A 72,089-nucleotide genomic window follows, 5' to 3' on the forward strand; every position below is an offset into this window, starting at 1 on the left:
GGATGATGAGTTAGATTGGACAATTGAATATTTTCCTATGTTAATCATATTATTATATGTTTTAAACTCTAAAGAATTGAGAATAGGAGATTCGATCTAATAATGCCTTCTCCTTACCAACTCTAAGTATGACTTATCCTTATAGGTGTCTCGAATATGCACGATAAGAAATATTAATTCCGTACTTCATATAAGAAAAAGTGAATTGTTTTATAGCCATTTATTTGCCTTCCTCGTGCCTCATATAGTTATATCTAAAGACTTTATATAATGTAAAAACTACAATGTACCCGTACAGTCAATCCAATTTTGTTAAAAGAAAGAAACTTTTTGTTCAGGGAGAGATTAGAGTTTGTCTAGTTGCATGGATTTCGTTGCTGATTGTGTTTGTTGGTGGGGGTTGAATATTAAAAGAGACTAAAAAGGGAATTGAAATTACAATCACCACTAAAAAAATTTAATAACATCTAACTTTCAAAATTCTTGATGCAGAGCGATCTTGCAGGGTTGGTGTAATTTTCACACCTATATAGTTTGTTGTGTCGGATAAAAGACAACCTTTTGTAATCAATGGAACAATAGCAATCTACTATAATTTGTTGCATTAATCGCAAATAATAATGACGTCTTGACCTAGTGGTTAAGACTGAAGACCGGTGTATAGTAGGTCTCAAGTTCAAATCTCTCCGCCTGCATTTATAGTTTGTATTGCCTATAGAACTAATTCGCACTAATTGGCTACATATATAGTGCTAACATAAATAGCAACAATAATTGACAAAACAAACAAAAAAAAAAATCACCCATAATCAAATAATTGATTATGTGGTTTGTCCTCCATTAACATAGAACATTAGAAGCGAAGTATTATTTAGTGTTGTTTAGGGATCACTACGAATTAGACTATCCAAGAAACTCGTTCACCGTCTTTATCTTGCAACGATTTCATTATTGCTTTCATATTAATTAATTGTAGGGTTTTTGTTTTGGTTTTATGATCTATCTCTAAATCAAAGTTTGGTAAAAGTGTTTATATACTAAATGTACATGTTTATCATATTAGATCCGACCTTGCTAAGCACACCTTCACGTACAAAAATTATTGAAAAGAGTGTATATTTAATTTTCATATATGTGAAGTCATGGGTATTGAAAAGGAAACATATACTACGTATAAAACAAAGTTGTAATAAAACATCAACTTAATTATTAAACCAAATAAGATCATAATTGACTTGAATCTGCGTAATTAGTTCAATAGTTCATCGTTTGACCTCCATTGATCTCAATTCCTTGCTCGTCTTATAACATGTAGTATCGAGGTTGTTCTTTCAATATTTTCGGGCCCTATAATTCTTGTGTATCATCCTGTTCTTCTTTGTAACCGAGCTTGTTTTTCCTCGTCTTAATTGGCAATAATCTTCGCATCCATATCGAATATCATCATCATCATCATTATTATCGTCCGTAATATAAATCCAGCTGATCGCTTTCATCGGCAAGATCATCATCATGATCATTAACCCTAATTAATGCATTATGAAGATATACTGGCTCGAAACAATCCATCATCATCCCTGCTCGGTTTTCGTAATGGTATAAAAGTGGTATACGTAGTTAACATTGGATAAAAGTTAACAACGTACCATTCCAAGTTAGGAAAACAAACAATATTCACAATCATCATCCAAACAGGTATTATATCATATAAGAGACACTACAAAAAAAGGGTACATATTTAGACAGAGTATTTGCGACGGTGTAACAAAGAGTCGCAAGATATTTTGAGGCGCGAATATAACTTTGCAAATTGCGACGCTGTACAGAGTCGCAATATATTACGACGTACTAAAGCGTCGCTATTTACAAATAAATTTTTTTTTGGAACCCACGTGTTTGTAACCGCAAAAGGAAATTTCGCCCAAATATTTGGCCAAATATTTCGCCCTAAATATCCCGCCTAATTCTCTTATCCCTGCTCCCACGATTGTCAGATTCCTTACACAACCGACTCAACCTAACACTCCCAAAAATCAACTGCTCGGTGTTCACTGAAACTTCAAAACATAAACCCCTAAATCCCCAAATGCGTTTTCCAGGAGCCAGTGTTCTTCGTTTTCCCTAAAATCCCAAATTCGTTTTCCCTAAAAAATAAATCAATAGATGCTTAGATATTTCGTTGCTCTTGATTCTCTCCCAAATTTCTTCATAGATTATCCTAATTTAGTCGAAAATGATTGAATTTCTCAACTTGTTTATGCTTAGTTCGTAGCCTTGGGGGATTTGTTCGAAAAAAACCCGACTTTTGCTGAGATTTGTTTGAGAGAAGAACGATTTCTGATGAGATTTGTTCGAGAGGAGACCGATTTCTGCTTACTGGTATCATACTATCATCTACTTTCTCCGATTTCAATTTCAATTTTCTGCAATTTTGAGATGTTAATGGCGGTTTTCTGCAATTTCAATTTCAATTTTCTGCAACTTTTTATTGGTTTACACGCATTAATTGATATTTGTTCTTTCATCTTTGGTCTCCTCTTCTTCGGCTGCTAATGATGAAAAACATAGTAAATTCAATTATTTATCGCATCTTATTTGTGTGCTCCAATTGCTCTTTGTTGATCCTTGAATGGAAAGGGACTATGTGTGGTATTTGTATGGTTTGTTAGGTAATAGGTAGTCTCTTTGCTAGTATAATGTTTTGTTTTTTATTTTTTTCCTAGTTTATCGTTTTTTTGTTGTTTTTGATGATATAAGTTTGACCTTAATGCTTGTTTTTCATTTGATTTTATTGAGATTAGCTGAATTTTGTTGATGGATATTTGATTATGATTTTTCCATAGTATTAGTCTACACTGAAAACCAACATTAGTGCTCAATCAATACAGCCAGAAAATTCCACATCCTCTGAAAAGTCTAAAACGCTCAAGAATGTAATATGAAAAGTCTAAAGGGGAAAACACCTTCAGGCTTCAGTGAAGTTTTCTATGATGATGATCTCGTACTTGTTCTATGATCTTAGCTTTAGTATTATGATCGTGAGTCATGACACTGTGTCGACTTGCCTAAACATGCCCTTAGAGCTTTGTTTCTTGAGGCAAGAGAGTGTTAGTAGCTAATAATTTGGTGACATCAAATCTGTTCTTATCCTAATAGATGATTTGTTTTAAGGTAACATGATTTTCCCTTCCCCCATGTGGTTGAGCAAGTATGAAATCAACAGACCCACTTATTTGAATAAATTAATATTCTATAACACTTTTATAGTAGTCTATTCTGAATCCTAGTATATCTAAGTCTATTGTCTAGTAGTTTATATAAAAATTCAATAAGTTCTGATCATTTTGAATTAGGTCTAACCCATTCTGCTTATTAGGGTGATCTTCAGTTTTGGTTGAAAGGTCGAACCCATTCTGCTAGCTAACTGTTGTTTCTGCTAACTGCTAACTGCTGCTAATAAGTTACATGTTCATGTGATGTGCAGTGGCCTTTTATATGATTATCTTTTGGGGTTTAAGAACTTTTCTCATCCTCGTCTTGCACATATCTGTCTAAGTGTAAGCTCTAAATTCTGCTTGACCTAAAACAAATTACTCCGAGAGTCTTTAGTTGTAATTGTTTTTGTTTCCCCTTAAATTGTTGTTGCCTCGTGTCTAAATTGCTTACTGCTACTACATTAACTGCTGGTGCTGCTAAGTGCTAACTGCTAACTTCTGTTGATGCTAATGCTACTGCATTAATTGCCGCTAACTGCTAACTTCTGGTGCTGCTAAGTGCTAACTGCTAACTCCTGATGCTGATGGTGCATGGTTCTATTGGATGCAGGTCTTGATGATCGTTGGAGCTGGACGGGGGCCTCTTGTCAGAGCATCTTTAGAGGTTGGTCCAGATATGTATCTGTGCGAATTCGCTGCCCGCTCGTACTGCTTGTCTTTTCTTGTGTTGCTGGAAGAATGAGCTCTTGGTTAGGTAATATCCTCTTATCCAAAGGCCCGAAAACAAGATAAACCTCTTTGAAAGGGATTCTTTATTTCACTAAAAAATTATGAAAGAAGGGGATTTGCCACTGCAGGGACATTATAGGTGTTTTCTAGTCTTATGATGGATACATTCACTCGCTTTTCATATCATAAAAGTTTTAGCTTGATCCTTATTTGTAAGTCCAGAGCAATGTTAAACTATGCCTCATTAAAGCCTCGTTTAGTTAATGCTATCTTGTTGAGATAAAATGATCTTCGAACTCCCTCCAATTGTGTCCACTAGTGGAAAAACAGTCATTTGCGTCGGTCATTTAAGCCCATTGGTGCGACGCAACTGGCTGCGACGCAAATGAAAAAAGTCATTTGCGTCGCACTTTTGGGCGATGTAAATAAGAGTCATTTACGTCGCAGATTAGCTAACCTGCGACGCAAATGACCTTTTTTTAACATGCTGAAAAGTCATTTGCGTCGCAAATTAGCTAAAACTGCGACGCAAATGACTTTTTTTAAAATATGCTGAAAAGTCATTTGCGTCGCAGATTAGCTAAAGTGCGACACAAATGACTTTTCAGTATGTTAAAAAAAAGTCATTTGCGTCGCAGTTTTAGCTAATCTGCGACGCAAATGATATTTCAACATGTTTAAAAAAAAGTCATTTCCGTCGCAGTTTTAGCTAATCTGCGACGCAAATGACTTTGGATATTCTAAAAAAAATGAGCTGCTGGTTTTATTTAATCCACAAATTAAATAAAATCAGCAGCTTTCAATACTACCAAAACACCAAATGCACACATAGTGATATTCAATTTAAACAAAATTCCAGAATGAAAAAAGTTATACTTCAAATACACAAACTACTAAGTACTAACCAGTATTCCAGTCACAATAAAATAGAATTTCAACTTGTAAACAATCTGAATTTTCTAAAAATATGCATATTTACACACAAATACCAACCATAACACCAAAATCAAAGAAGCTGCTATTAGGTTGCAAATAGTCTGAATTTTCCTCTCAGACACAAGTCACTATACAGAAGTATGAGCCAGCCGGTGACATTACTGATTTGCTGATTTCTTTCTCTGTAAGCTTCAAAAAAGTTGACACAAAATACACATCAAATGACATACAATTCCAGAAGAAAAAATTGATAATAATCAGATGTTTCTGGTCATAATATCTAGAGATTCAAAATGACAGAAATAAAACCAGGAAGACAAAGATTAAAAAAAAAATGTTAGTTCAAGAGCTTATATAAATCCAGCAGTTCAGTATCGTGTTCCTGGCCTTATGTTTCTAACTTGATGCTATATTTTTCGCTGTAAACTTGCTAGTCATTATCTGCTTGCACACTCTTTACTTCTTTAGATTATTAGAATCTCGCCTGAGAATGACTGATTACATTCCCATTAATTGAATGTAATGAATGAACTTGCAGTTTTGAATTAAGCCACATTTTCTCAACTTGCAGCAGTCATTTATCAAAAAATAACTTGCCGGTTCTGTTGAGCTAGTAACCCCAGGTAATGCTACTAATAACTAGTCATATTTCCATTCTCGTGGATAATTTTTCCTTGAGTTCACCTAGTTAATGATCCAGCTTCTCTTCCCCCCAGTTCCAAAGGTTCATCATTTAGTGTCAAGATGACAACATCTACCCATTTCTATTTAACATCTTCATCTAGTTAATGAAACCAGGGATTCACTAACCAGCAGGCAGGATATACTTCTGTTGTTGACAATCTTTATAGCTGTGGGCCTGTGTGAAGGGTGCTAATCTGCTTATAACCCATTCTAATTCCATTCTAGAAAATCTGTAATTAGGTGGGATATAGTTGTCTGTGTTACTGGTGTAGGCTTCTATGAAGTAACTTAACAAAATTGAATAGAAATAGTAGTATAAGCTTTGCACTGACTTTTAGAAAGTAAGAAACCAAAGCAACTAATCCCCCTGTGAAAGTGAATTGTCGTATAAATTATTTTAACACAACTAATGATAATTTCATTTTAGAATAAGATCAATAAGATCTACAAAAAAATATTGCATAATTCCAATCCATTAGTTCTAACATTGTAGTAAAACCAAACAATTTGGAACCTGACATAGAAAAACCCCTAAAACCCCTACGTAACCAAATCTAAACCATCATTCACACCTTCCATAGTGCAAAACATTGTCTTTTCTTACAAGAAAGTTCAGATCAGATCAATTCTTATTATTTCTGATCAGATCAGTTCTGCCTAGGTTTGGATTTTGTCTGGGTTTTTTTTTTTCCAGTTCATCTTGAATACCCATCTAAAAGGATACTTTAATTTGTTGACTTAAATTTTATTTTAAAGTTACCGCATTGAAAGGTTATAGGTAAAGGGGGACTATTTTGGGAAGGGGCAATTAATAATTGGTATTATATATTTTGAATAATTATCAGTTATGATTATTTTGAGAATACCACTAGTAGTTTGTATTATTGTTGTTAATTTTCCCTTGATTTTAAAATATGTTCATAAAGCTTTTTATATATATTTGACATATTAAATTTTCTTTGCAGATTATTGACGATTAAGTGGTAATAGTAAATGTAGATCAAGAGATGAACAAGTTATCTTGAAGCTAAGCTAGCATAAAGATAGGTTTACTATAATTAGTTTGTTCGTAGTCAGGAAGTTGTTTTTATTTAGTTTTGGACTATCTTGTAGAAAAAATGATGCTAGTTAGAAAGTTATTTTTGTTTTAAAACTCTGCGAATTAATTTAATGTATAAATTGTTATCATTTTTTCTAAATTAACTATGTTATCGCTAAGTATATATGAATCAAAGTATAGTATGACGTGGTTATATATATATGTTGTTTTATGATAATGTACGTAGTAAGTTAATACTTGTATTTGATTATGATTATCTATGGTCAATATGAATTTTTATAGATAATTCCTGATTTTAGATTAATTGATATATATATACATGAAAAAAATAATATGATGGAAATTGTGACGCTCCAAAGGGTCTAACTTATTTTGGAGGGAATGGGGAGAACTCGTACGAAAGTAAAGATAGGGACTCTAATAAGAGTCTATATATTTCGGGTGCGAAAAGCATCGCTATATGGTGGATAGTGGCGGAGAAATGCGTCTATAAGCGTGCAAATAGTTACGCTTTTTTTAGTCTAAATATTGCGACTACCTATAGAGTTCCTATATCCTAAATAGTGGCTGCAAAATACATCGATATTTTTGCAAATTGTGACGCTCTAAAGCGTCGGTAAATAGCGACTACCTATAGAGTCCTTATATCCAAAATAGTGGCTGCGAAATACATCGATATTTTTGCAAATTGTGACGCTCTAAAGCGTCGGTAAATAGCGGCAATGAAAATTGCGACCCTTTACCAGAGCGTCGCTATGTGAAATAGCGACACTATTTTCCGTCGCAATTTGACCCAAAAAGCGTCACAATGTGCCGCGTTTTTTTGTAGTGAGAATACCAAATAGCAACTGCATCAATACTAATCCTCATACTAATCATAATCACAGATCAATTGATTAACAAACAATTAAACAAAGCAGCCAAATTCAATGAAATTATAGTACTCCGTACATGCTAAAAACAGCGAAATATTAGCGTAATATAAAAAATTCGAAGACTACCTATCACACCGGAATTATTTTATTTTGTTTCGTGAAGTTTATATGTATATATATATACAAAAGGGTAGAAGTTTGTGGAATCTATATTTATCATATTAAGTAGTCAATTACGTGAAGACTCTAATATATTTATCTAATATTATTTATTTAATAAATTAATATTTTAATTATATGCGATGACGTGGAAATCCTACGTGGACGCTCCGAAATCTCTTGAAAAAACTCCCCTTTATATATATATATATATATTAGATTTTATATATGTACCTTTATTTGTTTAAATTGTTTTAATAAGTAAGACACCGAATGAGTAATAAACTAATAACAAATTTATCAATCATTAATTATTTTTTATTTGAGAATATCTATAAACTCTATTTTAATGATAATTATCTATTAAATTTTATATAAATTTGTATTTAAATAAAAAATCGAGCATTGCACGAGTATTATACTAGTTTACACCTACTTTAACAATTAGCTCAACCTTTTTATGTGTCTGACTGGGCCGGCTATAATACTTGCGACAAATCTACAATCTGGTCGTACTTCGGTTGTAACAGAAAACAGATATACATTGACCAAAAGATGGTGGCAGACAGTTGAAAAACTAATCAACAATCAATACATTTCTTGTTATATTTTACCAAAATTGAAGTTGCTTTCAATTATATCCACATTTCTATTTTACGTGATTTGCATATTTGCACAACCAACCTACCGTTTATGGGCAGATGGAAAAACTAGATTTTCTCCCTCCTTTCTACGCGAGTCCCAAAACTCGATAATGTGTAGTTTCAGTTCTGTGCATAAGTAATGTTAATACTTTTACTTGTGTTTTAATTGAAAGCACAATGCTCTACTTATTATTATGGCCCAAGGATGTGTTAAGTTGAACCTTCTTTGAGAAGGTTACGTTTCCTCTGGCTGACTAAAGAAGAAGCAAAGAAGTGTGTAAAAAGAAACAAAAGCCACACATAAGGAAAGGGGAGAGAGAGGGGAAAGGATTTTTCAGGACATCTTTCACAAAACTGTCATTTGCCAGAGTTTCAACCGTCGGATTGTGTTGATTTTTAGTCAGCTTATTGGGACATAGAGGTCCTCGTTTTGATCGGTTGGATCATTGTTTTGAGCTTTGGTTAGTCTGTGGTGCAGCTAGTCAGAACTTACGTAATTGGGTGATACTCTTTTATCTTTTATCTCTCAATTGTAGATCTCTTATGTATGGAAGTGTTGGTGGTTGCTAACCTTTCTATGAACGATTTGAGTTTTTGCCTTCAATTTTATCATAATAAGAGAACGTGACAAGGGTGGACTCCTCACAAGTCTAGTAGTTTTACTCTTGAAGGGGTTTTCCACGTATAATTCTTGTGTGTTGATTGTATTTTATTCTACCGCATTTGATTATTTGTTGTAGTCCATTATTGGTTGTTTGCCTAATTACCATTTGGTGAATTAGTTTGTGGTATATTGGAGTAGTATTGTTTTGTTGATTGTCTTGGAGGTGATACTTGTGGATAGTTGATATACTACTTGGGTTCTATCAATTAGTTTACCCCCCTTATTTTTTGCATATCTTCAAATTCTCTAATGAAAAGTAAACAAATACAATAAGGACATGCTTGGATTGAGTGGAATGGATTAAGATCGAGGGAAATAAAAGTCAAGCCACCTTAATAAAATGAAAATAAAGTTGAATTGAGGTGGTTGTAGGAGGGTTGTGTGGTATGATAAGAAGTGGACAAGTGGTGGTGTTATGAGGAGAGGGATGAAGGGGGAAGCTATTACCCCACAAATGAGAGTAATAATCACCCTGGTAGGATGGTGGGTAACTATTACCCCTATAATGAGGGTAATTATTCCCCCTTTTTTTTATCTTTTTTTTTTCTTACCAACACTAATTTATGCTATTTTCCACAACTTCATCCCTTCATCATCAATTTCAATTACCTTCTATTTTTTTAAGTTTGACTTTTATTACCGTTTTAATGCATTTCTTTCAATTCAGACATGCTCTATATAGAACAACCCATCCTAAGATTCCTAACTTCAAAAGGTGTCACAAGTCATTTGAAGAGTATGAGTTGTAACTTGGGAACAACTTGCAAACAAAGCTAAAAGGCCAACAAGGGTGGTGAGCTTACTATTGTTATTGCACTTAAAATTTCCACCTATAACATAATTTTGATAGATAGTATGCCTTTGACTCATTAAATAAGGGGAGTAACTCTGTTTACCCAAGCTCTCCAGTAATTCAGAGCCTACTAGATTATAATTAATCCGCATTTTAATAGGGAAAAAAATTCCTAACAATTGTTGATAAGTTCCCAAGTCAGTATTTATTAGGTGGTTTTTCTTCTAATAGGGTATGACCCTGTTAGATTTTGAATTACTTGGAATCTACTCTCTTCGTCCCTTTTTATTTACCCCGTTTTCCTTTTTGGGATGTTCACTTTGTTAACCCATGTGCAATATTTACACTCCTTTCTTAATAAAGTGAAGTTTTTTTTATGGAGCACTGAAAAAGGGACGGAGGGAGTATTAAGCTACGTAAGTGGGGGTAATCAAATGTAAAAGGTACAAGTATCAAAAGGCAGATTAATCAATTGGGTTAATTTTGATGATTCGATATCTAAGACTTGTTTCTTTTGGAAAAGTGGTGATTGAAATTAAGAAAGGACAAAAAGCTTCTGAGCTTAATGATTGAATATGTAGTTATTGACTGCTTTCAGTGTTTGTAATCTTTGACTTCAAGGCAAAGAGAATTCAAATTTAATTAATTAATCTGAAACTTGTAATTATGCTAAACTTAATATTAGTCCTAATAACTACTTAAAGCGTAATCCATTTCGAGGCTCTTTTGCTTTTAGTCTTCTTTTAAACATTCATCTTTATGTTGGTAAAATGGCCCTACTCAAACTCATAAAACGAAACCTCTTTCTTAAAATGACCCCATTTCAATTAGTCGGCACGAAATACTTGATACAATCCATTGAATTGACCTATAAGTATATGATACAATTTGGTTGTTAATTGATAAGCATTCGTTGAATCGGTTTGAGGGAAAATATTTCTCGTTATGTATATTGTGTAGTCAATTATGTTGCAGATTATATTGCTTATATAGATTACCAAATTCAGACACATTAAGATACTGATCCTTATATAGACATAAAATTTTCTTATTTTTATTGGTTTAAATAAGTTAGGTTATAGTTTTAAAAGAACACTATCCTATCTTTCATGTACTTTTCCGGTACAAAAAATTAAATAAAAACAAGAGTATAATACAAACCAAGTTTGATTGTGGGATCAATTTTACTAAGGGCACTATGGAGACCTGTTAGAGTTATGGTATATCTAGGGTTCTAGTATATTTAGGAAACTAGAGTTGTGCTAGTTTAGGAATCCAATAGAGTCCTAAATCTAATAGAGTTATGTTATAGTTCCCTATATAAACCACTGATATAACCAAGTTATAATTAAGCAGTTCAGTTATACTATCATCCATCAATATTATTCCCTTTAGTTTATCAAATTAGATTCCTAAATTAACACAACTCTAGTTTCCTAAATATACTAGAACCCTAGATGTACCATAACTCTAACAAGACCCTTACCCTTTAATTCTACTTCCACTTTCCCCTCACTTTCAATAGGCTTGTCCTGCTAACTTTAGTTGAGTTAAATTTTGCATGGTTATCTAAACATGAGTATGTACCATTTAGTCGAATTTCAGAAAATAATATTCTAAATTTCTAATATCAAACAAACAAGAACTCACACGTATATATATATATATATATATATAATATATATATATATATATATATATATATATATATATATATATATATATATATATATATATAGAGAGAGAGAGAGAGGGGGGGAGAGAGAGATAGAGAGAGAGAATCGAGATCTGGTGAGAACCGCCCCTTAAGATGAGAACTAATCTCAGCCATCGATCACATCAATCCAACGGTCTTTATCTTAACCGACCAAGTCAAAATATTAAGGGTAATATAGAATTTCGTGTCTTTGAATGACATCCTCTCTCAACCTGATTTTCATATTTTCTTTCTCGCTCTTCCTTCCTTTTTCACTCTCCTCCTGCAAATCCTCTCTCGCAAATTTTCTCTCCCATCAGTCCTCACGCATCTCCAATCAAGGCTTCAGCTTAAAATTCAATCCATTAATGACGTTTGCAGATATTTGGTAAGTTTCATCTCCCTCCTACATTTTCTCTTCAACAATCTCAAATTAGGGTTTCAAAATTATTAATTTTTACCCCAAATCGTCGATAAGTTTTAGGTTGAATAACAAAACAACGATTTACGATATAAATTTATTTGTATGCTTTCTTTTTCTTTTTTGACTTTTGACTTTTGAATTATTTAATTATGTGTTCTTGTTTGTTGTTTTTGCGGTGATTTTGTGTTTAAATCGAATTGTTATTTCCCTTTCTTTTCTAGATTTATGAACTAAGATTTTAGCTTTTTAACTACAAGAATATCTGATATACTTAATAAGTAATTTACATTCTAATTGGTAGTTCTTTTATTTTAATTGCTCTGTTATGCTTATTGTTCTTGTTGTTGTTTCTGTGTTTTTCTATTTTGCAAGTGTTGACTATGCTTCTACCACTTGTGTAGTGTCCTTTGCCGCAGATGAATGAATACATGTAGTATAAGATAATAATGTTTCTCTCTGTTGTATTGGTTGGGATATAACTTAAGGTTTTCAGATATAGCTCCTCAGACTGCCTGTTGCATCCCGTTGGGACTCTTAGAAGATTTTTACCTAGAGTTCGGCATTATGACTGCGTATTTGTTGGAATACAACTTAAGGTTTTCAGATATTAGCTCTCAAGAGTTCAGACTGCTTGTTGCATTGTTTAGACTCTTAGAAGATTTTTATCTAGTGTGACGTTTGATTGTGTTTTCGAGCGTTATGCATTGGCCAGTTTAGTTGAAATATAACCTGAGGTTTTCAGTTATTTAGCACTTGAGATTGTCTATTCCTTCAATTGGACTCTTAGAATATTTACCTTGAGTGTGGTGTTCTGGTCGTGTTTTCGACCGTTATCCGTAGGTCAATTTGGTTGGGAAAAGCTGCTTCCGTCTATTTAGGTTAATCTGTTTTTACAATATGAAATATTTTTTGTTGTTAGATGGCTATTATTTGTCACAACACAAAACATTTTGATTTACCTTTTAGTTATTTTGATTTAGTTTTTAGTTATTATGATTTAGTTTTGAGGTATTTTGATTTACTTTTTAGTTTGTTCTATTTTCTTTTAAGTTTTTTTTTAAAAAAAAAAGTTTACTCTTAGAGACAACCTATGTAGAAATCGGATCTACATCAAGTTCTTGTAGGCTTTTGAGAGAAGCACGCCACGACCAATGAATTTGCTGTGAAGATTTCAAGGATTTTGCCCTCCCCTACGCCAATGAATTGAACGACCAAACCAATAATTGTGCCACTACCATGTTCAGTTACATCAATCTCTACAACCACTATCCCCGTGGCCTCTTTGCCAATGAGTTTCGTGACAGCAGGCAAGGTCTTGAATACACCGAATATCAGTCCTCCCATGATCATGACGCCCCCACTCCCTCTGCTGCTACTTCTCACCATAGCCTTCACTGTTTCTTAATTTCCCTCTTCCTTCTGTTTCTTTGTGGCTTATTCTCTTTTTGATTCTCAAATTTCCAAACTTCATTTTTGCATTAAGATTATGTAAAACTACGCAACTCTTTGCAATCATCTACGTGTGTTCATGTACACATGTAAGTGACTTTATACATTCTAACAAATTCATTTATGTTCTATAATTTACTTCGCCTTTTTCTCAGGTGGCTGCAAGATGCAAGCTGTGTTGCAGGCTGTTTGTTTTTCAGGGAGGGACAATTGCTGACTTGCAGGTCAGTCAGGGGTGGTATGTTGCCATGATTTAGATCTTGGGCTGCTGTTCTGTTTTATTTGGCTGTTGTTACATATTTTGTGTGTATAATTGTATCAATAACGTTACTGAGCTGATTTCCACAAGTAATCGGGGCCTTTACTATTGAATTATTTTGATTTACTTTTTTGGGGTTTTGCTTTACTTTTATTTATTCTATTTAAAAATACTAGCCTACTAGCTCAATTGGTAGAGCATTGTGCAAATGCACGAAAGACCCGGGTTTGAATCCCACGTAGGTTCGTTTACTTTTGAGTTACCTTTATTTACTTTTGAGTCTATTTTGTTTACTTTTGAGTTTATATTGTGACTATTGTCTACTTTTTAGTTTATATTATTTACTTCTTAGATTTTTCGAATTACTTCAGAATATTATTGGTTCTTTTTGGAGTTGTTTATAGGCAAATTTGCCAAATACAACCTAATAAAGTTCTCTATTTGCCAATTACAACCTCAAATTTCTAATTTTGCCAATTACAACCTTAAACTTGTACATGTATTTTAAATTACAACCCGAAACCTTTTTTCCGGCAAAAATCACCGGAAAATGATGTCATAACGTTATTAAAAAAAATTATGAAGTACATAATATCTGTAAAAAAATTATTTTTTCGATTATTTTATTTTAGTTTTGTTTTAATTCTTATTTATCGATTTAATTTTTTTATAGAAAATATGTAACTATTTTTTTAATAACATTATGAAATCATCTTCCGATGATTTTTGCCGGAAAATAATTTCGGGTTATAATTTAAAATGGATGTTTAAGTTTAAGGTTGTAATTGACAAATATAGAAATTTAAGGTTGTAATTGGAAAATAGAGAACTTTATTAGGTTGTATTTGGCAAATTTTTCTTGTTTATATTATGTTTACCTTTAGAAGGATTTAGTTACTTTTAGAGTGATTTAGTTTACTTTCGAGCATACAACCTAGAGCACATGGGTTGTTTTATTTACTTTTGAATCAGTTCTATTTACTTTTACGAGTTCTTTATTTACTTTTGAATTGAACAAAAGGGAAATTGTGTCAACCTATTTTAGAGCTAATCTTTATCTTTGAATCAAATCGATGAGAATGAAAGGGAAAACAGTTTCAGTTTATTTGGAACAATTCCATTTACTTATATCTTTATTTTCTTTACTTTTATATTTTATGCTTTCCATTTGAAAAAAGCTTTATAATTATTTTCTTTTTTAGTTTAATATACACTAATTGTACACGTACTTTAGAAATATTTTGATTTACTTTTAATTTATTATGATTTACTTTTATTTACATTGGAGTTCCTTGTATTTACTTTTGAGTTTCTTTTTTTTTTTTTTTTTTTTTTTTTTTTTTTTTTTTTAACTTTAGAGACAACCTATGTAGGAATCGAATGCATAGTGCTCTACCATTTGAGCTAATAGGTTTAAGTACATCTAGTAATAAAATACTCAACTCAATTGATATTAATCCATACAAAATACTCAACACAATCTCGTGTTCTTCGCGCTACATACACCACACCTAACACCATAAGAACACGCCAACACCCACCCTAGCACACAACCACCCGAAGACCTAAAACCACCAATAGCCCCTGCCCGGTCAACAGGACCACCGCGGAACAAGAACTAGCACCTCATCAAACCTTATTTCACAGCAGTAACCCAACCATGTTAACCTGGCCAACAGTCCTTTAGGCAATTGAGTACAACAGATCAGCACGGCCAACGTAAACTTATGTAATGGACTGCAACTATAAGTAACAACAGAATAGCATAACAAAATAACTGACTACATGTAAACTAACTGCAACTATAAGTAACAATAGAATAACTGACTGCAACTACACAAATAACAACAGAATAACATAAAGCATAATTGCAACAGAATAGAACGACCAAAAACTGACCAACAGAATAACATAAAGTTGCTGCTACAACAACAATTGCAACAGCAGCAACAACGACAGCTGCTACTGCAACCACATCAGGAAAGCTTGCAGCAGCATCAACAACAACTGCAGAAATCTGTTGCTGCACCGTGCAGGAGGCAAGAGGTTTAGCCATCCACATACATGGTCTGCAATCACTGCTAACCAACAAAAGATTGTGCACCATCCCTAGTCAACAAAGGTCAACAACTAGCCAGCAACCTGACTGAAATAGAAACTAATAGCACAAAGTCAACTTAATCAACTTGCTTCACATGACCTACATTACCTACCAACCAGAACTTGGCTATATTTTGTTTACTTTTGGATCATTTCTATTTACTTTTTTCAGTTTTTGCTTTACTTTGGGATTAGATAACATGTGATATCACTAAGTGCAACAACATCTCCTAATTATTTACTTTAAGTCTTTAACTAGCTAATTGATTCACAAGTTCTCAAAACCAGAAACCAATTAACAAATCAAAATGTCAACTCTGGCATAGTTGACCAGAAATAACAAAAAAAGCACCAGAGGCAGCAGCTCAAAATAATTAGGCTAACTTATTTCCTCTTGCAAACTCTGATAGCATTAAGCAAACCAGTATCAAGCCAAGTATAGGAGAAAAAGAGATGTTGCATAGACTCTTATATCATTTAGAATATTTACTTTAAGCTAGTTTAATCATTCTACTTTTACTAATTATTTATTTACTTTTGAGGCTAACTAATTTACTTTTAAAATAAAATTTGATAAGTCCTAATATTATTAAGTTTTAGTTTACTTTTGCAAATTTTTTTTGAGACTTATGCATATTTAACTTGTACAGTGGTACATACCTATGAATTTTAAGTTTGTACAATGGTACATACTTATGAGTTTTTAACCTCGACCATGGTATAGACTTAGGTAGTTTAAGCTCGTACCATGGACGGAGCTTAAAATTCATAAGTCTACGCCATGGTAAGAGCTTAAATTGCATAAGTCTATACCATGGTCGAAGCTAAAAATTCATAAGTCTATAATTTTTTTTCCAAGTAAAATAAATCAAATTCAACAGCAAATCAAAACCTTAAATAATATAGACTTATGCATATTAAGCTCACACCATGGCGTAGACTTATGAATTTTAAGCTCCGTCCATTGTACGATGATACAAGCTAAAAATGCATAAGTTTTTGAAATTTTTTCCCGAAAAAAAAAATCGATGATCCACCGGTAGACTCGGCCATGTAAACATTACTACGCATTTTTTCGCCGGCAATGTGGTGGTGGCGGTGGTGCTGGCCGTCAGTGGTGGACGGAGGTGGGAAAGGAAGAAGGTAAATGAGGATGATAAATATTAAACGAGGGGTTAAATAAAGGAGGTTATATGGGTAAAATAGTTGGGCAGTTTTGAGTAATATGAGGTGGTAAATAGTAAGCCCCTTTCATAATTAACATCATACGAGTAATACCACTTAATTTCATAGATATGTTGTACTACCTCCGTTCCAAAATGATCTTTACACTTTTCATTTTAGTAAGTTTCATAATATTCTTTACACTTTGCTTTATTCTCTTTTTGGACATGAATATGTACTACCTTATGTGAGGGGGTCGAAAAAGCACGAGGCTAATGCGTGACCTCGTCCCTCGTGGGTGTGACGATTATTTTTATTCAATCAAGTGTAATTGGATTTCCTGTGAGTTTACACCCAATTGACTAGTAATATAGGAGTCGCCATTCAGTTTTTAACGACAATGAGAAAAACTGACAAAACCCGGTTATCGTGACATAAAGGGAGTGCAATTATGTTTGACCACGACGGCTGTAGGTTCCCTTGTGATCCCTGGTGTGGGGATCTCTCAACATACACCCGCAAGGTAGAGATTGAGGGTTCGGGGGACTGTAACTACCGAGAGGAGTACTTCGCTCGTCGATAACTCCAGAGGCAGGATATCCTTACTAGCTCGGCATAAATAATTGAAGGGACATGCGTTAACTATTAAACTAATCTGAATTGATTTTAGCAATATGCAACATATAATACTAGATCGATCGCGATTATCTGATTTAAATAGCATTAAGGGACCTAGCATGATAATCCAATTTCCCAAAAATATTATATTTGTTAGGCGTGATAGAACAATCAGATTTAGGTTAGTTTAACAGTTCATAAAAAGGGCGAGGAAAGCAGTTAAATCATCGAAAAGGGACACATTACGACGCACCCTTGAGAGGTGCGTCACGGTTCTCAGAAAACTAACCACTTTGACTTTGCTATTTCTCCTTTTTTTTTAACGAATCTCAATTATGGGACATGATACGTTCTGTTCGATTTATGGATCGATTGCGACAGAACGCGTGAACAATTTCGCAGCGAGAGGCTTAGGCTAAGGGTTGGAGTCAATACTCAGAATATAATTATGTGTTGTGTGTGTTCTTTTCACGTCGAATTTAGGGGTCTATTTATAGGGAAGAGTTCGTGGAAAGATAGAATTGCAGAGTTCTAATCCACAAAGAATTAGGAAAAAACACGTACCCAGGTATTTTCAGCGCCCAGGCCTGGGCGCCGAAGATTTCGGCGCCCAAAGCCAGGCGTTGAAAATAGGGTCTGGGCTGTTTTCTTTAGTCAAATTCGGATTCCTGAAATCCGTAGAGTTTGAGATTAATTCGAGTCTTTTAGCGCGTATCAATTTTATGACGGAATGCGTCTGGGCCCGTTACGAACTCTAGGCTCGTTAGGATTTTAATTAATACGTAACTCTTATTTCCGAATCATATTAGGAATAGGATTCTCGCAGTTTTCTATCTCATTTAGGATTTATGTTGGAATGCAACACCTAATTCTGACAGGTTTCTATCCTTTATGATTTGCCACTTTTAGAAGCTACCTTTTACGGCAGTTACTATTTTTAGCAGGTTTCCATAAATAGCAGGTTTCGGGTGAAATGAAATGGGAAATCGAGATTCGTTTATTTTATAGGAGATGCGTTGTCAAGTGGAGATTTATGCTTTCATCATCGAACCTTTCCCTTTCGGGATCGGGGACAAAAGTAGGTGTCTACAGTTAGCCCCCACTTTGACTGAGTCTTGGAGTAAGACGATGGTCAAAGTATTAGACGGAGTGCGTCACACAAGCCATGGTATATGTGACCTGTTTTGCGAGGGTCTCACGAGCCCCCGAGTGATAACATTTGACTTAAGGGTCATCACTTGAAGTGTTGACATATCTCTCACGTGGTCAACTGATAGTATAGAAACTTCCTCACTTTGTCATTGGAAGGATCTAAAGGTGCGTAGAAACTCCCTCACTTTGTCATTGGGAGTAGCTACAGATGTTTTCGAAATCAAAGCTATAAAGTGTAATTGGGCCTGGCCGAGCCCAATCACGAGGTAAAAAATGTTTTTAAAGATTCTCATTTTCAGGGCTAGCTAAACGAGAAAACCCCCTTGTTTTTATAGGACGTAAAACGAAGGAAAAATCCAGCACCCTTGTTTTTATAGGACGTAAAACGAAGGAAAATCCAGCACCCTTGTTTTTATAGGACGTAAAACGAAGGAAAATCCAGCAAAAGTTATCGCTGCAGCGACTAAGGACCTACGCGGTTTAATGGCGCAGACCCCGCCGGCTAAAGATGGCGAGCCTGTCCGCTAAGGGTGGACACCCCGTCCGATAGAAGTGGACGAATCTGTTTTTGAAATTTAAAAATAAGGACCTACGCGGTTTGTGACGTAGACCCCGCCGGCTAAAGATGGTGAACCTTGTCCGCTAAGGGTGGACACCCCGTCCGATAGAAGTGGAGGAATCTATTTTGAAATTTGTTTTGCTTTTTTGAAAATAAGGACCTACGTGGTTTGTGACGTAAACCCCGCCGGCTGAAGATGGCGAGCCTGTTTTAATTTTGAAGACTTTATTTTTTCGAAAACTGAGGACATGCGCGGCTAGTGACGCAGACCCCGCCCGCTGAAGGTGGGCGAGCCCTGTCCGCTAAGGGTGGACGCCCCGCTCGCTGGAGGTGAGCGAACCTGAATTCGTCTTTTCGATTTGGGATTCGTGTGCCGCGATCTTGCCCGATTGAGGTGGGCAAGTCCCTATTTCATTTTTTTCTTGTGATTTCTTTTGAGAATTTCTTTTTATTCATTCTTGTAAGAGCGAATTCTCTCGAGGGATGCTCGGATTTAGTTGCAACCTGAATGTGGGTTGACAACGTGCTTAGGCGGACCATTGTCTTGTGGTCATCTTTCTTCATGGTTTTGAGCTAGTCCTTACGGCTCAATCTTTCCACTACCTGGGTCCTTGATTAGGGGACTATGTATAAGTATCAACGGCGACCTATGTCTTGAGGTCGTAAACCGGTTCTTTTTCTTTTGAGATTATCCAAACACGGGACTTTGTACAACGTAGTCTGGGAATATTGTTTTAACTTTGCATACCCCTTTTTTTTTTGAGATATATTTTTTCTTTCGAGCCACCAAGTACTTGTGCTTGGTGGTCAGTTCTTGTCAAAGAGGTTCTTTGGGGATAAGCATTTGTAATGTCCTTGATCGTGTTTGGGATCGTGCTCGTAAGTGCGGGTGATCTTTATAGTGGTGTGCTACTCTTAACAAAGCCGTGAGGTGCGACTTTCAGTAAAGAAATCGGCAATTTTCAAGCCGAATGAATATGGCAGGGCCCAATAGAAGTTAGGGCCTTTTTGAGCCTGGGTTCATTTTCGGCGCCCAGGCCTGGGCGTTGAAATAATTCACGCCCAGGTGGGGCGTTGAAAGTGTTGTTTGGGCTGGTCTTTTGATGACACAGTTGGCCTCTTGTTCATTCGTTTATTTCACTTGGAAGTTCTATATATTCTCTTTTCTTTTGTTTTTTCTTTGTTTTTAGAACGTGATGATTTTCTTGAGAAGCCGTAGCCGATTGGTGGACTACGGTGCTTGTCTCTTTGGGGCGATTATTTTAAGGAACTGTTGCTCTTAAGGTGTACAGTTATTGCAATAGTCGGGCGAGTCTATATGGCCCGAGGAACATACCTTGAGGTGTAAGACTTTGATCGCTCTTATATTTTTTGAACGTGTTCGTGAATGATGATATGTATGTGTGAACGAGCGTTCATAGAATGGCCGTTGTGTGCGGTCCATTAATCAGTTTGCTTGAATAATTTTTTTTTTAGCAATGACTGATTTTAAATAGTTTGCTTAGAAGCTTGATAGGGGTCAGGTCCATTCATGAAGTGGGCTCAAACATCGTGCCCTTTCGATTGTTCAAACATTTGCTTCGAGATTTTTTATTTTGTTATGGTTGTTTCGTAGCTTGGAGCCCCCAAGTATGCATGTTGGGATGCTTCCTTTTGGCGTACGATTTTGTAGGTTCTTTCGAGAAAGATGCCTTGGGGTTTCGCTCGTGTAGGTGCGAGCTATCCCTTCCGTGGTAGGTAATGTTTTGCTACCTTTAATCCTTAATGTAGAAGTCGTGTGGCTTGCATTTGGGCGATAAGTAGTCTTTGCCTCTTACTCTTGGTCGTGCTTGCATTAGTGCAATGTGCCTTACCTTTTTTTAGACTTGTACTGTGGGATTATGGTGCAACGCAGGCTTGTGTGGCCTAACGGCGTGTCTTAGAACATTCCTCCAAGTGTTGGGATATCATTATTTGGAGTACTTCATCGTACTGAATCGTTCAGGTGCTCGAACAAGTGTAGCACCTTCTACGTGGGTTTGCACGGCTTATTACTTCGTTCGATGCGATGATTCATAGGTGTTTCTTTCTTATTTTTGTATCTGGGCAAAACTTGGCTAGCAGAAAGATTCAACGCCCAGGCTGGGGCGTTAAAGATATCGGCGCCCAGCTCTGGGCGTTGAAAATGATTCCTGGGCAGAATTTTGACAGTTTTTTTTATTCTTTTTTTTTTCTTTCGCTTTTGCTTTGGAACGATGTAGACTGTGTAACGGGCGCTTTATAGGGCGAGCGTTATGTGCAGTGGTTTGATCGGAGTTTTGGTGACTCGCGATTTTCAGTTACCCTTGTTAGTGGGGTGACTTCATATATTCTAAGTAGTGCTTAGAATTTGGGAGGGGTTGTAGCCATTCTAAGGTTCGTTTTACACGATCAAACCTTAGGATTGTGTCCCTGTATAGCATTAGCGTCGAGAATTTGCGATAAAATCGTCATTTCGAGCATTTTTAGAGTGTTTTTCTCAAGCTCCCAATTGTAGCTACGGGATTGGCTTGGTTCTATAATGCTTTGCATACATTTTTACGTATTCATGGTGACACGGATCATGAATAGTTTGAACCAGACTCGTTTAGTGCGAGGTACGTTCGAGTAGTAATTTGCTACTTCTCTTGTAAATGTCGTATTGTGCGACATTGCCATGGTCAAGGTAGTCACATGTTGAAGTGTGCCTTGACCAAAATCTAGGTGCCTTTCTTTACCCATAATCATATTTAGAAATCTTTTTGACTCACTTGCAACCTCAAGATAAACACATACTTAGCTTAAACCAACGACACTTTATTATGTTCGAAAAAAGTCTTTGAAAATTATTTGAAAATTATTTAAAATCTGAGTCCTACTGTGTACAATCCGACGTGTCCTAAGTAGGTTGACTTATAGAAGGGTTCGTACAGGATTATATGAGTGAATCAAAATACTGTTACGATTTTTGGAATGCTGTCTAAGGATTTGCTGGAAGCCAGGGTGCAGGCGTCAAGATATACTTGTGCCCGTTTGGCATGTGCTTTAGGTTTTTAAGGCCATCTTTTCCAGAATTGCGGGAATATAAACCGTTTTCAAATCGACTTAGATTTACTTGGTGTATGTCTGCACAAAAGGTCAAGGTATACTTAGTTCTTTCCCTAGCTCTTTCATTTCAATTTTTTTAGCCCCCAGTTGCTATTATGCCTTCCCATTAATGATGCTTTTAGATTTCGATTTTAAATGCCCGTGTCATATATCTGAGTAGGGTGAGCCTTGGTTAAGTTCCAAGTCCTATTGACAATGTCTGGTTTTTTTTCAAAGGGGATTCGCAAGCATTTGAATTACCATGAACGGGTGCCCTGAGTTCGAAGGAACGATGGGGCAATGCCGTAGAAAAATTCTCTTTATTGCAAGCTTACTGCCCTTACTACTTGTTGGCGATTATGACTGTGTCTAGTGGTGAAATAAGGTCTTTAAGCGAACGACTATGTCTAGTGGTGAAAGAAAGTCTTTAAGTGAGTTAGTTCGCTTTAGGGAGGGTCAAGTCGAATACTTTAGAGGTCATGGACGCTTGCGCTAGCCCCCATTCAATTGAGGCAAAGCGATCTTTTGAGTCTTGGCTAAGTGCCTAGGAGTGTGAGTGCTCTTTCTGGCAAGGGTACGTGCCCTTATTATTTTTCGATGTGTGCTCATTAATTTTGGCATCTTGATGACTTGGATTCTTCTTTTGACTTAAGTTTTTCTTTCGACTTGGATTGCAAGTAATTAAATTTCAATAAGGGACTTTTTATTTCTGTTATTCTATAGGCTTTAACATCTTTGCAAATTGGTTGGACCGAATCATGGATTGCCTACGTATCCGCCTTAAATAGATTTAATTTGGAATCAGGTCTTGCGTAGTTCTTAGCCTAGAAAATGGTTTCTTAGAATGCCGAATTCGATAAGTATGTTCTGAGGTGGAAACATATTATTTGAAACGGTAGAATAAGTGAAGTTTATTATTATTTTAATCTGCTGCCTTGCCGTAAGCCAAAAATTTGTTTTATATTTTTTTCGAGTACATGTATTTTTTGGTGGTAATTTTTTGGTGGTACGTATATCTGAATACGTGCTGTACCCCTCCAAGTGTTCGTTATTTTTCCGTGTATGTGCGGATAAAATGACGAGCACTTCTGGACAAAATTTGGCAAGCAGAGAGAATCAGCGCCCAGACTGGGGCGCTAAAGATTCTGGCGCCCAGCTCTGGGCGCTGAAAATGATATCTGGGCAGATTATTTTGGTGCGCTGAATGCTTCTTTTTTCTTTTTAGACTAACTTTAGAAGCGCTTTGCGAAGTTCCTTTTTTATTATTTATTACTTTTTTGTACTTTTCATTTGTCTTCTTTTTTTACTCGTGACTCAAGACGGTTTGAAAGATGGGTTGAATGAGATAGGATAATTTGTATGGGTATTGGTCAAGCATGAGGATTATATCAACCAAGGCCGATGAATAGCATGGGGACAGCTCAAGGGTGTAGGATGTATCCACACAAGTTATATGGTCATTATGCTAATGGTGGCGTAAGAACAGGTTTTGGAAATAATGGGCATGACGCACGTGTCAATGACCGTACGTGGTTCGACAACAAGAACAAGAGTCGAGGTAATGGTTTCTTGGGTTATGGCAATGAGAACATGGGTGGGTTAAATGAGCTGAACAGGGGCCCCAGAGCGAAGGCGTCTAAGAACATAAGGATTGGAAGAGGTAGACATCGTAGAACTTTATGTAGTTTTTGTGGCATGATTTGGATTGGTTGACTCAATTCTTTTCCTTTGCTTTACTTGTGTAAATTTCGCACATTGGGAGGTACGGGCTAAGTATTTCACGGCTTGCTCTTTTCGCTCTCCCTTTTCTCTCTCTTTTTAAGCATTTCATGGCTCGCTCTTTTCGCTCTCCCTTTTCTCTTTCTATTTTGATTTTTGCTCGCGATTTCCCCCCTCAACATAAATTTTTTATTTGGGCTAAAAGGTAGATGGTTGTGGTCTTTGAGTCACGAGGCGAGACTGAATGAGCCTCGTTTGGTAGGCCTATAGTGGACCTTTAATTTTTGTTAGCCTAGGGTGGACCTTTAAATAATCTTACTTTGCAAGCGTATTTAGTCGTTTCTTAAAATGTGCAAATAGCGTAGATTCAAAATGTTGTTTTTACCTTATTGAAATTTAACGAAAGAATTACATCGAAAATAATTTTTTACAGTTTCCGGGATTTAATTGGAAGTTGTGATTTAGACTCAAACTTTCATTAATTTTCTGATTATAACCCGTGTAGGAATACAAGGAGGTGGCCTAGACTCAACATAATGACGTGGCGTAAGCCTATAATACTTGACCAAGCAACTCTCAGACTTAGGCTAATTAGACCATAACTTTCGTTGGTTGACACTTTTAGATTTTAACCCTTGGGTGTCCATTTATCATGCGCCATTTTGCTTAATGTTGGCGAGGTAGTTAGTTGGGGAGATCAAATTTTTATTTTTGCAAGACTAGAATCATTAGTGCGGCTTCTCTCTTAGTGTGTATTGCTTTACCCCAATAGTAGCCTTATGGTATGCCAATTTGGGTATTTTCATGGTTGGTCATGTTGCATTCATGGAAAATCTTTTAGTCCGTACTTAGTAGTATTTTAAGGAGCGAGTGACTCAAGAGGACTATGATAGTCGTGACCCAATGTGATTATAAGCCTTGAGGCCATTAATTTTTTTCTTTGCCAATGGTGTTGACACCTTAGGTTCACTTTGGGGGTTGTGCGACTATGTGGGAATCATTTTCAAAATGTGACTGTTTCCATTTTGCAAATACTATAATATATTCTTTTTATTGGTGAGAGAGAGTATTGAGGCCGTAGACTCTTAGCAAGGGATGACAATTACATATGGGTGCTTTATTGATTTAAATGTTAGAAAGGGAGACTCAATATGGTTTAACCTTTTAATTTGCAGAACGACACCAAGCATTAGGACCGATTTTATGGATAAGACAACCAAGACTTAGGATTTAGATTGTACTTTGGCATAGCCTAGTCTAGACTCGGATTTACTTTTTATTTGAACATTATTTTTTGAAGACTTTATTCGAACACCATTTTTTTTGAATTCTTTGCCCATGTGACATTCAAGGTCTTTTAATTAGCATGCTCGGTTTTGGTGCCGAGCATTGTCGTCGTAGGAGGCCTAACAACGACACAAAGAGTTATTTTATTTTTCACAAGTCGCTTTTAGAATCGAGTGCCTTTTCATACGCCCTCGCAACAATTTTTTTCGAAAAGTTTTTTTTTTTTGCTACGTATATTTTTTATGCGCGGGCACCGAGGCTGCTGTGCCTGACCAAAAGGCCAGGCAGCAACTACAGCGGCCAACAGTGGGCGTGAGAAATTTCGGCGCCCAGCCAGGGGCGTTGAAAATGCGTCCCTGGCTGGTTCTCGTTTTCTGTTTGCGTCTACTTTTGTTTATGCGACTTCGATTTTGCGTGCTTGCCTAATAACGTCCTTACGCGTTGTGCAGCGTTTGTGGGATTCGTTACAGGCCATCCCGAGCGTCGCTTTATTTTTGTGGCGATCGTTCGGGTTTGCGGAATACGTGTTTCGGTATAACTCTTTGGCAAATTAGTCTATGAATGTTTGGGCAATTTTTAAGGTCGTTGGTTTTCTAGGATAGTTTGTCGCACACAATCACATATTTCGCTACACATAACTACATTACAAACATGGATTTGAAAATTAAATATGCCACATAGTTTATGATAGGCTTCTATGGGTAGTTTATTTGCGCCTGGCTTGGTACCGCTTCTATCGTAGATCCAACACATGCCCCGGTCGAGGTAGTGTCTTCAACAGACGAATTTCGCTCAAGAGGCCAACCCGCAAGTGCAAGCCAAGGGGGCATGCAGGCGAGAGGGACCTAATGAGCGAGCGATTGGGTTCGGGATAGGTGTACTACCTGCACAAGTACCGAGTGGGAAACATGCGCGGCGTATGCACCCCCCTATTGGCGGGAAAAGGTATCCCTAGTCCCAGCTCCCGAGGGAGCCGAGATTCGTTATGAGGTTCTGCCCGTTCACATTAATATGCTGATTTTCAGGTCGTCCCAACTTGATGGGGAAATAAACGCGGGGTAGGATCGTTTCACCCTTCGGCTATTTTGATTACCTACAAGCACGAGTATTTCCTTCACTATCCCCAGTGGAGTCGCCACTGTGAGGGGGTCGAAAAAGCACGAGGCTAATGCGTGACCTCGTCCCTCGTGGGTGTGACGATTCTTTTTATTCAATCAAGTGTAATTGGAGTTCCTGTGAGTTTACACCCAATTGACTAGTAATATAGGAGTCGCCATTCAGTTTTTAACGACAATGAGAAAAATTGACAAAACCCGGTTATCGTGACATAAAGGGAGTGCAATTATGTTTGACCACGACGGCCGTAGGTTCCCTTGTGATCCCTGGTGTGGGGATCTCTCAACATACACCCGCAAGGTAGAGATTGAGGGTTCGGGGGACTGTAACTACCGAGAGGAGTACTTCGCTCGTCGATAACTCCAGAGGCAGGATATCCTTACTAGCTCAGCATAAATAATTGAAGGGACATGCGTTAACTATTAAACTAATCTGAATTGATTTTAGCAATATGCAACATATAATACTAGATCGATCGCGATTATCTGATTTAAATAGCATTAAGGGACCTAGCATGATAATCCAATTTCCCAAAAATATTATATTTGTTAGGCGTGATAGAACAATCAGATTTAGGTTAGTTTAACAGTTCATAAAAAGGGCGAGGAAAGCAGTTAAATCATCGAAAAGGGACACATTACGACGCACCCTTGAGAGGTGCGTCACGGTTCTCAGAAAACTAACCACTTTGACTTTGCTATTTCTCCTTTTTTATTTAAAGAATCTCAATTATGGGACAGGATACGTTCTGTTCGATTTATGGATCGATTGCGACAGAACGCGTGAACAATTTCGCAGCGAGAGGCTTAGGCTAAGGGTTGGAGTCAATACTCAGAATATAATTATGTGTTGTGTGTGTTCTTTTCACGTCGAATTTAGGGGTCTATTTATAGGGAAGAGTTCGTGGAAAGATAGAATTGCAGAGTTCTAATCCACAAAGAATTAGGAAAAAACACGTACCCAGGTATTTTCAGCGCCCAGGCCTGGGCGCCGAAGATTTCGGCGCCCAGAGCCAGGCGTTGAAAATAGGGTCTGGGCTGTTTTCTTTAGTCAGATTCGGATTCCTGAAATCCGTTGAGTTTGAGATTAATTCGAGTCTTTTAGTGCGTATCAATTTTATGATGGAATGCGTCTGGGCCCGTTACGAACTCTAGGCTCGTTAGGATTTTAATTAATACGTAACTCTTATTTCCGAATCATATTAGGAATAGGATTCTCGCTATTTTCTATCTCATTTAGGATTTATGTTGGAATGCAACACCTAATTTTGACAGGTTTCTATCCTTTATGATTTGCCACTTTTAGAAGCTACCTTTTACGGCAGTTACTACTTTTAGCAGGTTTCCATAAATAGCAGGTTTCTGGTGAAATGAAATGGGGAATCGAGATTCGTTTATTTTATAGGAGATGCGTTGTCAAGTGGAGATTTATGCTTTCATCATCGAACCTTTCCCTTTCGGGATCGGGGACAAAAGTAGGTGTCTACACCTTACCCTTCTTACCCCACAATATTTATAACTAGTCTTATATGCACGCAATGCGTGCGAGATAATAAAAAAAAATTAAAATTGTGTTATTACAATTAATTACCGCAAATAATAAGCAAGAAAAATTGTTTACAAAGTTCGTTCATCTAAAGAAAAAAAATATTCTATGAAGTATATAAATGAACCCCTCTTAAAATCATTCGATGAAGTTTTCAACATTGACTAATGATCCTAATTATCTTAGATTTTTTTTAATATAGTAATTAGGGGCATGCTGAAAGTATTGGTATATGAGAATAATATGGCAATTGTTATTTTTTAATTAATTAATCTCTATTATATTGTAAAGTAATCGATGGTAGTTTATTCTTTTAGACAAGGGACACCAAAAATGCGATTACTGAAATAACATCAGTTCTTCCCTTATAGAATAGAGATATTGGATGATGTTCAGCTGATGAATCAGTACCTGATAGTGTTTTTCAAACCGCGATAAATATACAAATAGATAGGCAAAAAATTGTATGTTTTGTTAGAGTTCATGCATTCTTATTTTCAGGATCAGGATGAATATTGAACCAATGATCAAATGTTTGTGAGCCTACATTAATTTTTGGGATCAAAGTTGAATATCACTACTAACTTCTCAATCAAACAATATACTGAAGTATTAATTTACAATAAATTCATTTCAGAGATTACTTTTGGGATCACAGTTGAATATCCAAATTAATGAGCCATTTCTTAATTCCACAAATTAATGAGCCGCTTTTACTTTTGGGATCAAAGTTGAATATCCAATACTAATTTCTCAGTCAAACAGTGTATTAATTTACATTGAATTCATTTCCGATATTATTTCTATAGAAAACTAATGAGCCAAGTTAAGCAAAAATTGACGAAAAAGTCTAATCTAGCCTATAATTTGGGGACAATAATTTACTAAACAATCATGCCATTGGTAATCCATAAGATTCAATTAGAAACTCTAACATCGTGTTTTCCTATTTTTACATACAATTCAACGCATCAAAACATCAAAGCTAAATTCAGAAAGGAAAAACACAATCAAAATTGAAACTTAATTTGACAGTTGTTATAATTAATTAAATTGTAAAGTAACTGAGGCTGGTTTAGACTTTTATATAGGGGACACCAAAAGTGCGATTATCGTGGCTCTTCCCTTATATAATAGAGATTTTCCACTCACTTTCTCTTACTTTATTCATTTATATATTTTCTTACACCCACCCACTTTCATACACATTTATCTTACTTTATCCACATTTTTTATATTCTACCAACTTTCTATTTTGTCTTAATATTTGTGCAAATAGTAAGCATAAAGATCTTTATGAAACGAAGGTAATACTTAATTATTCACAAATGGAGTGAGAAATATCCATATCTTTACAATGACCACATATAAGTCTAATGAGATTTCGTTCAAAACCAAATGGGGTATTATAAATCTGGTGGAGTATCCAACCAATCTTTTATGTTAGTCAATCTAACTATATTTCTTCCATGTGGGGCATCTAGTCCTAACTCACATAGTCACATGTGGATTAGTCTTTTCAACAATTTTCCTTAATTTATTTATATTGTTACAAGAAATACTAACAAGTTAATTAATGAAACACGAAAAAGAAGATAATCATTTTTTTAAGGGAAAGGTACAAGCGAGTTAGGATAGTCTTTTTTAAAGAGTGTACCCTAACTTATCTAAAGAAATAAAATACGAAAAATTATTAATTATGTAAAGATCAATATCTTAATATACAAACTATCTGAATTTATTGATATAAAGAGACAACATAATCAACCGCTTGAATGATTTCACGATACGAACAATAAAAATCAACTTTTTCAAAGTGAGTCAACCGAAACTTAACACCATCCCTTGGTAAACAAATCTTCCAAAGGCATTTTGATCTATCCTGCATAACATAGAATTGAATAATGAATGACTGTGGATGCTGGAAATCACGAGACAAAAACCATGATGATGGCAACATGATAAACAATAATCATGTCGTCTCAACTCTCAAGCTAGATTGACCAAACAAAATGGAACTACACATCATCTTTCACAACCAAACATATTCAGATTTATTGACTGAACATTTTGTGTTATATGGATATACGGATATATATCATTTTTCTAACAAAGCCTTCAAGGGATATGACCACATGCCAAAATTTACCTCAAATTGAAGGGCTCTTCCTTTCTCCTCTTTTTGACCATCCTCACTTCCTATATACTTTCACCGTTTTACAAAGCTACTCACTCTTTCTGTTTTTCTCGCTTTATTTTTATATATATATATATATATATATATATATATATATATATATATAATTACCCTCGGCTCGTACTCCCTCTGTATAGAAATGATTGGTGCACTTTGATCAGCATAGAGTTTTAATAAAGGTAAGTTGATTTTATTAAAATAATGTATAAATAATTGTAATAAAAGATAATGGGTATTAAAACATTTAGTGGAAAGAAAAGACAAAAAATAAATGATAAAATAGTACTAGAGGTGTCTTTAGTGTAAGAAGGATATAAAATTTAAATAAGGGGAGAAAATTTCATAAATAGAAAGTTCAACGATCATTAAAATACAGCCAATTAAGAAAAATGCACCAATCATTTGTATAGGGAGAGAGTATATATATTTCCACCATTCCATAAACTTATGCACTCTTTATGTTTAGGTTTGTTTTTTCACAATATTACAGTATTTTATTTTGTTCCTATGATAAGGTTCTTTGATTTTATGTTATTTTATTTTACTATTTTATATGAAGTAAATACTTATTCATTTGCCCTCGTTAACGTTAGGTCCTTCTATTATATTTTATTTTTCTCTCCCATGCACATGTGAATGGATCCTAATAACTCCACTTCAATATGGGGTTTATGTGATTGCATAATGTTTAATGTGCACCCTGTTTAAAATGAATATAACTCAAATTTAAAGAGCTACGTTTCAAAGAATATGTAGTTCAAATACAAAGAATGTAGAGTGAAATGTACCCCTTATGTAGCATACATTAACATCTATATCCATTGGGTGCATATATAATGCTTAAACTAAGCACATGTGTATTAGGGTGTATAATCCAAATCTTGAATCATATTAATGAGATGTAATGGATGATCGGTTAAAAAGCTAAGTTTCTTGATTTCTCCTTTCGGTGAAAATAAGTAGGAAAAGAGTGAATTTTGCACCAAAAGCATGTTATAATTATTAGGGCCCTTTGAATTAGGTTACAAAAGGGGTGGAACTATGCAATGTTGATCATGTTTTCCGTTGAGAAAGAAAGTTAGTTGGTTCTAATAAAGTTGATTTAGAAAGAAAATGTTGTTTTGTTTTGTTGTCGCAACAAAACAAGTAATGGTCGATTGATTGGTTTTATTTGATTGTTATATTACACTTTTAAGTGGTCTTTAAGTTGAAGTAGATGGGCGCCGAGAGGTGTCAACGAGAAAAAAAATCCTAACTTTAAGGTGTTTTGTGGACAAGTAAACGAGGTATGTCTATAGTCCGTATGTGATTGATGGGTGTCCAATACTAAAAGCAAACAAGTAATAACACCTTATTTTGTAGGATGATCAAGTTAGGTGTGTAGGGGTATGTCGTTAGGGATAGTTGATCTTTTTAGATTGAAAGACTTGCTCATGAACGAGTAATTTCAGGAAAATCACCAAATGTACCAAGTAAGTAATGAGAAGCGAAATGAGATATGTATGATTAACATCAAGCAAAGTTTAAAAATGTCATTATCGATGATAGAAAATAAGCTGGACAAACATTAAATCACGAGGATGTAAATTACTTCCATGGTTAAATAGTAGGGAACAAAATAAGTCGGTCTTTCTTTTATGAACCTTTAACGAAGCCACGTGCCTTATCTAAGGGAAAAATTTTAAATGTGTATAACAATGGATTACAAAATATTTCACCCATTTCGGAAAACATATATGTAACACTTTGGGTTTTGCATTATTTTTTATAAACTACGTAATTTCTTTCGGAAGAGATGCTAACACTCACTATTAGCAAGGTCGGCCTAATGCATGTCTTTTTTCATATATATTAAATTTCTTGGGAGGACAAATTATTATTCCATCCGTCCCTAAATGTTTTTCCTATTTGTTATTTTACGCGATTATTTAGAAAAAAAAGAAACATTACAAGATTAACAATCATTGTTGTACTTTTATGGAAATTTTTTTTTTTTTTTTTCACAAGAAAACAAAATAGTTGTAATTGTGGGAATGAAATTTGAGCCAATGAAATTATGAACTCATTAATCCATCCAAACTTAAACCAACCAATGAAATTACAAGGTCTTTTATTGATAAGCTAATAGAATTACAAGGTTAAAAAGGAAAGAAAAGAAATGAGAAGATCCTTTGGGACACCTTAAAAAAAATGGAAAAAATATTTTGGGACGGAGGGAGTATAAAAAATTATTTTTCAAAAATGCACATAGAGATGTCTAACATGATTCCACGTGACACTGTTTGAAATACTCCCCCCAATCCTTAGTGTTCTACGGTTTCTTCTACCCACGGTTTGTTATGAAGAGTTTCATTCATAATATATATGTTTTACGTTGTATGTCTATTTCATTTCATTTTTGGCAAACACATTTACACGCGCTATCTCTTTTTGATTAATCCACATATAGTTTGTATAACAAAACTTTTATTTTCGATCTCTCTTGTTTTATCCATTTTTTCATTACACTCACTCATATTTTGCTATATTTTCTAGAAATACGAGTCTATAAGTGAGTGAGTTTACCATTTAATATAAGTTGACAAAATATAAAAAATGACAACAATTTGCGACCCGATTGACAGCCTAATAGGCTAATTAATACCTTTGTGTTAGATATGAGTCATATAATTAATCAATTAATCGGATAATTGGCGAATTTGAAGCACCGGACTTGATGTCGGCAATCAGAGTTAATATTACCAAATCTTGTAATTTGGTTCTTGTTGATTATGTTATGGAGGAATCCAGGGTAGTCAATTTTTTGAATTCTTTAATGTTTTTAAATAAAGTTAATGTGCTAAATCATTTTAGCCTATTACTAAAGGCATCTCTAATTATGAATTTGGGAACAGTAGCTCGTATGATGGCCAGATGGGCTATATATATATATATGGGGAGGGATCCGGTAAGAACACCTCCTTATGTAAGAACACTTCTTATGGTAAGAACACTTTTACACTCTTCATGTTCTAAATTTGTTCAACCATGTTCAAAATTTTCAAACTCATGTTCTAAATTTATTGAACCATGTTCTAAATTTATTCAACGATGTTCTAAATTTGTTCAACCATGTTCTAAGCATGTTCTAAATTTATCGAACCATGTTCTAAATTTATTCAACAATGTTCTAAATTTATTCAACAATGTTCTAAATTTATTCAACATGCATTTTTTCAATTCAACCATGTTCTAAATTTAGAACAAGTCAACACATATACATAAATAAATTTTCTAAAATTTCAAGCTCGTGTTTTAAATTTATTCAAGCGTGTTCTAAATTTATTCAACGGTGTTCCAAATTTGTTCAACCATGTTCTAAATTTATTCAAGCATGTTCTAATTTTATTCAAGCATGTTCTAAAATTATCCAACCATGTTCTCAGTTTTCAAGCTCATGTTCTAAATTTTTCCAACCATGTTCTAATTATATTCAACCATACTCTAAATTTGTCCAACCATGTTCTAAATTTAGAACATGGAACCTATTCAACACATATACATTTATACATGTTCTAAAATTTCGAGTTCATGTTCTAAATTAATTCAAACATGTTCTAAAATTATTAAACATGTTATAAATTTATTCAACCATGTTCTAAATGTATTCAAGCATGTTCTAAATCCAATCAAATATGTTCTAAATTAATTTAAGCATGTTCTAAAATTATTAAACATGTTATAAATTTATTCAACCATGTTCTAACTTTATTCAACCGTGTTTCAAAATTTATTCAAGCATATTCTAACTTTATTCAACGGTGTTCAAAATTATTCAAGCATTTCTAAATCCATTCAAGCATGTTATAAATTTATACAAGCATATTCTAAATTTATTTAAAAGTGTTCTAACATCATACAAGCATGTTCTAACTTTATTCAAGCATGTTCTAACTTTATTCAAGCGTGTTCAAATTTTAGTCATACATGTTTATCCAACAGTGTTCTAAATCCTGATATACAAGCGTGTTCAAATTTTAGTCATACATGTTTATCCAACAGTGTTCTAAATCCTGATATACGCTCAAACGATATCTTTGAAATCAATTTTTATTTTGAATTGAGAAATCGATGGAAATCGAATTTTATTTTTGAATTGAGAAATCGATTGATTTAAGAATTGAAGAATCCATTGATATTAGAATTGAAGAAATCAATTGATTTTAGATTCTCGGGAAAACGAAATTGGTTGATTTTAGAATCGAATAAACCGAAATCGAAAATATCAAAGAAATATACAGAAATCGAAATCGAAGAACTCTTACGAAATCGAAATCGAAGAAATCGGATCTGATTCGCGAACACAACCACCACAACCAGCATATTTGGTTCAAAATCGTATCCGCGAACCACAACCATCGCGAACCACAACCACCGCGAACCACAACCTGAATTGTTGCGAGCAGCGGCGAGGGCATGAGGAAAGGAGAAGCTGCCGCGAGAGGAGAGAAGAAGCGGCGGCGCGGCGAGAGGAGAGAAGAAGCGGCGGCGCGGCGAGAGGAGAGAAGAAGCGGCGGCGTGGCTAGAGGAGAGAAGAAACGACGGCGCGGCGAGAGGAGAGAAGAAGCGGCGGCGAGAGGAGAGCAAAACCGGCGGCGAGAAGAGAGCAAAACCGGCGGCGAGAGGAGAGCGGCGGCGGCTAGGGATGGTGGTGTTCGAATAGGAGAGTGAGGGGAAATGAAGAGAGAGAAAGGGTGCCAGAAAATCAGAAATAATGAAAAACAAAAAGTGAAATCAAACAAATAAATGGTTTATTTGTTTATTAAAATTACAAAAATGCCATTATAGAAAGTGTGTTCTTACGGGAGCCTTTATATATATATATATATATATATATATATATATATATATATATATATATATATATATATATATATATATATATATATATATATATATATATATATATATATATATTTAACGTATTTAAGCAAAATGTGCATCTGTTATACGGAAGTAGTTGCCAAGCTAATTAGCTATACAAAACCAACACAAGTTGGTGAAGTTGATAGGAAATTCACCTTGTAACTTGAAGATCACAAAGTCGAGCCCCATTAACTGTCAAATACTTAAGAATAGCTCAAGCCGTCAAGCGTAAACATGTATAACTGGGCTGGCTAACCTGTGATAGGTGTTGGTTCATTAAAGCCCTTCTTCTTACCTACTAAAAAAATAAATAGCTTTTCTCCGTAGCTACGGTAACATTTTTAATAATTACAAACAAGTCCTTTCTCCAAACTATTAAAGTTGTTCTTAGAAGTTTATTAATGGCCGGTTGATAGACTACTGATTAGGGATGGCAGTGGGTAATGAACCCGACCCGGATCCGTGGATCCAGATCCGTTTTCAACGGATCTGGATCCTCAATTTTTGGACCCGACGGATCCGGGTAGGATATGGATCCTTGGTTTTAAAAACGGATCTGGATCGGGTCCTAACTCATTACCCGGATCCGGATCCGTTTACCCGTTTTTATAAAAAAAAATATAAAAATATAAAAATAAATACTTAAAAATTGTAGTATTATTGAAGTTTTTGAACTTTTAATATTATTTATGTTGGATTTGTTAAATTTTATTTTAGTGAATGCTTGTATGGACAAATATCGTTGTTATTAAAAATTTGTTAAAATATGTTTTAAGGTTAAAAGAAAATTAGGGTCGTTTGATGAAAAAATAAGTTAGGATCCGTTTTGGATCCGTTTTGGACCCGGATCCGTAGGATCCGTCGGATCTGGATATGGATCCTCAATTTCATTACCCAGCGGATCCGGGTAGGATCTGGATCCTTGCCTAAAAAACGGATCTGGATCTGGATCCTAGAGGATCCGGTCCAGATCCTACCCGTTGCCATCCCTGCTACTGATATACTAACCCGGCTATTAGAAAAGTTATTGTACAGGGTATTTTGGTAATTTTACACTCGAGTATGGGTCCCACTGAGAGACCTAACACTTGGAATCTAGTTATTATGGTTAATGTCAGTTATGTAGTTATGTCTGATTGTCTAAACACTATACTGTAGGTTTGAAAGTCAACAAGCTAGATCACTTTAGATGAATGGTAAGTTTTTGACATGGTTTATTGCAAAATATTTCTTTTATTATTAATTTAGGAGAGTTTTATCACAATTATTTAGTATACAAAGAGTTGCCTAAATCACTTTCCGACACTAACGACCACTTTTCTAGTTGATCAGTCACAAAAAGCCTACGAAAAGGGAGAAAAGATCGGCTAAATTCTCCATGTGACCCAAACATTAATTCATTTTATGGGTAACACATACACTACAAGAAATTGTATTATTAACGACGGGATTTTCCGTCGCTAAAGCCAATAATTGTTGATTAACGACGGAATTTTCTGTCGCGAACCCGTCATAAAAGGGACCGTTGTTAATGGAAAATCTCGTCGTTAACCCGTCGTAAAAGACATTTGCGACGATTGTTCCTGTCTTTGTTGGGTTGTTATCCCCGTCGCAAAAGTCCTTTTACGACGGGATTTTTACCCTTCGTTATTAGGTTGTCGTAAAAGATACAAATTTTTGTAGTGACAAATTATTATTTAAAGGTGGTATATAATAAAATTTTGTATTATATATTGTAGTAAAATTACCTCAAAATGTATAAAAGTTATTCCATTATAATGTACAAATTATGTACAATATTCTTTAGTGGTAAATTTTTTCTCCTTAATACAAATTATCCCTTTAAAATCGCTAATATTTCGGAGTACTTCGTATAAAGTATATGAGTTAATCAAAACATGTTAAATGTTACCAAGGAATGAGTCAAAGTTATCCCGATTTACAATAAATTTATTGTACACTTAATGCGTGCAAGATCTTTTATACTTCGTATAAGTAATAAGTAGAACATAGATTATGATAGAACAAGTTATATAATAAAAAAAAATTTAGGTTATGATCTTTCTACTATGGTCATAATAAAAATGATCATTGCTTAAAATTCATATGGGCCACACAAAATTTCTTTTATCTTTAAATTTAATATAAATAATATATTTTAATGATTTTAATTGTTTTTATCTTTAAATTTAAATACACAATTTCTGTTAGGAAAAATTGACAAAGGCAGTCCTAACCATGGACTTTTGTCTTTAACTAGTTCGCGCGGTCCCCCAAGATATCGGAATTAGTTCGTAGAATTAATTAGCGTATAAGCAAAAGTTGTTTGGGGGAATTAAAACCAAGGGAATTAGGTAGTCCAAAAACAACTACAAGGGATAGCATTCCTTATTCCATTATCGGGTGCTTGATTTGTTCAAATAGCAGGTTAATGCAAGCTAGATAGTACATTATAGGAGTTCATGCTAGAAAAACAACATTACATATTCCTGAAATCAGCATTGCAAATCAGAACATAAAGAACTCGGCATAGTGCCCGAGTCATAATATGTACAAGAGTAGTTATGTTCATGTTACAAAATATTTAAGGGGTATTTGTTGAGAACACCGCACTACGAGCTTGTTCCCTTCAAAAACCTCTAGGTAATGAGCCTACATGCCCACCATCTATACTATCGCAACAAAAACTAATTCTGTTGGCAAGAAGTGTAGGAGCCATAAACATAGTATGTGCAAATACTAAAGGGTTTGATTTTAGGCTAAGCAGAAGGCTACCTATATCTTACAAGTTCCCAAGGTAGACTAACCACAATACTAACTATTTTACAAGTGATTAAGCTTAGCTAAGCAAAAGAGTGGATGAATGATTTACTTGAATTACTGTCTAAAGGAGCTATCTTCTTCATCCTAAGCAAAAGGGAGGACTAATAATGCAATTGAATTACTGACCAGAGGAGTTATCCTCATCATCCTCTTCTTCGTCTGATTGTCTTGCAATACTCCCCTGTTCATCATGTAGCTCAATTATGAATTCCTGCTTCAGTTTCTTTTTAGGAATTTCTCCCTTCTCTGGCTGTTTCCCAGTCACCACTGCCTTCTCAGGGTTCTTCCTACGAAGCGTTGGTTGTTCAAGCTGTTGCCTAGCGACTATTGCCTGTGTAAGCACCTGGCTGGCACTCGATCGGTTCCTGTTCAGCCTGCTGATCAGCAAAGTGATGTTCAACATTTTTTTGCTAGGACATCCTCCGGTTCCAAAACAACCGATTTCAAGCACCATTCAAGAACGTTGTTCTTTGAAAGTCCCGTGGTTGAGCCAATTTCCAGCAGAAAGTGGTTGGACTTGAGCATCTCCTGGAGCTTTTCAAAGGTCACTCCATCATCCTGAAAATATTGGTGTTTGTTAGCTTATGAACTGCATAGATCTGTGCTTTAGCAGCCTAGAAATTTTCCACAATCATGAATTTTAATGGGCTTCTGCAAAGAGATACTTATTTTTGCTTCCTTGATCCCAATGCTAACTGCTGAGCTTACGCCTTCAACTAAGAAAATACAGGCTTCCCTAGGCTAAACTACATTATAAACCAACCTTAGAAAGCTTAATACTCATTACCTCACCAACTCAATTCTTCAAAAAGGTACTGAATTATGCACGATATATTGGTTACGGACAAACACCACAAGTTAAAGCTTCTCCTCAACCAGAACCTAACGTTCAATAACTGATAACACAACCTACAGACCATAACATATGGACATATCAGTTTGGTTCATTCACCAACTTACATTTGCATATCAAACAACCCAAGTAAAAACTGGAATGCAATAAAAAAATAAGAAACAAGAGCAGGAGGATACACAGAAGCGCGGTTTTAAACAAACTGCATTTCATTTAAATATAAGGATTCATTACAAAGGTGACTGCTACTGAAGGCACACTTATGATCGTCATACATAACGAACCTCAAATACTAAATAGAGTGGCCATTACAACTTGAAATAACTAACAGGCTTGGCAATTAACAAAAAGAAGTTGTATGGCAATATAGCAAGAGGGGACCAAAAGAGAACTATCACCCCTAACATTACACAACCAAGCCTCCTAAATTCTAGGAATACATCTAGGCTTGTCCCAACAAAAGAGGAGTTAGCTTCACAAAACGGAGCACAGTGTGCTCGCACCACAAAGGCAGAACTGTTTATGTAAGCTAAACAGTCTTCCGACGCTTAAACACGGTGTCGAGTTCAGGTGGAACAGAGAAGAGCGGGACTGCAAAAGTTGAACCAGTAACAGATGGCCTGACAAAAGAGGGCCTGGACATGCGCTTTTTTGGGGGTAGAGGAGCAGAAATCATAGAGGGTATCTGAAACGGACTACCACAAGGTGTCAAGCAGTCTTGCTCAATCACAAGGGCGCTAGGCTGAATAGTTTCTTTAACCCCGGACATGCGCTCCCTCACAGTCGAGCAACTTTCTTGTTCAAGAGAATACACAACAACAACGTATTTCCCAGACCCATAGTTTGCGTCTACAAGTTCAAAATCATAGAGACGCATCAAGGAATAGATGGCCTTCTTTGCAACACTTTGCTTATGTAACACCCCGACCTCTAATTCAATTATTAATGCATAATTAGCAGCGGAATTAACCTAATTTGGTCGGGACATTACCTGCCGTATTTCCCTCTTGGGAATTACAAGGCAACCATCAATCATAAGCTATTAAATCCCAAAATTTATATAATAATCATTTATATTACTAAAATAAAAGTATGTAATTTATTAAAAGTCTTTGAATAACTATTAAATCCTTAAGCATGAACTAGGTGAATATTAATTATTAAAGTGAAATCCTCGCCACTACTCGTTCCCATCGTTCCCAGCGGTACCTAAAACAGAAAACAAAAACGGTGAGCCGAAGACTCAGTAACGAACTATTCTAGCAACGTAAATTCATTTCAATTCATTTTATTTAATAACACAGGGAGAATAGAATAATGTAAAACATTTTATAAAGTCCTTTATTTAATTCATTTTCAACTTTAGGGTGCACATGCTAGTCGTGGCAAGTATGACATGGTGGAACGTCTTCCACGATGGACCGCTGTCCATAAACATGGGGCCTTGGCCCGAAAACATGAGAGCCTTGGCTCAATGGGCGGATGCCCCATGGGTACATGCATGACCGAGAATCGTAACCTGTGAACATATACTGCCAAACGGACTAGGAATTTCACTTTCATTTATCATGTTTCGTTTAATTTTACATTTTAGCCTTTTTACTTCAGTAGAAGTAACATAATTCCTTTAGATCACGAGATCATGATAAAACATCATTTAGATCCTGGGATCAATAAAATATCATTTCTTTCCTGGCATCGTAGAAACATCATTTCATTCATGGTTTCTTATAAAGATCGTTTTATAAGAATTTCAATCAATCATATTATAATAAATAATCCAATCAAATCACATTTCATTTCCCGCAATTCATAAAATATGTCAAAGCATTCAATTCAGAAATAAATCATAACATTTTAATTTCATAAACGCATTTATAAGGGAATTGCGGGTACTAGCAATAGCCGTTACCTCACTTCTGCGATTTGCTAAAGGTTTTATTTTCCTTGGTTCGTTCGTCCTGAGCTCCGAGTCCAATTTCTTTCAAAAATATTAAATCACTGAATTAGTACTAAATCGATAAATAATTTAAAATCAACATTTTATAAAATCTTAAATTTATAACTAACGAATTTGTAAATAACGAATTTTTAGTAAAAATATAATTTCATAATTTAAATATCAATAATCGAAATAATTATTTATATTTCATAAATCGGTTTTTGTGAAAATATTATTTAAATTCTATTTTGTTAAGTAGTAATTAGAAAAAAATTGATATTTAATAATTAAACCTGAAAATAATAACGATTTTATTAGTAAATAATTTTATCATGAAAATTTATTAAAACATGAAAACTAAATAAATTAGAAAATCTGAAATTAACAAGTTAATTTCTTACCCAAAAGCCCAACTAGTATGGCCCATTTAATTGTGTTTTAAGGGAAATGAAACCAAGAACCAAAAACCAAAAATTGGTTTTGGTTCTCTGGAAGCAGCGCACGAAACAGGGGAGGGGAAGAGGAAATGGACGAGGCGGAGGGAAGAGGAGGGAGGAAGGCAGCAGGCTGGGCGGCGCAGCGCCGGAAGGGCGACATTGAGGGCGGTGGTCGTGCGGTGGCACGACGGTCAAAAGGAGAGAGAGGGAGTTGCGAATCAAGGAGACAGGAGAAGTTCGAGGGGGCGTTTTTCGGTTGGTTCTGGGCGGAGGCAGGGCGGTTAGACGTTGGTGTTGGGGCGGAGATTGGTTCACGGAATGGTGAGGGTTGTCGGAAGTGGTGGTGCTGCGTGGGTGGTGCGGTGAGGCGAAGAAAGAGGGGGTAGGGGAGAGCAGGGGTTGCGTGAGAGAAGGAGAGGGAGAAGGAGGTACGGTGGGTGTGCGGTGGGGTGTGCGGTGGTCGAGTGGCGGCGGACGGAGGTAGACAGTGGAGCAGTGGTGGTTGAGGTGGCTGCCTCGGTGGTGGTTCGAATCACCTGAAACAAAGGGCAGTGAAATTGATTTTTGGTTTTGGTTTTGATTTTTTTTTTTTTTTTTGATGTTGCATTTCAGAAATGGAAACTGGTTTTTGTAATTGAAGAAAAGGAAGACAATTTGGGCTTTGCAATTGAATGGGGACTGATTTTAGGGAAAAGGAGAAGGAGGAAAATTCCTTCACTCCATTTGTACGTGGAGAGCAAGGAAAGAGAGATGAGATTTTGGCTCTTCTAAGGGCTTTTTAGTAATTTCACAAGGTTTGACCAAAATATCTGAAATTTGTTGCTATTTTTGGAAACTACTAAAAATAGAAATGTTTAGTTAAAATAATTCTTTATTAAATATCTTTAACGAAAAATAAATAAATTTTCGTTTATGAATTTATCGTTTAAAATAAATCGTAAAAACGTTTAAAATAACGAAATTCGATTATTCGTAATTATTTAAAACGAAATCAAGATAATAAATCTTTTTGATTTTATTAAATCGAGTTTAAAAATTTCGGGGTATTACACTCTTACCCCCTTAGAAAAAGTTTCGTCCTCGAAACTGGAGCTCAGTCGAACTTGCCATTCTTAGAAATCTTAAATGACATAATTAATCGTTCTATTCGTCATTCATGAAAAACATACATGCCATAACCAATCATTTGATCTCAAGCATAAGCATGGTTGATACATTACACATTCACAGAAAACATAGTGATTCGTACATCATATCGTTCTTAGGCAACTATTTGAAGATATTTCGCTTTCATTTGCTATTGGGCTTCATTGCTTCGATCAGGAACTTTGTCGTTGAGTTTCATTACTTTATTCGTTTTGATTTCGATATTCGATCTTTTCTTCTACGTTAAACAACTTCGTTGACCACGTTCGTGGCAGGGGTTTGAGTCCAATCACGTGACTAAAGATACATCGCTAGACATGTGACGTTGCTACTTATCCTTTATATTTTAAGTCAACAAACCTCGGATTTTTCGAAGAATGCTAAGCCATCAAGCGTGCCTTTATCAGAAGCAATCTAGCTCCCAGAAAACTTAGTTCAGACTACCTGGTCCTATATAGAGGTCATATGTTGATGCTCTAATCTCGAACCAATTGCATTCTTCAATCATTCATAATTATTCTTGAATTTCTAACATTCACCGATATCATCAACCTTATTGAAAAATTAATTCCTGATTACTTATTTTGGTAGAATTCCTCAATATTCATGTGTCAACTCAGATGGGTCTTTTATCATAACTCATGTTGGGTTCATAACATTTCTATTTAACTTCTTAGCTTCCTAAATATAGGCATATTAATCATCTTTTAGTCCTTCAGTATGCGTTTCTTTGATTTCACTTCAAAACAACGGAATTCAACATTTTCTATCTTAAGTCAAATTCTTTCAACAATGGAGGGCTCAGCCCAATTTACGTGACTCGATCCTTGAACATAACCTGGTTGAGATTTCTACATATACTCAAAATATACGGTAGATACTTTAACATAGATTAGTCTAGGTTGTTCACTCTAGATTTCCATTTCATAGCCTTCGAAACTACTTTCTTGCCAACTTGACATATTTCAAAACTTCACGAACTCCTGTATTTTCCTCAAATTTGTTTCTTAGGGTTCTCCATAAATCTTAAACTATCCATAGGCAGGTTTACTAAATGTATCAAAGCACGGGTCTTAATTGTGATTCATCAAGATCTCACATACAATTGTTAATCTCAAAATAATTTCAGCTAACTTTATGGTATTTCGTTTACAACCTCTAATATATTCTTAATAGCTCAACGAACCTTAAAAAAAAAACTTTTGTACCAATTCTATTGATACCAGATGTATGACGCACAATGGTAACTTATCTTGGTCCTCTATAATACTCATACATTATCGTTTCTTTGCTCATAAGATCGGGGTTCCCAAGTGACCTCTTCATGTTATCGTTCTTCAAATGATTACCTCAATTAGATTAACTCATCTCACGACAGAGTGATAGGGTGAAACCTAAAATCGTGTTCGCTCTAAAGGGGTCTATCATATATCCTCTTTGAAATATATTCGCACACTTACTATAGGCAACTAAAATGTTCCTTTCCCTAGTTGCCTGATAAACTTTCAATTTCGACCTTTTTGTCCCTTAGTCATTTAAGCAACTTACTCTCATTTTGTTACATGAATAGATTTCACAGTCCATATATTTGCCAACCTATAATCTTTACATTACAAAATTTAAATATGCCTAAACTTTCTCAAATCACCTAGTACTTAACAACCTACACATATTAACCTATTTGGTATGACTCTGAACATATATGATAAATTATAAATGGAAGAGTATCAACGAGTAACATGGGCGATTAAAGAATCATTAGAAAAGCATTACAAGCATCATTGGTATCATTTTTTTTTTAACTTTTTCATGTAGTTTTGTCATAGAATCCACTCCATTCATGGGTTTCTGAGGCATGCTAACAATGTCATTGGTTCTATGTTCGTTGTCAATAGACGATCTTTTAGTACGTGTAGCTGATGGTGATAGCTCAGAATAATCTCGAACCTAATGGTCATGACTTCCGCAACGATTATTTGTTCCTATTGCAAATCCTTAACTCGTGCTTTCCTAATCTCATAATTCAAAGTTGGCCTCGCATTCAAGCAAACGTTTCCTTTATCCTTAAGGAACTTGACTTCCATAACAAATATTTCCTTAGTCTCATCAATCAAAGTTGGTCTCGGTACTGACTTAACGCATTTAAACAAACATTTCCCCTATTCTTAACAACCTAACTTCTAGGTTTTACAGATCATCTTGGTTGGCTCGTAGAAAGGTAGGATCGGATTTAGGTAAGATTTTGACTCAAGCATCTACAATAACATTAGCTTTTCTAGTAGGGTATTGTATATCAAGATCATAAGTAAGGTAGTTCTATTCAGGGACTTGGAGTTAGCGAGAAGCATCATCCATGACCTTCTTTTTCCATTTTGACACATCATATTCCATGTTTAGAAGTATTACAATAAATAACAAATATCTCAGTTCCGGATGGAAGGCAAGGATATAGGCAATTGTGATACGTCTCTTAAGTTCTTGAATTGCAGATTCACAATCATCATTCCCCATAAATTTGATATTCTTCCTAATCAATCGGGTTGTGGGTAAGGCAACCTTAGAGAAATCTTAAATAAATTTTCGATAATCTTCAGCTAAACCCATAAAATTTCATACTTCAGGAACATTGACTAGTCTAGGGTATTCCACGATTGCTTTTACTTTCTTATGATCAACAAATACACCTTTCTCAGAAATAATATGACCTAAAAACGATATTTCCTTAAGCCAAAATTTACACTTTGACAACTTAGCACATAACTGGTTTTCAATCAACATATCTAACACTTTTCTCAGATGCTCCTCATGTTCCTTATTACTCTTAAAATATACCAAAATATCATCAATGGAAACAACTACAAACTTATCAAGGTATGGTTTGAAAATGCGGTTCATTAAATCCATAAATACAGCTGATGCATTAGTTAACCCAAAAGGTATTACAACAAACTCATGGTGACCATAGTTGGTTCTAAAGGTTGTTCTTGGAATATCCTCAAGTTTATTATAAAGTCGATGGTATCCAGACCTCAAATCTATATTTGGAAACACTTTTGTACCTCGAAGTTGGTCAAACAAATCATCAATGCGGAATAAAGGATACTTATTCTTGTCCAACTCTCTATAATCTATGCATAACCTCGATGTTTCATCATTTTTCCTCATAAATATGACAGGGCCCCCAAAAGTGATGCACTCAGTTGAATATACCTTTATCCAAGTAAATCATTTAATTGATTCCTCAATTCTTTGCAACTCAGTTGATGTCATTCTATAAGTGCTTTAGGAATAGGGGTGGATCTTTGTGATTACTTTAATGCTAAAGTTTAATTCTCTCGGTGGAGGCATACTAGGTTTCTTTTCTGGGAAACATATTCACAAACAAAAGTTGTGTCAGTGAGTGGTGATCGACAACACTACAAGGATAACCAGAAAAATTCACTACCGGAGCTTTCAAAGCAGTGACAATTTGCACCGTTGGTTTTCTTACTAACTTAGGGAATGCAATCCTATCCTCATTTGGCGTTTTGGTCATACTATGCCTCAAACAATTAATGCTAGCTTCATATTCAGTCAACCAATTCATTCCCAAAATTACATCAAATCTAGATAGGAAAAAGGATAATAAAACTCAAATTTCTCTAACATCATAGGACAATTTCTATGTCACAATTTCTCTACTAAAAAAATAAAACATTCATAACTGCATCGATATGGGCATAATACACGTGGGTAATATGGTTATCATGTAAACATGGCGCTCGTTGCGAGCCCTTGGGAATATCACTCATAGCCTCGACAGACAACATTCAACATAACATGTCTCAACAAATGAAAGCAAATAAATCATAGAAAATAAACCCGTTCATCCCGTTCCTACACTCACACTCATATTCATTTTAACTTAACATGATTTTAGAATATTCCTTTTTAGCTCATTCCTTAAAATTCTTTGCTTAAATCCTAGTGAATTCTATTTCTTGCAAAACCCGTAAGGTTTAGAACTTATGGTCCAGAACCTTGGCTCTGAATACCAAACTGTAACACCCCGACCTCTAATTCAATTATTAATGCATAATTAGCAGCGGAATTAACCTAATTTGGTAGGGACATTACCTGCCGTAATTCCCTCTTGGGAATTACAAGGCAACCATCAATCATAAGCTATTAAATCCCAAAATTTATATAATAATCATTTATATTACTAAAATAAAAGTATGTAATTTATTAAAATTCTTTGAATGACTATTAAACCCTTAAGCATGAACTAGGTGAATATTAATTATTAAAGTGAAATCCTCGCCAGTACTCGTTTCCATCGTTCCCAGCGGTACCTAAAACAGAAAATAAAAACGGTGAGCCGAAGACTCAGTAACGAACTATTCTAGCAACGTAAATTCATTTCAATTCATTTTATTTAATAACACAGGGAGAATAGAATAATGTGAAACATTTTATAAAGTCCTTTATTTAATTCATTTTCAACTTTAGGGTGCACATGCTAGTCGTGGCAAGTATGACATGGTGGAACGTCTTCCACGATGGACCGCTGTCCATAAACATGGGGCCTTGGCCCGAAAACATGAGAGCCTTGGCTCAATGGGCGGATGCCCCATGGGTACATGCATGACCGAGAATCGTAACCTGTGCACATATACTGCCAAACGGACTAGGAATTTCACTTTCATTTATCATGTTTCGTTTAATTTTACATTTTAGCCTTTTTACTTCAGTAGAAGTAACATAATTCCTTTAGATCACGAGATCATGATAAAACATCATTTAGATCCTGGGATCAATAAAATATCATTTCTTTCCTGGCATCGTAGAAACATCATTTCATTCATGGTTTCTTATAAAGATCGTTTTATAAGAATTTCAATCAATCATATATAATAAATAATCCAATCAAATCACATTTCATTTCCCGCAATTCATAAAACATGTCAAAGCATTCAATTCATAAATAAATCATAACATTGTAATTTCATAAACGCATTTATAAGGGAATTGCGGGTACTAGCAATAGCCGTTACCTCACTTCTGCGATTTGCTAAGGGTTTTATTTTCCTTGGTTCGTTCGTCCTGAGCTCCGAGTCCAATTTCTTTCAAAAATATTAAATCATTGAATTAGTACTAAATCGATAAATAATTTAAAATCAACATTTTATAAAATCTTAAATTTATAACTAACGAATTTGTAAATAACGAATTTTTAGTAAAAATATAATTTCATAATTTAAATATCAATAATCGAAATAATTATTTATATTTCATAAATCGGTTTTTGTGAAAATATTATTTAAATTCTATTTTGTTAAGTAGTAATTAGAAAAAAATTGATATTTAATAATTAAACCTGAAAATAATAACGATTTTATTAGTAAATAATTTTATCATAAAAATTTATTAAAACATGAAAACTAAATAAATTAGAAAATCTGAAATTAACAAGTTAGTTTCTTACCCAAAAGCCCAACTAGTATGGCCCATTTAATTGTGTTTTAAGGGAAATGAAACCAAGAACCAAAAACCAAAAATTGGTTTTGGTTCTCTGGAAGCAGCGCACGAAACAGGGGAGGGGAAGAGGAAATGGACGAGGCGGAGGGAAGAGGAGGGAGGAAGGCAGCAGGCTGGGCGGCGCAGCGCCGGAAGGGCGACATTGAGGGCGGTGGTCGTGCGGTGGCACGACGGTCAAAAGGAGAGAGAGGGAGGTGCGAATCAAGGAGACAGGAGAAGTTCGAGGGGGCGTTTTTCGGTTGGTTCTGGGGGGAGGCAGGGCGGTTAGACGGTGGTGTTGGGGCGGAGATTGGTTCACGGAATGGTGAGGGTTGTCGGAAGTGGTGCTGCTGCGTGGGTGGTGCGGTGAGGTGAAGAAAGAGGGGGTAGGGGAGAGCAGGGGTTGCGTGAGAGAAGGAGAGGGAGAAGGAGGTACGGTGGGGTGTGCGGTGGTCGAGTGGCGGCGGACGGGGGTAGACAGTGGAGCAGTGGTGGTTGAGGTGGCTGCCTCGGTGGTGGTTCGAATCACCTGAAACAAAGGGCAGTGAAATTGATTTTTGGTTTTGGTTTTGATTTTTTTTTTTTTTTATGTTGCATTTCAGAAATGGAAACTGGTTTTTGTAATTGAAGAAAAGGAAGACAATTTGGGCTTTGCAATTGAATGGGGACTGATTTTAGGGAAAAGGAGAAGGAGGAAAATTCCTTCACTCCATTTGTACGTGGAGAGCAAGGAAAGAGAGATGAGATTTTGGCTCTTCTAAGGGCTTTTTAGTAATTTCACAAGGTTTGACCAAAATATCTGAAATTTGTTGCTATTTTTGGAAACTACTAAAAATAGAAATGTTTAGTTAAAATAATTCTTTATTAAATATCTTTAACGAAAAATAAATAAATTTTCGTTTATGAATTTATCGTTTAAAATAAATCGTAAAAACGTTTAAAATAACGAAATTCGATTATTCGTAATTATTTAAAACGAAATCAAGATAATAAATATTTTTGATTTTAATAAATCGAGTTTAAAAATTTCGGGGTATTACAGCTTAGCATCCTCAAGAGTGTCTGTATAGTCTCCAACAACATACTCCATAGCATTACTCTTGTGAATGTCAACCAACTAACCCAAGTGTGAGGGCCAAACTGGAGGTGCTCAATAGGAGCAAGCAAGACTTGAGTCTGGGCAACCACTAAGCGCAAGACTCCCATGTAATCGAGACACGCGTGTTTCACAGAAACTCGAATGTCCATACAATGATGTTCTGGAGAAATAAATAAAAAAGGCAGCATGGTTTGATTTTCTGTAAGGAGAAGGGTTGTAATATCCTAGGAAAACAAGAATGTGCACAAGGTGAACCCAAAAAACAGGGTTGGCTTATAAAGCTAATTAAGGGGAAAAAAGGCCACAATTAACAATCCAATCGATGCCTAAACATGTAATCAACCCATTCAAAGCAGATTTAAACCAAGCAAACATTTTTACAAGCAACTAAACCAAACGAACCTAACTTGATCAACAAAGCAAGAAGATTAATTAATGGACCACAATTAACAGCTTACAGATGCAATCGAAAAAGAAAAAATTCAATCGGATCCGAAACACAAAAAACCGATGTAAGGATGGGGAAAAATACAAAAAATCATGGATGATATACCTGCTAACATGCTACCTTCTGGCTGTCGATCAAACCTCCATACTAACCGGAAATATTTCAAGCATGTGGAAAGAAATGAATTATTGACCCATTGAATTATCAATTAGGAATTAGGATTTACCTAACTAACCAATTAATCACAGAATAAGCAATTCAATTCTTCCCACAGGCCGGAAAGGTTCCGGTCGTCGTAGACGAACACCGGCGCCGCACAAAAGGAAAAACGAAGTAAGGGAAAGAGGAATCAACGAACGGAGAAGCAGAGGAAAAAGGAAAAAGGAAAGGAAACCCAGAGGAGAGAGGAATGGAATAAATTAGGAGAAATAAGAAACAAATTTATTAGGAATCAGAAAACAGAAAAGAGAGAAAGTGAAAAAATAAATGTGGAAATATGTAAGCAACAAGGTTTGAACCTTAGTTGATTGAACAAGCATGATAGAGCTTGCAAAGGGAAGGAATGCAAAATATTTCCTTAGGAATAGTGAATTTCATGAATTTGTGACTCAAAACACTATTGATAAGCATATTGTTCAAAATGTGAGTATTTTAAAGGTTAGAGATAAAAGGGCTCAACTACAGATTATTACTCACAAGTCCTAACTTTAGGGGTCCTCAATTTTCAATGGGTTATGTGACTTACAACCTGCTGAACAAGTTTTTTTTCTTTTAAATCTTTCAAACCCAAAGTGACGCAATATAATTGATTTTATTTTTAAACCTTTTTTTTTAATAAAAGGAACCTTACTCTTCCTTCTTCCCTCACTGACCTTAGTGCAAAAAACGTAACCCAACCCCATGCATCAACCACCCTGCCACCAACCAACCCCAACCACCTATTGCAAATGCTGCTCTCTTTTCTCTAAGTGCCCTCTCTATCTCTTTCCGCACATCTCCGATTCGGCGTCCAAATCCATCACCAACAATGTAGTCAGGTAGATTGGGTTACCAGAATCGCCCCATGTTATTACATTTTTCGGCGACACCCTTCAATTTATGTTCTCCCATTTTCCGGCAACATCTATTGTCTTCGAATTTCCTTTCCGCTAGGTTTAAAACTGAAATTCGGGGTTCTGGGTAGGCATTTAGATGATGAATGACGACGCCGATGGGTTGTGGTGATTTAGTGGATGGGGTGAGGGTGAGCATCGCTGGTGGTCTGGTGTATGGGGAGGAGGAGACGATTCCTAATGGGTGGTGTGGGTTTGTGGGTGGTCAGAGACTGTGATATAAGGAGCTGGCGGTGGGAGGAATGTGGGGGGGGATCGCTTGAGATCATCATTGATCTTTTCCATGGGCAGAGAAAGAAGATAAGGGGTTACTTATTTAAAAAAATAAAAAGCAATTTTTTTTTAAAAATAAATAAATTAAACAACGAACTATAACATGACATGTGGAATTTTAGGTAGATAAAACTGTACACATCATCAATTTTACCTGTTCTAGCCAGTCATTTTTTGGATGGGACCACGCGAAGTAAACACCCCCTAAAGTTAGGACATGTGACTCATGTGAGTAATAATCTGTAGTTGAACCCTTTTGAAGATGAACGTCCATAGTTGAGATTGCCTTTGTCAATTTTTCCATTCTTTTATGAAAATAGTTTTTGTAATTTTTGAATTTCCCAAAGTTTATTATTTGTATTATCTGAAATCAATAAATAGAATAATTAGGAAAGTTAATTAACAATTAACTTAATTTATCTCTTCTCTTGCTTAAGCTAATCTAATGTTATCGCAAATTATCGTCGGAGTTCCGATAATCGGCAAATCGACCCCGTCGTTCTTCATCGTTCATCATTCATGAGTGTCGTTCATCGTTCATGGATGTTGTCAGAGTTCTTTAATCATCATAATGATTTCGTCTTTATTCCTTAATTCAAAATTCTAGGTTTTTGATTTTGGGTTTTTTAGATATGGAAGTCAATGGGATGAAGAAGCGGGAGGTGTTGTGAAGAAAAGAGCAATGAATTTCGATTCTCGTTCCATAGAATTTGCAACCATTATTGGTTGCCATGGCCGTAGAAACGAGATACGACAGACTTTGGTGGCCGCCGAAAAAAATAGAGTCACGACGGAAGTTTGGAAATTCTCCGGGCGTGTTAAATTTGGATAGCGCCGGTGGGTTGAAGAATAATAATGTTTTAGTGTTAAATCTGGAATTTCCGTCGATTGAATGGTCTTCATGGCTGGAATTTGTTTCTATGGCAAGAGTTGCAGGTCGGCCGTTGCCTGGGAAAAGGAAGGAACGAAGGTCTTGACTGATTATCCTTGTCCTTATGGACATTAACAACATCATGTATGGATAGTATCTAAACACTTTTTTGAGTGTTACCATCCTTATGTCCTTATGAAATTACTAGCATCCTGCGTGGATAGTATCCAAACACATTGGTGGGCGTTACCATGCTTATGTTCTTATGGAAGTTACCAACATCATTCATGGATGGTATCCAAACACAATATAAAAATGATGATTTAGGGTAATATGTCCGTATTTTCCCCTTTTTTCTTCCAATAGTGAAACCCTTCTACTTTGTTTCCCGCCTTCTCCTCTCGTTTTCCTTGTTTAACCCACTCCCATAATTGTACATTCAAACCCTAAATTCTATTCTTCTGAAACCTAATTTCTCTCTCTTGAATTTTTAATTTCACCACCTTTCATTTCGTTTATATGTCTACGTAACCCCCTCCTCGGGTGAATTGAGCACTAAACCCTAACTGAATTGTACATTAATTTATAATTAGTAGAATTTATAATGATTATAAGCCCTTGTTTCTTTGTGAATGTAGGCGTATATTTCCTGATTACTTTCCAAATAAAGGTCAGTAACTGCAAATTACGGTGTTGGTCATGTCCGAAGAGATACAAGATGAAAATTGAAAGGGTTCCTTTGGAAGTATTCTAGATGTAAGTAAATTAAATTGTGAATTACAAAAGTTTTTCATTTGTTTTTGGGTTTGGATAATTGCTTATTTGTTTTCTCTTATGTCATGGTGGCATGAGTAGGGAATGAGTGTTATAGAAAACCATGTGAATCAACTCAATTGTAGGATGTCTAACACGAGTTATACATTGAATCAAGTGAAGTACCTCATAATTAAGTCGATGAAAATAGGGGACGGTATGGACACCAATCCGAAGTCCCTTGGAGCTTGTAACGAGAACAACCTAAAGGGTAAACGAGGATGTTCTCCATTTTTTTAACTCCAGTAGGGAATTATGTGAAAAGGAAGTTGATTATTGACACCGATGAAAACGGAAAAGATTTGGATGATGGTGATGGTCCAACAATCAACATTAGAAATATTCGCTTCACGGCATCCCAGTTCCCTGATGGGATGGACGCTTTAATGGAATTCTCAATTCTTGATGTGTTCAATAAAAAGAAAGAAGATCATGTGACGAGTCCAGTGGAAAAAAAAACACCCGACAAGGCTCCAACTAAGAAGAGCCCCGTCAATACAGGCGGCATAACGTAAGATGCTAATCAGCCAGAGAGAAAAATTACAAAAAGAAGAGGAACCCGTCGTGGTAACAAAGATAAACAATTGGCAACTTACTCATTTATGTACTATGTTCATCATTCATAGTTATCACAGGATATTGGCTATTACGGAATAATTGTATGTCATTACACTCTATTACCCCCAAAAAAATTTGTTTTCAAGGCTTAAGCCAAGAAAGTAATAACTGTGAATTTATAAATTAAGTGATTATTCCTTCATTTTTATTTAATCTACTTTTATGAAAGTAGAGAGAGAGGGAGAGAAACTAACTGTATGTCATTCTATTCATTCATTAGGCATGTCTAATATATACACATACATAGTATTATAGGGTAAGGGTATAATGGGCACCCACCCTAATATATATTTTATAACACTCCCCCTTGGATGTCCATTATTCAAAACAATACAATGCCTTATAATGAGAATGAAATGCCGCCTCATTAAAAACCTTACCAGGAAAACATAGTGGGGAAAACCATGGTTAAGGAAAAAAGAGTGTAGCGCGCATTTACTCCCCCTAATGACACCATCACTGAAGATCTTTGAGACGGTGCAATCCAATTAGGTGAATAAACTTTTTAAATATAGCAGTGGGAAGCGCCTTAGTAACAAATCTGCCAAATTTTCACTTGAACGAATCTGCAAGACATTTATATCACCATTCTTCTGAAGTTCATGAGTGAAAAAGAATTTTGGTGAGATGTGCTTTGTTCTATCACCTTTGATGTATCCTTCCTTGAGTTGTGCAATACATGCTGCATTATCCTCATATAAAATTGTTGGTGCCTCTTTCCCGGAAGATAAACCACAATCTTCTCTAATATGCTGAATCACAGACCTTTACCATACACATTCATGACTAGCCTCGTGAATTGATAAAATCTCAGAATGTTTAGAGGAAGTAGCTGCAATAGTTTGCTTCATAGAACGCCAAGAAGTGGCAGTACCTCCACATGTGAATAGATATCCAGTTTGTGATCGGCCATTATAAGGATCATATAAATACCCTGTATCTGCAAAACTAACTAAACCTTCTTTGGATAAATTAGGAAAGAACAAACTCATATCTTTTATACCTTTTAGATAACAAAGTACATGTTTAATCCCATTCCAATGCCTCCGGGTTGGGCATGAGCTAAACCTTGCTAACAAATTCACAGGAAATGATATGTCAGGTCTTGTATGACTAGAAAGATACATCAATGCCCCAATTGCACTTAAGTATGGTACTTCAGGACCAATAATTTCTTCATCATTTTCCCGATGAAGGAAATGGTCCTTATCCACATCAAGTGATCTTACAACCATAGGGCTACTCAATGGATGTGCCTGATTCATAGAGAACCTTTTTAGCACCTTTTCTGTATATGTTGTTTGATGTACAAGGATTCTGTTCTTTAGGTGCTCAATTTGTAACCCCAAGAAATTTTTTGTATTTCCAAGATCTTTCATTTCAAATTCTTTCTTTAAACATTCCACTGTCATGGAAATCTCTTCAGGAGTTCCAACAATGTTTAGATCATCAACATATACTGCAATTATAACAAATCCTGATCCAAATCTCTTTATAAAAATGCATGGGCTAATAGGATCATTCTTATATCCTTCCTTCAATAAGTACTAACTAAGGCGATTATACCACATACGCTCTGATTGTTTCAATCCATATACAGATCTATTCAATTTGATAGATAAATGTTCTCTAGAACTTGGTTTTGTTGCTTCTGGCAACTTAAATCCTTATGGGAGTTTCATATAGATATCATTATCCAGTGGACCATACAAACAAGCTGTGACTACATCCATTAAGCGTAAGTCAAGTCCCTCTCTCATTGCCAGACTAGTTATATATCTAAAAGTTGTTGCATCCACCACAGGAGAATATATCTCCTTATAATCAATACCAGGTCTTGGTGAGAATCCTTGTGCAACTAATCTTGCTTTATATCTTTCAATATCACCATTTTCGTTTTTCTTTCGCACAAAGACCCATTTATGTCCCACTGGCTTTACATCTTCAGGTGTACGGACTACAGGTCCAAGTACTTCTCTTTTTGCAAGAGATTTCAATTCTGATTCAATTGATTTCTTCCACTTTGGCCAATCATCTCTATGTCTACATTCTTCAATAGACTTTGGTTCATGATCCTCATCATCATTCATAACATCTAATGCTACATTGCATGCAAAAACATCATCGATTCGATTTGATTTCGGTTCCATGTAATTCCAGACATGATATAATTTGTTGAAATTTCTTCATTATCAGGTACCTGAATTTCTTCTTCTATCATGTCTAAAGTCTCTTCTGGAGATCCTTTAAAATTGATTGTATCCTCAATTTGACCATCATCAACCATTGCTCCTTTCTTTTTCCGAGGATTCTTGTCTTTGGAACCAATTGGTTTTCCACGCTTCTGGCGTGCCTTAGACTCATTAGCAACTTCAATTTGTCCTTCTGGGACCTCAATCTTAATTCGAGCATTTACAGTTGGTATATGTGACTTAGTCACTCTCTTTGGGTCAGTAAAAGCATCTGGCAACTAGTTTGCTAAACTTTGTAAATGAATTATCTTTTGAACTTTAGTTCACTTTGCTTAGTACGAGGATCAAGATGAGACAATGATAATTCATTCCAACTAATTTATTTCTCCGGCTATTTGTTTTCTCCTCCTAAACATAGGAAAACCGACTCATTAAAAATGACAATAAGAAAAACGAGCCTTAAATAAATCCCCTATGGTTGGCTCAAGATATTTGATTATATATTGATGGGGAATCAAATCCAACATATATTCTCAACCTCCTTTGAGGACCCATCTTGGAGCGTTGTGGTGGAGCTATAGGGATATAAACTGCACATCCAAATTTTTTAAGATGAGATATATTTGGTTCCTTACCAAAAACCAATTGTAATGGGGAGAACTTATGATAATTTATTACGATTTTATGGATTATGAAAATAATTTCAAATTAATAATAAGTTAATATTAATTTGAAGAATATAAATATATATATATGCTAAGCATAGGAAGAATATTAACTTTTGGGCTATCAATTATTTTCTAATATTTAGTGATGATAACAAGAATAAAGATAGGATGATTATAACAATTTTTACTTAATGTCTAGTAATTACTACTACAACCTGAATTTCTTTATTTTCTTTCTCTAATTGCTCTTACCATACCGAAATTTTTGGAAGGTTGTGTGAATCATTTCATTACATTTTATGTCAACAAGGGTTGAAAATTAGAAATCAACAAAGCTACATGACCAGAAACTGGGTCAGATATTTAATATGAAAATAGGATACTTAAATTGGTGTGGTAATAGAATGCATCCTTAGCCGAACATGTATTTCTTATTTTCTTTCTCTTATACTCTCTCCGTTTCTAAATACTCGCACCGGTTTGATCGATGCGGAGTTTAAGACACTTATATGACTTATTAATTTAATGGGTGATAATTGATAGTGAGGTATTTTTTTAATATAGTTAATGGGAAATGTGTAAGGGGTAGTGGGGGTGTGAATTTTTAAATGATTTTTTGCATGGAGTGGGTTAGTAGGTAAGTGTGAGAAATAATATAATATTCGTAAAAATTTTCATTTATAGAAATGGTGCAAATAATAAAAAAGCGGTGCGAGTATTAAGGGACGGAGGAAGTAATTTTATTGTACTGAAAGACTTGGGAAATTGTGTATCAATATTTTATCATTTTATGCCAAGCAAGGGGTAGAAAAAGTAGGTTCAACAAAACTACTTGAAAACCCGAAACCCAATCAGATATCAGATTTTGAAAATAGGATACCCTTAAATTGATATGTGTCATTTTTTATGTTGGCAAGTATAATGACTAATGAGCAATATAAACTTGCAGATTGCCCATTCAACTATCAAAATTAGTGACATCCGTGTGAGGCACAGGAACCAACCATGTTAAACTTATTAGCTAGTGAGCTATTCCTCTTATTATCAATTAGTTTTAGGATGAAAACATACTAGACTTGTATATAATCAGACTTTTCCTTTGAACCCTTGAAACTTATCAAGGACTACCCATTGACATGATCGATAAATCTGGTCATATGCCCGTATCCAAGTATTTTTGGGTCATGTTGATCAAGGAGTTGTTGAACTCGACTTGAACCCTAAATTATCATATCTGGTCCGAAACCGACATGCATGCCGGACCATTTTATAAGGTCTAGATGGAATAGTCCACCCTAAAAACTTAAATATTTGGGAAATTATAGAGTCTAAAATGATAATGGAACATTGGAGTGTGAAGAAGAGAGGCCATGCTTATAAGAAGAAAATTTGCTAGTAAAACAAAATAAATGTTCCCTGCATCCAACACAAATTAGCGGCAAATTGAGAACATCCCATAATCAGTTGCTCCAATACATGCCTTTATTGTCAGATATTCCTCATCAATCCCACACCATTTTTATAATCTGTACGGACTACTAGTTTACTTCCCATTCACTTCAAAACTAACAATATTTCCAATATAAAATACTACTTTCCATATATAGCACTGTATTAAATTTGACACTATAGACTATAGTTACATTGCATCTTTATTCTTATGGTTAAAATCCTAAATAAATAATTAAATAATTTATAGAAATTAAATAACTACGGAGCATCTAAGTTGCACTAATGCATTATTCTCTTTATATAAATTAAACTAGTATGTGGCCTGGGCGTGTGCCCCAGTTGCTACTTTGAATAATTAAATATATATATATATATATATATATATATATATATATATATATATATATATATATATATATATATATATATATATATATATATCGTCTCATATGTGCAACTATTGTATTATATTAATTTAGATAATTGATCATGTTTGTCAATTAGTTACTACGGAGTACGTAGTCATTAGCGATTTGTTAATTGGTTTTACTATTTATTAGTTGCATGGTTAAATTGGTTGTTTGTGTAAAGTGTCGTATTTGGTAAATTAGTTATTAGTTGTTAGTCATTCAATATGTAAAATGAACATTAATGAGATAGACATGAAGTGATGTAAAACCCTGTTTTTTTGGACTTTATTTCAGTTATATTCAGTTTAATTAGTTCAATTCAATAATAAGAATAATAAGAAAACACTAGCGTCGAATAATAATACACTTTTAATGTGTCCACGTTAATGGCTTCCTTCAATATCATGTTAGACAAGCACAATTATATCGTATTAGTACTCCATGCACGCGATGTGTGCTGATATTTTCAAAAATCTGATTTGATATATATATGTAAGTAATGTTCTAACGTTTCACGGAATATAAATTTTTAAAATAATTTTTATAAGTATATTTTCGATATCTTACGTGGACACCTAAGTATTAAGTTACTAAATTAAAGTTTGACCAGAATGAACTAAAATAATACTTTAATGACATTCTTTTGTAATTTGTGAATTAAAACATAGTCATATATTCACGCTACACATGCTTAAAAGTATGCACATTTGCTACAACATGTAAGTAAATTTACTTAAAACTAAATAAAAAAATAAACATATTTAAACAAAATCTATTTAGGAATTAATGTAATAAAAAATTAACTAAAATAAACATAAAAATTAAGGAGAGAAAAATTAATTTAGGAAACTCACAATATAAGAACTTGCAATATCGATATATTGAGCCATGATGTCTTCAACGGCGATAGTAAGTTCACGGTCGTTGTCAAGATCGAATGCCCTTTGACTACCTTGCAACTTAACATCCTGCCCTTCTTGTAATTTAGAAATCACCATTTTCATACAATTGCACTTAACTCCCAAAGTTTGCGAGCTAAATTTGGGAAGAAAATGTTTGTTTGTTTTAGCGTTGGACCCTTTTGTCTCGCGTCGACTTCCAACCATTATCTCTTTCCCTTTAGGCCCTTTACTTGTAGCCCTTTTCTCATTAGGCTCTTTGCTTGCAGGCTCGTTTACTTGGGTTATGAATTCCAAATAACCATATACATATTAGTGAACATACGTGTATGATATAATATTTTCGAGTCAGATTTGAATGCATAATGATATGTTACCTCAGCACTTGTCACAAGCGAAACCAAATTCTTTGGCCTCTGAGTGAAAGTACCATGAGCTTGTCCAACTTTCTTTATATATTGAGAAGGCACGGGGAGTGAAGCTTCTTTATACGCGGGCTCATATTCATCAACACTCACCTTCACGTTATTGGGATCGAGGTTGTTATGGTGATCAAGAGTCAACTCCGGATGTATAGTACCAACTCCGGATGTATAGTACCAAAGTCATTTGTGGGAAGAACAGAAAGATTTGTGTAAGGTGTTGCTGCTGCTCCTAGTCCTTTATATAGAGGAGATAATACAACGACTAGTTTTCTTTTAAAAAAAAATAGCCATTTGTAAGCATGGGTATCTGGTGAAATGATCATAAAACATAGGGGTACATGGTGAAAACATAAGAAACCACATGGGTATCTGGTGAAATAAAGTTTTTGAAATACATGGGCATCTGGTGAAATAAAGTTTCTAACGGCCACTTAACGACAGGGTTAAGTCATGCGAGAAAATGAAACCTCGGGGGTATTTGGTGAATTACCGAAACTGCGAGGGTATTTGTTGAATAAACTTAAACCTCGGGGGTATTTGTCATAAGGAGTATGTTTTTACAATTAAAGCCAAATAACATACGGATTATATCTACACCATTTACCTCACTTGCATAGATTCATAAAAGAAAAAAAAGACAAAATTATCCTACCTCCTTGCTAGTTTTTGGGCCAAAGTCTTCCTTAAGCATATTTGTCTATTGGGCAAACAAATAGGGACAGAGAGGTCGAGTACTGAGTACCCTACAAAAATAGAAAGGAAATCGTGAAAATTGAAGAAAAAGTGTTCAAAAGTTAAGCATCGACATGATTCTCATGCAACGTCCCAATATGAATACATGATGAATTAATGTGGTCGTTTTCCACCATGACATAGTTTGGGATTTAACTTTTATTTTTTGGGTTCCTAGATTATGGTTGAATGCAACTCATAATATTGCCGGATACTTTTTAGGGATTAGGATCTTTTTCCTAAATTGTTAATATTGAAATCATGTGTTTTACCCTCTAAATCAAAGGTTTTTCTTGGATTCCAACCTTTTAAAGTGGCTTCATTTAGAAGCACCAATAAAATATTACAGAGAATTGTTGGAAATCTTGTAATGCACCCGGTCTATTTCCGGTTGAATAAGTTTATCCGGTAAACTGAGCGATGACTCCCGGGGATATAAGGGTTTCCTCTTTTCTTTTGTTTCATTTCTCAATTCTCAATTCTCATGAACCATGTAAATACTTTCATGCATGTTATTATTTTCCTTGAGTATTCTATTATTCAATTTCAGATTCATGGGGAGATTGAGATTGAGATTAAATCATAAAATCTTCCTTCGAGATCTGATCAATTCCCACATTTCAGTTCTAGGATGTTGTGTTACCTTAGCCCTTTGAGATATTAGTCACTATAATTCTGCACCCGAGAGTGATGGATAGCCCAGTTAGTTAGAACTTCCATCCTGATTCCAGATGATTTTGGGATCGATTCTCATCCCCGCCCTTGTGGCTCATTCGCACCAAAAGAAATAATTTTTAATTCTGCACCCCGGTAAGGTGACGGAACTCGCTTAATCGCTTACAAGATTGTGGTTTCCATACCACGGCGTTACGATATACGTAGTGTCGTAGTATATTCTTATGAAATCCACAATATGTTGACTAATATCCTCTATTGTCTATAATAAATTTGCGGATTCAACAATATTTTACTAACGAGTATATATACATGCACTAAAATAGCTTTATTAGTAGAAATAAATAGGGTTGTGGACAACAAATTTTCGTATTTTCTTCTTTCTATAAGTTTTAGAAAAGACGGATCTAATCTTTTTACAACAAATTCATGTGCTCTGGTTTAGCTAGAGCTTAATGGGTTGTTGTCACACTTACCAAAGTGTAAATTATAGATAGTGAAGTAGAGAAGTAGTGTCCATGTTTGCCACCCTATAAGGGTGCTAGAAGGAGTGGGCTTCAATCAAACAATGTTGCTTAGTTGAGTGAGTTTCAGAGTCACATCTCAACATCCAAACATTTGATGGACTCGCCTACCTATGATGTCCCTTCTTGTTCTACTACTTTATACATTTCATGATGGAGTAGCTTATTTTATTTATCATATTGCTATATCCATATACTGGATAATGTTGAATTGGGTGAATTCCGACTGTTTATTTTTATGTAGGAAACATTATTCCGTCTTCTATAAAAATTTTGGTCCAACTTATCAAGAAGTAGAAAATAGCAAATTTTAGCACCCATAAAAACAGTCAATATCTTGATGGTTAAAGGTGGAGATGGCTAACGTGGCGGGTTGGTTGGGTCATGGGAGAGCTTGGTGGGTCGTGGGTAGGGGATAATTGACACACAATCGCCTCGGTTAATTTAGGGTGGGTTGGGTGGTGGGCTGTATCAGAAAAAATAAACACATTACTTGATGGGTTGTGGGTTACGTGGGTCGTGGTGGGTTGTGCGGGTCTGGGTTATGACAAATTTTGAGGCTTGGTGTGACTCCGATGGGTCAGGTGGGTTTAGACGAGTATTAAGAGCTTATTTGTGTCAGCTAGGTGGGTTTGGACGATTATTTAAGCGTTAATAAGTTACAAATTTTATGTGAACTTAAATTAATTAACTTTTATGTTATTAAGATACTCATTTAAATGTGGTTAATGTACATTTATACAATAAAATTAAAATTTATTATCATTTTAAACATAAAAAAAAAATTAAATTAGGATGGCGGGTTTGGTGTGTCACGGGGTTAGGTGGGTTGGGTGAGTTGGGTGGGTCGGGTATGCCGTGGTTGTTTGTGTCGAGTCCGATGGGGTGGGTACGTTGAAATGGGTTGTGTTGAATAAACTCGACCCACGACACATCAAGAAAAATATCCGGGTAGGGCGGGTTTTGTCATGGGTCATAAGTGGATCTGACCCGGTTGGGTCAGACCCAACCTACTGGCCATCTCTAGTTGAAGGTAGGGGGTGTTCGCGGTGTAAAACCATACCGGCCATACCAAGTTATACCGGACTATAGTCAATACCAAATCTTGATAAAATTTTAAAATATAAAGAATAGTTAGTGGAATCATTTAATATTGTGACAAAAAAAAGGGGTCATGTAAGTGTGAGAGAAGTCAGCGCGCGGGTCATGGTTAGGGTTTTTCATAATTCGATCCAGACCGAAAAATCGGGACCAACATGTTCTTCATACATGGTGGCTTATGCACTACAATTTGATGAATAGCTGTTGGATTCAGATCCCAATAAGGTGAACAAAGTGGATATTGTTGATGATATCCCTGACATGTTCACAGAGTCAGTTCCACTGGGCAAGGTCCAACATTGTTTGGACCTGCTGAAAGTTAAAAGTCGTTGATTGCCTTTAAGGGGTAAAATCTGAGGCAGAGGGGTTGATGGCACATATATATATGACACTATTATGGTGCATCTAGCACATTTGTTTAGAGGATTCACGTTTCTGGTACATCTGGCGCTATCATGGTGCATCTGGTACATTTGTTGTTTTTGAGAGGATTCAAGTCAAGGTGGAATTTTTGTTAGAATGTCTTGAATAAGTTGCAGGGAGGCGACGAGGGATCCCCATCAACGGATCTTCGGCACAGCAGGGAGGGATCCCCAGTGAGGAAGCGAGGGATCTTGACGAGGCTACTAGGGATTGTCCGCAAGTGAGAGACGATCGGGGCCTAGGTTATCTGTTTTCCGTTATGTATTTTAAGGGATTACTATATGTTAAACTCCCTACATCATAACCTAGTATGATATTCTAAAATCTGAACTCTAAAATCTGTTATCCGTAATCCTCAAGGTCAATAAATTTTTCCTCTCATTTGCTTGTGGACATAACTAACACATTATTAATGAACTACATTAAATCCGTATCTTTTTGTTTGCATTCTTTATTATTCTTTCTTGCTTCCGTTATAACAAATTGGTAACAGAGATGGGCTTTCGAGCAGTTGGGTTATTGAACTCTCTGTGAAACATCTTTGTTTGTGGGCTTGTTCTTATTATGACTCGTTTGTTGCTGTCTCCTAAGTGGCTTGAGTTTGGATGCTTTACCCCATTCCATTCAAGGACATTATTCTTTCTTGCTTCCGTTATAACAAATTGGTAACAGAGCTGGGCTTTCGAGCAGTTGGGTTATTGCAGCATCTATGAAACACCTTTGTTTGTGGGCTTGTTCTTATTATGACGGGTTTGTTGTTGTCTCCTAAGTGGCTAGAGTTTGGGTGTTTTACCCCATTTCGTTCAAGGAGTGAGTGTCTTACACTTAAGGGGAGGGGGTGGGGGGGAATTTGTTAGAAAGTAAGTGTAGTATTGTGTCTCATATCGGAAGATGAAACAAAAAACTTTTAGTTTATAACCTACGTGGCTAGTCCTCCTATTACCAATTGGTTTTAAAATATAACTTCATTTGGGTTATGTTTACCAATTGGTTTTAAAATATAACTTTATTTAGATTATGTTCACTGACATCTGTTTTCTCCTTGATTCCCCCATCCGTTAGAACACTCTATCACTACAAAGTACGGAGTAGCATTTAAATACTTCCAAATACTCCATAATAACATTATAACCTTTGATAATGTAAAAATCGATTCAGGAGACGATATTTAAGGGAAGGAGTAACCTTTAAAAAAAACATGAGTATATTCCCCAATGAAAATAGAAAAATAGTCCCCCCAAGATATTGGAATAAAAGGTAGTATATTCTTGAATCTTGGCATCATATGGAAATAAAATAAAATAAAAAAACTAAAATGAATTTCCCATGATAAAAAGAAATACAGTAAATTGGCACCAATCGAGTATAGGCGTGCAAAATACACAAGTATAAAAATGCAGGAATGGAGTAGAAGCGTGTGAGAAGTTGGAAAACTAAGCGTGCCAAAAGGCGTATGGTCAATCACGTGCTTCCACTACTTATATAAACTAACGTATGGAGTGCATACCACCGCACCCCCTCTACTCCATTCACCCCTTATTTCTCTTCTCTCCAACAATTTTATTTACCCAAAATAATAAAAACATTTTATAAGAGAGATTATTCTTTTATAAAACTTGCTAATTAAATTTTAAAAAAATGGAGGGAAAAATTGAGATTGAGCAATCTAGGTTTAGGAGAATTTGTGTATTTTGTGGGAGTAGTCAAGGCAAGAAGACTAGCTACCAAGAAGCTGCCACTGACCTTGGCAAAGAATTGGTATTTTTTGGGCTTTTTAATCATTCAATTTTCTGTTCATTTTTTTTATGTGGGAATTGTACAAAAATATTTATTTTTCTTGTTTAAATTTTATCGTTTAAAAAATAAATTGGAATAAATGTGAATTTTTATGATTTTCTTACAAGTTTTAAATTTGAATAGAAATTGGTTTTGATCGAAAATAGTTAATTTTTCATGTTATAATTAAGCGTAGATGAGTGATGATTTGAGTTGGTTATCCTGAGAATTAAATTAAGCTACGTACAAAAAATAGTAATTGAAATGATAATTGGTTTGGTTTCTGTGGTACTCCGTAGTAAAAAAGTGAGCATTTAATTTGTAATGGTAATATGGTATGGGAATAAAAATGAAAAAATTGGTGTGAAATGTAGGTATCAAGGAACATTGACTTGGTGTATGGAGGAGGAAGCATAGGTTTAATGGGACTTGTTTCTCAAGCTGTTCATAGTGGAGGTCGGCATGTTATGGGGTAAGTTAGTAACTAATTTTCCTGTCTTTTAATTTTATCCTTAATCATTAAAGAAAGCAAAACATAATGAGTAATGAAGAAAAAAGAAAGCATGGTGTTAAATTAATTAATGTTTGATGTTGAAAGCAATTACGAGCTGAGTAACATTATTTTCTAAATTTGTCTATTTTTGTTAACAACAGAGTGATTCCCAAGACGCTCATGCCTCGAGAGGTATGTCTGCCGCCTGCTCTGTTCTTACAACAAAAAGTCTACAACCTTTTTTCTTCACTTACTCAGTCACTACCCAGGGCACTGATAAAATCAAAAAAATTATTAACTTTGTCTCGTCTTACTGCTTAATCCCAATTTAATCCCATCCTTTGCGTTCTTCTACGTTAAGGACTATTCACATTCGTCTTTGCTTCTTTATTGACCCTTACTTATCTACGCAATTATTTTTAAAAAATTTACTATATCTAGATTGCACATACACGGAAAACGGATACGGGAATCAAAGGCCGGAAGTATCATATGTCCCACACGTTTTGGAAACAGTTAGAGTCATATTCTTGCCATGTCCTCGTAAGACCAACACGGAGTTCCTTCGTATAATTGTGTGTGTATGCTTGTGTTAAATCGAAACAACGTTATTTACTACTACAGTTGTTAAGTTGTTAGCCTTATCTACTACAGTGTACAAGTTGTTTGGTGTAAGAGTTTAATTTCTTGGTTTTTTTTAAAAAATTATAATAAACATGTGATCAGAATCAGAGTACTCTTATCGTTGTGGCTTTTTTTTCTTCTTCCTTGGCTTCTTCTGATAATAATCCTAACCTTTTTGTTTACATTCAATTGGTAAGGGAATCAATTAGTGGTCATGGAATGGCTCCATTTTAGACATCTTTCTCTATTTATTCTTTTTCTAAAATTTATAAATTATAAAAAAAGAAATAAAAAAATGACACTTTGTTGTTGTTGCAGGCCTGATCATTGCCTATTTTTTAAAATTGAAATTAGTCCTACTTGTGTGTTTATAAAGTAGTTTTGTTTGTTTATTTGGTTTTGTATACTGGGGTTTTTGCAGATAACTGGTGAAACTGTAGGGGAAGTGAAGGCTGTGGCAGATATGCATCAAAGAAAAGCAGAGATGGCTCGCCATTCTGATGCTTTCATTGCACTACCAGGTTTTTTTTTTTTTTTTCCCATTCTCCTACTCATCTTCGTTACAACTTTTTGAACTTATGAGTAGTATTTTTGAACTTATGAATACCATGTTCGAACTTTTTTTTGGTCAGATATGTTTTTACAAAAACATATTCCGTATCTAAGATGGAAAAATACTTCCTCATAAATCACATAGTAACTCTTTAAATCATAAAGTTACTGTAAAACTCATGTAGGCTGTTTAGGTATGACTACTTGACTAGTGTCTAATTAAAGACAATAATGGTCAAAGATGGTGGTAAATAGTTGGCGTTAAGGTTAATTTGGGATGTGACGGAGTCTAATCATTAACCTTTGGAAAAAGTTAGTTATTTCCATTCAACTTTATGCATGGGATGAACTCTTAGCTAGCCTAGTCAGACCACAATACCACCATACAAACTATCATGAAAATACTGTTATTAGTATTACCTATGTCACTTGGTTACTCGACACTCTAATATGGATAAGACAATTCGACACTTGATGTTAAGGCCAAAATCATTTGTATAACCGAGTCGTACATTTTGATTTTTGATTTTTGATTTTTGATTTTTGAATTTTGAGCATCTACCTATACAGAATGCAAGTAACATGAGTCAATTATTACATGACAAGTATACCACTGTTTCTTCAAAGTCTAAGAAAAGCTTTAGTAGTCCTTTCTTTTTGTAGTGTTTTAGTTGGGCTTTTGCACTTGATTAATGATCCCAACATTGTTTGTTTGTTGAGGATATGGACTTCTCTATCACATGGCTTTGCCATTTCAGGAACTACAACTTTTTTCCCTTAGCTACAATGTTTGCATATAATTGGAATGCTCACTCTCAAATTATTCTAGTCATACTATCCCATCAAATAACTACTCCTTATGAATCAAGTAAGAGTCATTGTTACTCACACGGGTACATATCTAAGAATACTTGAAATAAAATAAAAAGTTGTCATATACGGAATACTTTATATAATAAATACTTCAAAGATGATAATACTACTCCGTACGTATGAAAGACTAGAGTTAAAAGCCATGTCCTTGAGTTTGACTGACCCATCAACATCGATGTTACGCTGAATATTATAATTTGAGTCAAAATGTACTCTTGAAGCATGTTACGATGACAAATATTAAATGTGAGTAGCAAACATTAGGTTATGTGTAGCAAACATTAGGTTATGTGCAGCAAACATGGGTTTTAAACATTCTACACTACCCTGACATATATGCACGCAATTATGCTCCCACTTCTCCTAAACTGTTATCCCAATTGGAGTTTATTGCAGGAGTTTCTGGGGACCAGCTACGTACTGTTTTTATTCTCTACTCTTGTTTCTTATTTTACTCTAGTTTATTTATGTGACTAACACGTACAGTTTGAATTGAGTAGCTTTTTCATTGGTCATATGAGGGTTCTAATTAATCAGAGAGACATTTGTAATAAATGCAGGTGGTTATGGAACTCTAGAAGAACTACTAGAGGTGATAACTTGGGCTCAACTAGGAATTCATGACAAACCGGTAAAATTCCTGGGAACAATTTACATTTAGCAGATAATGGTTGTCTGGGAAGTTATTTTGTGAGTGAATTGATCGAATAACCATAATCTGCATTCTGCAGGTGGGATTGCTGAATGTGGATGGATACTACAATTCACTTCTCACATTCATTGATCAAGCTGTGGAAGAAGGGTTCATCAGTCCTAATGCACGCCATATAATTGTATCTGCTCCCACAGCTCAAGAGTTAGTCAAGAAATTGGAGGTACGTACGATTGTAATACCCTTAATTAATTTTGATGGAAAAATGGATTATATATGGTTAGTCTGATCACTGATGGTCGTAATTAATTTGTGTTATAGGAATACATTCCATGCCACGAAAGAGTTGCATCGAAAATGTGTTGGGAGGTGGAGCAGTTAGACTACACACAACAACGCGATCTATCTAGATGATGATAATGGATAATATATAGTTTCGAGTTTTCAAGTGTAGTGTTCTAGAATCTAGACAAGACTGATGGGTACGTAGTGTACTGGTTGACTCAGAGGAAGAGGACTAATTTCCATAGACTCTAAATATCTCTAGCTTGCAGGAGATTCTTCTTTTGTAAATTATCACTGCAGAGTGCAGACTATTTTAGATTTCTAAGCTTAATCAACATCAACATCAACATCTTTGGATTTTCGATTTCTTCTTTAAATTGTAACTACAAATATTTACTCCCCCTCTAATTTTGCTATATTATGTTAACTGTATAATTCTATTTCTCTATTACAATTTCAAATTTAGCACATTATTCCTCTGAGTTTTGGTTTGGAATTTTGGTTGGAGGATTGTCCCCGTGTTTTTCCTCTTATGATCAAGGATAAGACGATAATTGAATGATAAGCTTAATTACATTTCTGGTAAAATCAAAATCAAAAAATCAAATTTAGAAGTACTCCGTAGGAGGTTATAATTTGTTTTTCGCATGCTTTGAATGATAGAATCCAGTATGCACCCACTTGAGTCCTGTCAACAAACACCACCAATAACCCAACATATGTTTTTTTGGGCGGCAGAGTATGAGCACTTACTTTCCATTGTTCTAAAGGGAAAGGGTTTAAACCTTGTTCTTTTCACCTATGAAAGTAATCTATCCGTTCCTAAATAAGTGTCACTTATGGAAAGTTGCACGGTAATTAATTAAATTATGAATTGTGTAAGAGATAATGATTGATAATATTTTATATGGGGAAAAGATAAAATAGATAATTGTTTATTGATAAAGTACAAAATAAAAGTGGATGTGGGGATTGAAAAATGAGAAAAGTGTAGAATGTGTAAGAAAAAAGTATTTTGTAGTTATGCTTTATGGAAAAATGAGAAAAATATATGAAAAATTGGGAAAGTGTATGTTCAAAAATGGAAAGTGGACACTTATAAAGGAACGTCATTTATACTTCCTTCGTCCAAAAATATAGTGTCTGTTTTCCATTTTGGGTGTACCAAAATATTATGCCTGTTTTCCATATTAATGAATCCCAAACGTGTGAGTTGAACACTGAGCACCTTCATTGGAAATAAAACCACAAAGATATCCACTAAGCATGACCCCTTACGTAATGGTCCTTCACAATACTAACATTGCAAGATTCAACACTTTCGAGGGCAGGTGTAGTGGCTACATAAAATTTTTCTTATACACTCGTATAGAGCTAGCAAGTGTATCAAATATCATATTTTGCTTATCTGATTTCTCATTTTAAAATCTTCGAATTAGAAAACCCATCCAATGAGCAAAATGAATTATCAGATACACCTAATTGTAGGTATACCTCGGGTATAAGAGGGATATCCTCAATCTTCCATTATCAATCTATCCGTTTCATTAGAATATCTAAGCATACTTCCTAATTTGTCTAACAAAAAAAGACCAATTAATTACTTTTAAGTACAACGTACAACGTCTGTCGCCTTTTCCAACGTCCAAAAGTTTTTGGAATCGGAAATCACACAATCACCAAACGTTTAAGCTAGTCATAAAGAGAGGAGGGGATGTTTCATGCAACAAACAAGAGTTGTTTTCAAGGTGTTCACAAGTACTTGTTTGGTGTTAAGGTTTTATTGATGGTTCTAATAAATGAACAACCACTAAGTGAATAGGGAGCACACAATTCACAAATGTGGTGCATTTGGTTGCAAATACAACTAGTAAAGAGGAGACAAAGGTGTATCGGTTTGGGCCACATGTTATTGATAACATTGGACCATAGATGCCCCAATTGTTTATATATTGTTAAGATAAAACCAAAATTATGAATTATAAAATATCTGACAGTTATTATCTTTAGATGCCCAATATGTAGTGATTGTCTCTATGCCTTTAATTACTTTGATAGATAAGCAACTCTTGTACCCTTTGGTCGGTCACCAATCAATCCTTCTTCTTCTTGTTTCTTTTCATAATTTATTCTTTTTGGGGTTTATATATAAATAGTCTAAACGGCTCGTTTTGTAGATAGTAATAAAAAGCGGTTTTGAAAACCAACTTATATATGGCCTTGTATGACAATTAGATGTTAGATAGTTTAACTAGTTGTTGTTTTGTAACTGTTTATTATTTATATTAGCTAGTTTGATTAGCTTGTTGAATTACTCAATCCGTTCCTTTTTATTCTTTATATTTGGTATCATGCGACCTAACAAACAATTAATGTTGATAAAGATTTCTCCTTTTTTTATTTAAACAATGCAAATTATGTTTATTGGTAATGTTTTCACTTTTACCCAAAATTTGACATTGGGAAAGTATGAAAGATTTAATTTTTCAATGGAAAATGTAAAAGATTTAACTTCCCGATGAATTTGATTGATTAAAATAATCACTTCCACGATTTTTCATAGAATATCAAGGATATTTATGCTCCAATATAAAAGGAAACATTTCAAACGTAAAGATTATAACGAGACACTCAAAACAGAATACGTAAAAATAAAAAAGGGACGGAGGGAGTAGTTGTTTTTGCAAACTGTTTGGTAAATTAATTGTTAACTATTTATTGTGTAAAATAACCATTAATAACATGACATAAAGTGGTGTAGGTTCCCCTCAAGAAAGAAAAAAAAGTGGCGTAGGTTGGTAAATGTTGTAATTTTAGACTATATTTGAACAACATTGTCATTTTACACCTACTTGTTCAAATCTCTAATACGAAAGTTCATATATTTAGCTTTTTCAAAATTATTTCTTTCCATCCTGAAACTCTCTTCTAAACCTCTCCTAACAAACAATCCTATTAGCTTCTTACGGAGTAAAATGGTAAAACCTCTAATTCACCTGAAAAATCTCATTTTTATTTCAAATACGCCATAACCAAACACTCTATATATGTTCATGTTAATTATTGTGTTCTTCAATTATATTTCTCGCAATCGTTATAACAATAGGAATAGGAATTAGTTTCGTAAATGAATCTATTTATATGTTGGTTATTAATTTTGTACTATCCCAAACTTTAACCAATTTCTATCTAATTTATAAATGGCTGAGCTAAAATAGAGTAAGAAATAAGTGAACAATGTTGTGCTAGAAATAGAAAGGATGAACATGCATATGGTAATGGTAGGGTATCATATAAAAACATAATGTCTTTTTCTTATTGACGTGATACTAATTCTCTTTCGATACCCATATACTAGTGTTCTATTTGGACACAACTCTCTATGTGAACTTGATTTGTTTTCTTGTTGTGATTACTGAGAATACAAGCTATTGTTGAAGTCATTTAGTCGTTCTATTCCCACTTCAAGAGTTTTAAATTGACTTTCCACTTGTTTAAGATAATGTAAACACCTAAAAGTGTCTCCTAAAAGGGTATTATGACCGGACTTAATTAAATCGAGGTTGTTTACTTTGTCCGATTTTAATCATGTGGGTCCGCACTTGCGAAAGGGAAAAAGACGTCATTTCACTTTTTCATTAATCAACAAACAAATTTCATAAACATTTTCAAAACCCTTTTAGGCTCGGTCCGTACCTAAAGTCCTAAACTCAACTCATTGATGACCGAACTAACCTAATGTTAATCCGCTGCAATTAATTATATTCTGCGAAATCAACAAATTATCTCAAACCATTTTTCAGTGGCCTGCGCTCGGGCTTCCAACGGAAACGGCTGGAACCTGGCGGCCGCCCTGACCTAGCGCAAACCGCTGGGTCTTGTCAGCTGCTTCATTTTCACCTAATTCTAGTGTTTTTCTATACCTATGGTAGAATAAGCCCTCATCTAAGCACGACTGAACAACAACATGACCTCACCTTTTCAACTTAATACTCTCAAACACTTCATTTACATGTTAAACATTGGATTGATCATTTCATCCATCGTTCTTCAAATATAATCACAATTCGTCCCTTACATGATTGCGCTTTATTGAAAGCTCGTAATTCCATAAGACTCAAACAACCTTGGTAAAATTTCTTAGGACCCTCACCAAAATCATTTCTTTTTGTTATTATTATTATTATTATTATTATTATTATTATTATTATTATTATTATTATTATTCTGAATTTATAAATGTAATATAACGTATTTTCTGAATTTATAAATGTATTTTAATGTATTTATAAAGTATTTTTATGAATTTTAGAAATCAAATTGCATTTAATATCGATTTAAATGTATTTTATTTAAATAAAATAAT

General features: G+C 35.0%; 1 protein-coding gene and 2 long non-coding RNA genes across 3 annotated transcripts; all 3 read left to right on the forward strand.

The window, feature by feature from the left end:
* The first annotated feature begins 3,842 nt into the window (after positions 1-3,842).
* Positions 3,843-6,821, forward strand: LOC130461539 (uncharacterized). The gene is made up of 3 exons (XR_008921759.1): positions 3,843-3,969; positions 5,452-5,503; positions 6,530-6,821. It is a non-coding gene; the product is annotated as an uncharacterized lncRNA (long non-coding RNA).
* A 4,724-nt stretch (positions 6,822-11,545) lies between these two features.
* LOC130460945 (uncharacterized) lies at positions 11,546-13,949 on the forward strand. The gene is made up of 2 exons (XR_008921180.1): positions 11,546-11,843; positions 13,484-13,949. It is a non-coding gene; the product is annotated as an uncharacterized lncRNA (long non-coding RNA).
* A 50,022-nt stretch (positions 13,950-63,971) lies between these two features.
* Positions 63,972-68,198, forward strand: LOC110802150 (cytokinin riboside 5'-monophosphate phosphoribohydrolase LOG3). Its single transcript, XM_022007581.2, has 7 exons — positions 63,972-64,226; positions 64,619-64,716; positions 64,899-64,929; positions 65,783-65,882; positions 67,347-67,417; positions 67,518-67,661; positions 67,760-68,198. Exons 1-7 carry the CDS (start codon positions 64,107-64,109, stop codon positions 67,850-67,852), a joined length of 657 nt encoding a protein of 218 aa, XP_021863273.1. The 5' UTR covers positions 63,972-64,106; the 3' UTR covers positions 67,853-68,198.
* The last annotated feature ends 3,891 nt before the right edge of the window (positions 68,199-72,089 follow it).

Source organism: Spinacia oleracea, chromosome 5 (assembly GCF_020520425.1).
Source record: "Spinacia oleracea cultivar Varoflay chromosome 5, BTI_SOV_V1, whole genome shotgun sequence".
In the NCBI taxonomy this organism is placed as follows: Eukaryota; Viridiplantae; Streptophyta; class Magnoliopsida; order Caryophyllales; family Amaranthaceae; genus Spinacia; species Spinacia oleracea.

Bases quoted from the DNA above. Each gene is read 5' to 3' on its own strand.
- LOC110802150 (XM_022007581.2), top strand. From the start codon at position 64,107: ATGGAGGGAAAAATTGAGATTGAGCAATCTAGGTTTAGGAGAATTTGT. The intron at 64,930-65,782 runs GTATGTCTGCCG...GGGTTTTTGCAG, and splicing joins AGACGCTCATGCCTCGAGAG to ATAACTGGTGAAACTGTAGG. The intron at 67,662-67,759 runs GTACGTACGATT...TTTGTGTTATAG, and splicing joins AGTTAGTCAAGAAATTGGAG to GAATACATTCCATGCCACGA.